Below are 70508 nucleotides of genomic sequence, written 5' to 3' on the forward strand. Positions count from 1 at the left end.
GCAACAGAAATAAAAAAAAGAAAAGTCGTAGACTCTATAAGCACCTGGATACATGAACTTGGGCTACAACAGAAGTAGCATCTGCACTGTGCATCTCTGGTGCTACAGGGTGGACCCTGCCCTTGTGATTCACACCCAACAGCTGATATCAAGACCGAGGGGCTCCTCAGAGCACCAACTCCAATTAACAGGGTCGTCTTGGAGCCCCAGAAACCTGTTCCTGTAGGAGGCTGAATCTGAGATGAGGGAATCAATGATGTATGTTTATTTGTGTAAACATATATACAAATGCATAGTAATTTGTAATCTGGGAATTTTTTGAAGAGATATTAAAATTAAATTGCCACATGGATTTTTTATTTGTTCGTGTAGCTACACTGCAATTTGGATATTTCACATTATTTAAACAATTTTAATCTGCTAAAACATGCTGGGATTTTAGATGGATTTTTGAGTACATTATAAGATTTGTGATTCTCCATCTCACACACATACCCAACACACACCCCTCATATGGCAGAAGGCATATCAGATCTTGGAATGGGGCTAGCACAGGTGATTTTTAAAAGCCCTTGAAGAGCATAATCCTCTGTTGAAAGTCGCCGTGAGTCTCTTCCCCAGAGGGGAGCGTGGGTTTTTCTATAGCCAGACCCACAGCGAGTGAGGAAAGTGGCAGCTAAGCAGCTGGTTCTTGTTTTAGGTGTAGGGATCCTTGACGTCCTTAGCACTTAGGACCATCAGGAGTAGTTGACCAACAAGGGCAGTTGACCTTTTACAATCACCTTTGTAATACACTATGGCTGCTTCAGCCTCTCACTTCTTTATTTTTGCCTCTCTTTTTCTCTGAGCCTCATTATTCCCTTAATTCAGATCCTTACCTTGTTCTGTGTCAGATATTTTTGGAAATCTAATGGAAGTTATAAATGCTTTCTCCAGAAAAATGCACATTCCCACCCACACAATTTTGAAAAATGTAGCAGAACATTCACAGGTCCCCAGAGTTCATGAATTCACTGTTAAGAAGCCTTGCCTTGGGAATTCCCTGGTGGTCCAGTGGTTAGGACTCTGCTTTCACTGCCAAGGGCCTGGGTTCTATCCCTGGTGGGGGAACTAAGATCCTGCAAGCCATGAGGTGTGGCCAAAAATAAAGGTGTTAAAAAAATATTTTTTATTTAAAAAAAATTTTCTTTAAAAGAAGGCTTGCCTTTAACTGACCATAATGTATTTGGTATATTTGAAAATTGTTATATATGGGAAATTAAAAAATTTTGTTCATTAATAAGTATTCATTGACCAAATTTTAATTTTCATGAAGTCCAAATTTATCTTTTTTTGCCGTGGTTGCTTGTGCTTTTGGTATTATAATTAAGAAAGTATTGGCAAATAAAAGGTTACTAAGATTTACTCCTGTGTTTTTTCCCAAGAGTTTTAGGGTTTTAGGTCTTAAATTTAGGTCTTTGGGCCAGAGTTGATTTTTGTATATGGTGTGAGGTAGGGGACAAACCAACTTCATTCTTTTGCATGTGGATGTCCAGTAGTCCCAACAGCATTTGTTGAAAAGACTAGCCTTTCCCCATTGAATTATTTTGATACCCCTGTCAAAAGTCGAACGTAAATGTGAGGGCTTATTTCTTGATGTATGCCTTTGATATTTAACATTCGTGGGTGTGTAACAATTGTGAAGAGTATCTGACTCAATTTCCTAGCAGGTACTGCTGGTAAGAGATGATGTCTGTGCAGATGCCCCACCCACTCCACATCCCTTAGACTAATTGGAGTTCGCCTGCAGCCCAATACACGGTTCCTGTGCAGGCTCACAGCTTTCCACAAGCCCTGTGTTTTCTGCTTTCCCACCTGAGGACTTTTCCTGCACCCCAGGAGCTTGCTCAGCCTGCACACAGGGCAGTCTAGAAGGGCTGGGGGCTCAACACTCCCTGGGGTAACCCCCAACCAGTAAGGAATGGGGGTCAGTTGGTAAGCACCCCAGCTTCCCTTTCACCCAGTGTGTACATTCTACATGTTCTTCCTCAGTGGAACTGAGCCCCACTTGCCCACGGCTAAAACTGTCTCATTAACTCACCTTTCCTTTTCTCCCTTCCCGGTCTCACTCCCCTCTTCCTCATTTCTGCTTCACGGAAGTGCCACCCAAATAAACTAACTGAACCTAAGTCTTTGCTTACAGTCTGAGGAACCCAAACTAGGACACCGCGAAAAGGGAATTTCTATTTTCACCTTTGCTTCTGCCCAGAACATGTCTCGTTAAGCATCCTCGCAATTTTTATTTTTAAGTATTCTCACCCTTGTTTTACAGGTTAGTACTTAAATTTACGAAGTGCAGTCATTATCACACTATCAAATTTTTTTCCAATATTTAAATACAAGGACTATGCCACCCTTTTCAAGTAGAACCTGCTATACATCTGTCATCTGTTTACTTTTCAGGAAATTAGTAGGAAGTGTGGTTTCTCTCAAGAAACCAATAGCAGCATATGTTTTCTTGGTGGGGAACCAGGAAAAATTTGGCAGCAAGCCAGAAATCTACTTAACTCCCACCTTGTTTTATCAGCCTTTTCCCATCTTCAGTCTTTGTGGAGAAGTGAGGAAAATCGTTTTAAATTTCCACCCTTAACAACCATTTGTTGTCTGTTGTGTTCAACGTACTGTATACCAGGTGAAGGTGAGAGGCCCTACAGAAAGGAAAAATGGTGCTTTCAAAAATTCCCAGTATAGGGACTTCCCTGGTGGTCCAGTGGTTAAGAATCCGCCTTCCAATGCAGGGGACGCAGGTTCGCTCCCTGTTCGGGGAACGAAGATCCCACATGCATGCTGCAGCTAAGCTTCCGTGCTCTAGAGCCTATGCGCTGCAACGATGCGGCCAAATAAGTATTTTTTTTTAAAAAGTCTCCAGTATAAAGAGGAAACAACAACCATTTTGAGCAATTTAAAAACAAAAGGCATTATGTTAGCAAAAAGTAGACCCTCAATAAAATTTTTTAATGTTTTATTGAAGTGCAATATGTATACAGAAAGTGCACAATCGTAAGTGTACAGATAGCTGAATTTCCACAAGCAACACATTGATGCAGCCAGCACCCCGATGCAGGCACAGAGCATGACCAGCACCCACCTAACCACTGTTCTAACCTTTTCGCCTCACTTTATATTATATAGAAACAGAATCAACGGTGTGTACCCTTACGTATCTCACTTTTTTAATCAGGGTTTGTGAGATTCGTCCATATTCTCACGTGTAATCGTCAATTGTTCATTCTCATTGCCAAATAGTATTCTGTGGTGTGAATATATCACAATTTATCTGTTTCATTATTGGAGGACTTGTAGAGGGTTTCTCAGGTTTGGGGGTTTTTTAAGTTTTTCAATTAATAAACTTTATTATTTAGACCAGTTTTAGGCTCACAGCAAAATTATGCAGAAAGTACAGAGAGTTCCCATTTATCCCCAGTCCCCACACACACAGAGCCTCCCCTACTGTCAACATCCCATACCACAGTGGCTCGTTCGTTACAATGGATGAAGCTACAGTAACACATCCTTATCACCCAATGGGTTTTGGTTTTTTAAAATAGTGCTGCCATGGATGTTGTAATACAGTGCTGTTCAACAGAACTTTCTGGTATAATGGAAATGTTCTATAATCGGTGCTCTCCAGTACGTAACTACAGCCATATGTGACTATTAAGCACTTAAAATGTGGCTAGCGACATCATCAGAAGTCAGCTGCTAAAGGTAATGACTGTTAACTCCTGCCTGACCCAACAATCAAAGGTCAGTATGATGAGATTTCTTTCAGAGTTGGGGAGAGTAGGGGTAAATTTCACATTTATAATTTATACATCTTGTCTACTTCTAAGTAGGCAACACACAGTGTTAAAACACTTATAATCTTTTGGATTATAAACCATTGAGCTTTTTTAAAAAGGATTTTTGAATCCATAGTAATTTTCAAGAAAGGGAGAGGAAGGGAAACCTTTTTTACAAAAGAGCCCCAGGGAGAAAATGTAGAAGGAATGATAGGATCATCATTTTGTAACCATCAACGAAATCAAGGATTCAGGCAAGATCACCAACGGATGCTGAAAGCACGGAGTGAAAGGTCGTCGTGGAACTGGATAGTCACACCCCTCTAAGTATCACCCACCCTTACTTATTAAATTCAAAGGGAAAGTGCTTTCTACAAGGGAGCAACCTGGCAGCCACTACGTTAAACAAGTGATCAAACTCAGCATCACCCGTGGAACGCCAGCCTGGCATTCTGCACCCCCGATGCAGTGTATTAGGGAGTACACGACATCACCTTGTACTGCTTTTGCAAAAGCACTTAACCTCAATATAATCACGAGGAAACAACTAGATGAATCCCACATTTGGGACAATCTATAAAACAAGGGACCTGGGCTAAAGAGACACACAGCTAAATGAGTGAATCCTAAACTGAAAAAAAAAAAAAATCAACTACATTACTGGACATTATTGGAACAACTGAGCAAATTTTAATATGGATTACATTTTTTTCTTCCAGTTTTATTGAGATATAATTGACATACAGCACTATGTAAGTTTAAGGTGTACGGCATAATGATCTGATTTACATGCATCATGAAGTGGTTCTCACAGTAAGTTTAGTGAACATCCATCACCTCATATAGGTACAAAATTAAAGAAATAGAAAAAATTGTTTTCCTTGTGATGAGAATTCTTAAGATTTACTCTTAACAATCTTCATATATAACATACAGCGGTGTTCATTATATTCATCATGTTGTACATCACGCCTCTAGTACTCATGTACCTTATAACAGGAAGTTGGTACTTTTGGACCGCCTTCATCCACTTCCCCTCCCCCGCCCCCATCCCCGGATTACATGTTAGATAAGATTATTGTATCAGTGCAACAGAAGTGTGGTTCTGAGGAGACTATCCTCGGAGGAACATGCTGATACATATTAAGGGTAAAATGTCACGATACCTGCAATTTCAAATGGTTCCGAGTGGAGACAGAGAGACAAAACAAATGTGGCAGAACGTTAACAGTTGGTGAATCTAGGTAGGTATTCTTTCACCTTTCTGTAGTTTTGAAATTTTTCAAAATAAAAAATCGGGGAGTGAGGTGTTGTAAGAGTTGACAGTTAAATACCATAAGGGCTCAGGAGCCATTCAGAAGCACAGACAAAATTGTACCAGAAGACTACAGAATCAAACAGTTACCACGATTAACAGATACACGCAGAGCTTCTGTCTTTACTCTTGGCCTTTGCTGGCTTTTAGGCAGGGTGGTTATCCAGCTCCCATACTGGCATGTAGGAACTTAGCAGGATGCTGGTTGCTTTCTGAATTGCAAACGGCAGTGAGAATTCATATTTCTTTTAAATAATTATCTCAATGCAAATATTCTAGTACTCAGTTCGCTTTAAGAGGTGAGTTGCCGGACTTCCCTCGTGGCGCGGTGGTTAAGAAGCCACCTGCCAGTGCAGGGGACACGGGTTCGAGCCCTGGCCCGGGAAGATCCCACATGCCGCTGAGCAGCCGAGCCTGTGCGCCACAACTACTGAGCCCGCGCCCCTAGAGCCCACATTCCGCAGAAAGAGAAGCCACTGCAGTGAGAAGCCAGCACACCGCAACAAAGTGTAGGCCCTGCTCGCTGCAACTAGAGAAAGCCCTTGCAGCAACAAAGACCCAACGCAGCCAAAAATAAATACATACATTAATTAATTTTTTTTAAAAAGGTGAGTTGCCTTGCTTTAACGTCCCTTTAAAAAAGGACTTTCCTTGATGTAACATCTCAACATCTGTCCGTTCCATTAGCCCTTGCCTAGCTTCTGAGTGACCTGCAGGAAGTGACTTTCAGCAATCAGATGTTACAAGGAACTTGAGGGGAAAAAGGTGAAGAAACCCTCACAGGATCCTACAGTGTGTTGATGACAGAGTTTTAAATAGAACCCAGGACCCCAACAGTCCGACCACCTGCTTCAATCACAGCACTCCAACTTGTCCACAACGGGACTGATTAAGATTTGGAAAGGCCAGGATAAACAACAAGGTCCTACTGTGTAGCACAGGGAACTAGATTCAATATCCTGTGATAAACCACAATGGAAAAGAATAGGAAAAAGAATACATATGTATAACTGAATCACTTTGCTGTACAGTAGAAATTAACACAACGTTGTAAATCAACTCTATTTCAATAAAAATTTTTTAAAAGATTTGGAAGGGTCAGTATTGCATTCTCTTAGAATTAACTTCTCTGTATTTATAGCAGGTAAAACAAACCGATGCAGAACTTTTTTTTAAATGTTGTTTGAGGAGTAGCCCCAAGCCCTTCCTCTCAATAATGCATTTTAAAGAACACGGGCAGGAGGCAATGTGTCCTCAGAAGAGAAAAGCTGTTGAGCGGCTAGCCTGTCCCACCCACCACCACAAGCAGCTGGGATTTACGGCCTGATTGGCCCCCCATTCCTCAGAAATGCTCAGCCCACTGCAGCCCTTCCTGCGTCAGGATAATGCCGATGGGCACAGTGCCTCTACCAACAGGACAAGTTTACGAGCTGTGAGGGAGGACGTGTGCTATGGTCCTCTTGTTAGTTTTTCTTTCTGGCAAACTCTGGACCATGGCCAGAAAAACACTCGCTTCTGGGCCTTGGGGAAGCCTGGTAAAGGAACTGAGACACTTCCTGAGGGCGGATCAGGTGGAGAGCCCTATGGAAGGTACTGGAAGAATTTGGGAGGGGTCCTAATGGCAGCGAGGGAGTTGGTTAGAATGCATCATCCTAAGTGTTCCCTACAAGATGAAGTCCTGGCTCCTTCAGGACCGGACCATCTGCCCCTTTCGCCCATCTCCCCTCGCTGCAGAACCTCTGCTGTTTCCTGTGCCCATAGACAAGCTCTTACCACCTCCAGGAGCACATTTGCAGGACTGGTGCTATGGCCTTGCCACCAAAAGCAAACATTCTCCAGAGCCCAGCTCATGCGTTTCTTGAAAGCCTTCCCCAATGTACCCGCACATGCAATGTTAGGTATCACCTAAGCATTTTCTTTCTTTTTTTTTTTTTAACATCTTTATTGGAGTATAATTGCTTTACAATGGTGTGTTAGTTTCTGCTTTATAACAAAATGAATCAGTTATATATATATATACATATGTTCCCATTATCTCATCCCTCTTGTGTCTCCCTCCCTCCCACCCTCCCACCCTCCCTATCCCACCCCTCTAGGTGGTCACAATGCACCGAGCTGATCTCCCTGTGCTATGCGGCTGCTTCCCACTAGCTATCTATTTTACATTTGGTAGAGTATATATGTCCATGCCACTCTCTCACTTCATCCCAGCTTACCCTTCTCTCTCCCCGTGTCCTCAAGTCCATTCTCTACATCTGTGTCTTTATTCCTGTCCTGCCCCTAGGTTCATCAGAACCATTTTGGATTGGAAGAATCAACATTGTGAAAGTGACTATACTACTCAAAGCATTTTCAATATGTTCTTAAGTGCATATCACATTTCTCTGGCCTGTTTAAAAATCAATATTTTCACTCCGTAAATATTTTTCTAAGTATGTGCCAGGCACTGAGCTGGGGAGACAGGTAGGAACTAATCAACCCCAGCTGCAAGGTGCTCACAGCCTGGTAGAAAGACAAAACTCATCGTGCTTGAGAGGCACCCTAACAGAGGAGGAGAGCAGGCACCTACCCCCTCAGGACCAGGACGCCCAATCACCTTTGTAGGGAAGACCACCGGTGGAGCAGCTTTGGGAAGGAAAACCACCCGGTTTGGTTTTAGACGCGCTCAATTAAGACATGCAAGACATGTCACGCATAGGCAGTTGCATATGTGAGTCTAAAGTTTGGGAGCTCTGAGCTGCAGATAACTCACTTGGGAGGCACAAGCACAGAAGACAGATGCTCCTGGAACGTGGTGGGGAAGGGAAGAACTGAGCTCTGTGTCTCCCTCCATTGTTGATCTTCCTTTTCACATATTCTTTATACCTTTTTTTTTTTTTTTTTTTTGGCAGTACGCGGGCCTCTCACTGTTGTGGCCTCTCCCGTTGCAGAGCACAGGCTCTGGACACGCAGGCTCAGCGGCCATGGCTCACCGGCCCAGCCGCTCCTCAGCATGTGGGATCTTCCCGGACCGGGGCACGAACCCACGTCCCCTGCATCGGCAGGCGGACTCTCAACCACTGCGCCACAAGGGAAGCCCTATACCTCTTTTTTTTAGTGGATCTGAGGTTCTTCCTAGGAAGGACAATAACAATAATAATTGCCACTGTTGACATGTGCCAGATGCTTTATCTGCAGGATGTCTAATAATCACAGTAACTCTATGATAGGTACTCCTATTCTCAGTTTACAGGTAAAAATACTCCCGTGCAGAGAGAATCAGTGCTTCACCCCAATCACACCTGCAAGGATGCAGAGTGAGAATTCCAGTCAAGATTCTCCAAAGCCCACATCTTCCCACTGCATCATCCAATGAGCCAAGATATCCAGAGGCTGGGAACAGCTCCCCGCAGCTTCTCCAGCCCCACTGAGGGCCATCTCATAACCTAGTGTGTCTCATAAGAATCTCCTAAGAAGGGACTTCCCTGGTGGCACAGTGGTTAAGAATCTGCCTGCTAATGCAGGGGACATGGGTTCGAGCCCTGGTCCAGGAAGATCCCACATGCCGTGGAGCAACTAAGCCCGTGCACCACAACTACTGAGCCTACGCCCTAGAGCCCGCGAGCCACAACTCCTGAGCCCGCATGCCACAACTACTGAAGCCCACGCGCCTAGAGCCTGTGCTCCGCAACAAGAGAAGCCACCGCAATAAGAAGCCCGCACGCTGTAACAAAGAGTAGCCCCCGCTCGCCACAACTAGAGAAAGCCCGCATGCAGCAATGAAGACCCAACGCAGCCAAAAATAAATAAATAAATTAAAAAAAAAAAAGAATCTCCTAAGAAGCTTGTGCAAAGCAGTGTAGTTGACTAAATAATGGTCCCCAAAGATTTCAAGTCCTAATCCTTGGAACCTGTAAATGTTACCTTATGTGGAAAATGGGTCTTTGCAGACGTGATTAAGTTAAAGAACTTGAGACAAGAAGATTATCGTGGATTACCTGAGTAGGCCACAAATGTAATCACAGTGTCTTTATAAGAGAAAGGCAGAGGGAGATTTAACACACAGAAGAGGAGAAGGCAATATAGCCACGGAGGCAGGAGGCAGAAGACTGATCAGAGGAATGCAGCCATAAGGCAAGGAATGCTGGCAACCACCAGAAGCTGGAAGAGGCAGGACAAGAAACAGCTTCCCCCCAGAGCTGCCATGGAGAGGCAGCCCAGCCAACACCTTGATTTTGGTCCAGTGAAAACTGATTTCAGGTTTTTGGCCTCCAGAACTGAGGGAATACATTTTTGTTTCTTTAAACCACTGCATTTGTGGTGATTTGTTTCAGCAATTCCAGGAAACTAATCCATGCAGATTCCAAGGACACATGCCCAGGGAGTTGGATTTAGTAGGTCTGCTTTTTGACAGGCAGCCAGAGTGATTCTGATACCGACAATCTGTTGGCCACACTGCCTCAACTGCTCAGGCAGGGTACCTGTAGGACTTAAACCCTTAAACTAGGGATTTTTAGTCTGGGTCTATTCTGCTATGGAATCCATAGTTGAATTTCAGGCGTTCCATAAATTCCTTAAGATTATACGAGAAACTGTGTGTGGGTGTGCACACAAGTTCATATTTTTCAGGGATGAGGTTTTCTTCAGGTTCTCAGAGGAGTCACAGAAAAGGTGGAGAATTAACTACTAATTTAAGAAAAAGACGTTAATGTGTGTAAACCTGGTCCAATGTGGGCGAGGAGGATTGGCCAAGCAGGGTTCTTAGTTCCCCGACCAGGGATCAAACCGGGGCCACGGCAGTGAAGGCGCCGAGTTCTAACCACTGGACCACCAGGGAATTCCCTGAAGCAACTTTTATTTTTTATTTTTATTTTTTGGCCGCACCATGCAGCTTGTGGGATCTCAGTTCCCCGATCAGGGATCGAACCCATGCCCCCAGCACTGGAAGCACGGGGCCTTAACCACTGGACAGCCAGGGAAGTCCCCGCAACTTTTAAATTAGGCCCACCTCCCCAGGGTCTATGCTGAGCCTGAGAGAGAAGGAAACCGTAACAAAGATTGAATCAAATTAAATAGTGGTATCTTCAAGTCAAAACAAAACTGAGAGCATAAGGCAACCTTAGGGCCTGGTGAGAGAGTGACACAAAACTGTGGGCTGTGTCCTCACTTCAGTGAGATAATTAGTGGAATAGATTATCTTTGGATAGATCTGCCTTTGGGAGCAGTAAGTAGACAGCATCACTAGAGGAACTCAGGATCTAGGCAGTCACTGGTCAGCACCCACAGGAGAGCAAGGTAGAGATGACCATTTGTAAGCACAGAGAACAAACACCGGAAGAGCCCGAAAAGAACAAGAAGGCAAAAACAAAGAAGAAAAAAAAAGATGAAGAAGGAAAAAAAAAAAGAATCAGAAGGCAGAGGTTTCAGACTAGGAGCATTTTTTGTTTATACACTATGAGAAACTTGGGTTACATATATTTTTAATTTAACCCTTTAATCTTGTCTTAGTTGGCATGAATTTTATATCAATTCATCTTAATCATGTTACTATTTGAATTTTGGCCCCTTTTGCTTAATAACACATTTTAATTTTATCTTTATTTGCTCGATTGCCTGTTTAATATCTCTCTCTTTTCTACTGGACTGTAAATTCCACTGAGGTAGAAAAACATCTGTTTTTCTCAACAATGTGTCCCCCGCTCCTAGCACAATGCCTGACAGATAGTGTTTTATTTCTCCCGTGTGTGGTCATAACTTTTTTAAAATGAATGAACCAATAAAATAGTGTAGCCACTTTGGAAAACAGTCCAGTAGTTCCTCGAAACTTGAAACACAGAGTTACCATGGGACCCAGCAATTCTACTCCTAGGTATGTGACCAAGAGGACTGAAAACCTATGTCCACACAAAAACTTGTAGACAAATGTTCACAGTGCATTATTCATAACAGCCAAAAAGTGGAAACAACCCAAATGTCCATCAACTGATGAAAAGATAAATAAATCTGGTACAACCATACAATCGATTATTTTTCAGCCATAAAAAGAAATAACATACGGATACATGCTACAACATGGATGACGCTTAAAAACATTATGCTAAGTCAGTCGCAAAAAGGTCACTATCGGATGATTCCATTTATAAGGAATGTCCTGCATAGGCAGCTCCATAGAGACAGAGGTAGATGTGTGGTTGCCTAGGGCTGGGAGTGCTTGAGAGGGGTGGAGAGTAACTGCTAGTAGGCACTAGGTTTTTTGGCAGGTAATGAAAATGTTCTAAAATTAGATAATGGTGGTGGTTGCACAACTCTGTGGATATATTAAAAACCACTGAATTGTACACTTTAAATGGGTGAATTTTATGATATATGCATGGGATCTCAGTAAAGCTATTTTTAAAAATAAAAAAAAGAAATGATATAGTCATGTCCTTTAAGAAAAGTTATTAAAATCAACAATGAAAATTTAAAATCATAATAATAGTTTGTTTTCAAGAACAATAGCCCTGTGTACTTGAACTGACGGCAGTGTGGCTGGATGGGAGGGGACATATTGCAAAAATCACGGGGCTCCCTGGCTGCGGGGGTCGCGGGGTAAGAGGACTTCGCCTCCAGAGCCCCGCTTGGGCAACGGAACAGGGACACAGGGTGCAGCTGCAGCCTCAGAAAAGAGTGAGGGAGGATGCAGAGGGGCGCGTTTGATTCCTCCTTCTTGGCCTCCCACAGCACCCTTTGTATTGTGCCATTTTAACGATCTGGACCAAGCCCCACTCATCGCGGGATCCCCAGCGCCCAAGCAAGCTCCCCAGGCGCCAAGTATGTATTGTTTGACTCAGGAAATATGGTGGGTTAATGAACGGACGAGGTGCCTCACAGTGCGCCGGCAGGTCACTGTATTCCGCTCTGGCCGCCGGGTTTGGGGGTGCGTGACAGCGAAGGGGTCCGCGGGAGCCGTGCTGCCGCTGTCTGGGGGGCGTGGGGCGCAGCCTTTGTGCAGAGGCTGCTCCCGGCTTCCGCCACTGGGGGGCGGCCTCCCGCCCGCCGACCCCCGACAATAGCGCGAGGGGTGGGGAGCCGCGCGTTCCCGGAAACTTTCCCCTCGAGTCTTGACCGCCGCCGCCCGCCCCCTGGAGCGCGGAGCTGGGCGCGCCTATCTCCGGCCTGCGGTCGGCGCGCTCGGCTGGGGCCGCCGCGAAGGAACAGAACCGGAGAGGGAGACGCGCGGGGAGGCAGCGCCCGGGGCGGCGGGCAGCGGGGGGAGGCTGCGCGCGGGTCCCCGGCCAGGCGGAGGCGCGGGCACCGGGCCAGGCGGAGCCGAGACAGCCATGGGGGAGGCTCCCAGCCCCGCGCCCGCGCTCTGGGACTGGGACTACCTGGACCACTGCTTCGCCCGCCACCGTGTCTGCATCTCCTTCGGCCTGTGGATCTGCGCCTTCTCCTGCTGGATCGCCGTCCACGCGCTGTAATGGGGACTGGGGCCGGGCGGCGTCAGGGCGGGGACCGGGGCGGCCGCGGGGGGAAATGGGGCGCTGCCCCCTGCCAACTCGCGCTTGGAAACCTAGAGGGAAGGGGGCAGAAAGGGAGGATGCAGGAGGCAGCACAATTGCAGGATCGAGAGGAACATTTTGCTGTAGACTGAAATCAGATACTTCTTTCCGGATTCCACGCACAGGAGGCTGGGCTGGGAGCCAGCAGGAGGAGGCTGGGTGGTGCAGTGGACGGGGCCGTGGACTGGAAGCAGCCAGTCCTGGGTTCTAGTGTCAGCCTTTCCCCGTTTACTGGCCGTGTGAGCTGGGCGAGCTATAAGATCCCTGGGGCTCGTTTTACTCACGTAAATGGGGATGATAGCACATAGGACGGCTGGGAGGATCAAATAGTACTGGTAAAGCTCTTACTAAATGCTCATTAAACAGCATTATTATTGCTCCAACACTGCCATCAACCCTTGGCGGAGGGCAAGGGCCTTGGACAAGTCTCTCAATGTTTCTGGCCTCAATTTACTGGCCCTCTTAGCTGAGAAGAGGGGAGGCTAGTATCCGACTCTGGCCACAGACTTTGCCCTGGTCTGTCCGACACCTGGAGTGTTTTGGCCAAGTGGTCCCCATAACCTGGGTTCTAAGGGTGAAGTCTGGCTAAAGATGGTCTCCAGATCTTCTGCCACCCTGTCCCAAGCTCTGGAGGATGGTGCCACCCACGTATTCCCTGGAAGGGGAGAAGGACCACCCCTGAGGGAGGCTGACACCGGCTCACCTTTGACAGGCAATCATGTTCCCCTCAGGCATTTGACGCTGGTGGAGAGATTCTGCAGCCCCACTGCCCAGTCCCTGGAATATGAATAAGAAGACACTTAGAACAGTTACTGAGGGCCTAGTGCTGCGTTAACTCACTGATCCCTGCCACAGCCCCATGGGGTAGGGACTGTCATTGACCCCGCTTAGATGAGAAGCCTGAGCTGCTGAGAGGTTAACTAACTTGCCTGAGTAAATAGGGAGAACCGAAATCCCAGAACCTACTAGAAAGGGGCAGGCTTGTGAGGTAAACTACCCAGATCAGAGGATGGGAACTAACAAGGCACTTTTTGTGCATTATCTCACTTGTCCCTCACCGCCACCCTCTAAAGCCAGTATTATTAGACGTCTTACCCTCCAGGAACTAAGGCTTGGAGAGGTTAAGGAGCTCCCTCGAGAATGCCCAGTGGCCAGGCTGAGAGCACAGCCTCTGCCTTTTCGCCTTGCCTCAGCTGTGTGGGGACTGGGTCAGAGTCAGCCCGGGATACCTGACCCCTAAGAGCTGGGGAAGTGGCCGGAGAGCTGCAGGGCACACGCAGAGCCGCCACACGTGAAGCAGAGGCCTGCCGTTAACTCACCTTTCACCATAGGCCTCAGTTTTCTCCTTTCTCAAATGGGAGGGTTGAAATGAATTATTTCTTTTTTTAAATCAATTTATTTATTTATTTGTTTGTTTTATTTTTTTGGCTGTGTTGGGTCTCGGTTGCTGCGCACGGGCTTTCTCTGGTTGTGGTGAGCGGGGGCTACTCTTCGTTGTTGTGGTGCGCGGGCTTCTCATGGCGGTGGCTTCTCTTGTTGCAGAGCACGGACTCCAGGCGCGCAGGCCTCAGTAGTTGTGGCACACGGGCTCAGTAGTTGTGACTCGCGGGCTCTAGAGCGCTGGCTCAGTAGTTGTGGCGCACGGGCTTAGTCGCTCCGCGGCACGTGGGATCTTCCCAGACCAGGGCTCGAGCCCGTGTCCCCTGCATTGGCAGGCGGATTCTTAACCACTGCGCCATCAGGGAAGCCCTAAATGAATTATTTCTAATTTGGGTCCAACTCAGAGAGTCTCTAATGTAGGAGTCTTCACTCCTGGGCCTTGAAACAGTTTCAGGACCAAAATTAACAGTTGGTATTCCCACTGTGAGCTTTGGGCTTCGGCTGGCTGGTTGGGCAATGTTTGGGAGCCCAATGGCCTTCTGTCCTCATTCATTAGTCCCAAGGGCTGATGCTCAGAACCAGCCATATGGTCCTAATGATGTAGAGTGAGTACCACCCTGTGGTTAAATGAAGTGAAAACAGAGCTGCAATCATGCCTCAGTTTCTCCACAGAAATGGAGCAGGGAAACATCTAGAATAAAGTATTTCCAAGATCCGATCAATGATGCTGACAGAGAGACATCTGGCCCCTTCCGGTCTGTCCTGCCTTCCTGCGCTTGTTCCTGGGGGTGGAAAGCGGGCAGTAAGGGAGAGAAGCCAGCAGTGGGGCCCCTAGGGGGAGGTCAGCCCAAAGTGCCATCGCAGCTTAGAGGAGTCTCCCCCGGTGTGTGAGGAACATGCACCCAAAATGAAATCAGTTTGGATGCAGCTGGCAGAAGCCAGGCCATTTCACTGCACAGATGGATTAGAAGGATTTCATTTTAATTTCAAAGAAGCAAGTTGCCTTTTTAATCCAGGCAATTAACTCTGCTCTGCAGTTAAACTGCAATGATTGGGTTACTTTTATAACCCTCCTGTTTCCTTTCAAAACATAAAAGCTGACAGCTCATTTGTCAGCACTGAGTGGTGGGTCATGAACTTGAGGCAGCCAGATTTGTAGGAGGAATTTCTTTCATCCTTTCACGAGGTCTGCCTCCTGCCATGGGCTTGTTGGTCAGAGGCTCGGAGGCTTTCCATCCTTTCTTTAACCACCTGTAAACTAAGGTCAAAACCACCTGCTGAATATCGGGAAGAAAGTGATTCTGAGGGACCTAAAGTCACAATTGCCCTTTTCAGACACCTGCTTTGGGAACCCAAACTCACGTCTCCGTGTTCTGCCCACACGCCTGTCTGTCCCCGCAGGCTTCTCTATCTGAGATGTGGGAAGAAATCCGGACGGGACCAGTCGGCGCTGTGTGCTGCCTGCTGCCTCCTGACCAGCCTGTGTGACACCATCGGGGCGATTCTGGCCAAACAGCTCACCATCCAGGTGTGTTGGGCCCACAGGTGACAGTGGTTTCTGTCTCGTTCCTTCCCCATGGGAGGCAGTTTCGCCTCAGGGCTTGTGCCCCTGCTGGCCTTCCTGCTCCTCCAATACCCACGTGGCTCACTGCTCACCTCCTTTAAGTCTTTGCTCAGATATCTCCTTCTCAATAAGGCCTCCCTGATCACCTGTTTAAAAGTGTGCCCTGCCCCTACCACAGGTGCTCCAGACAACCTCACCTTGCTCTAGTTTTCCCTAATATACCATCGACTTTACTTATTCATTATGTTTATGGCTTATTGTATGTTAACCCCTACTAGAATGTCAGCTCCGTAAGGGCAAAAATTTTTATTCGCTACCATATCCCCATCAGTTAAAACACCTGCTGACGCATAGTAGATATCCAGTAAAAAGGGATTGTTGCTGTTATTGTTTTTAGAGCCCAGGGCCCAGCCGCAGCTCAGGCAGGGGTGTCTGAATCCTTTCCCAGGTGGTGATGTGGGCTTTGGAGCAAGGGAGGAGCAGTCTCAAGTTTTTCCAAAGTCTAGACCCTCAAACATATCTGTGTAGAAGGGGCTTATCCCAAAACACATATCCCAGGGAGGACCTATGGGTCCCACTTCAGGGGGCTGGTCCTGGCCTTTTGCCATCCAGGTAGATGTGAAGGAGGGGAGCCTAGTGGTTGGACACAGGTTTGGAGAGTTCTGGACCCTGCTGTGAGCAGCATTCTATCAGAAACAAATCACCTTTCCTTCTGGGAGCCCGTTGTCATTAGCTGATAGACTATAACGAGGCCTAGCTCAAGTCCAATAATAATAGCTGGTATTTATTAAATACTTAACTACATACTTGACATTAAGGGCTTTTCATGTATTAACTCATTTCGTCCTCAAATCGACCTATGTCGTGGGTGCTCTCATTATCCCTGTTTTATACATGTGCAAACTGAGGCATAGCGAGGTTAAATAACCTTGCTAAAGTCACCCTCTAGTAAGTACAGAGTCAGGATTCAAACCCCAGAACGCATGCTTGTAAGCACCAAGTACAGTGGACCCTTGAACAACATGGGTTTGAACTGTGTGTGTCCACGTATACATGGATTTTTTTTCCAATAAATACACACTACGGCACTACAGGATCCACAGTTGGTTGAATCCATGGATGCAGAACCTCGGATACAGAGGGCTGACTGTAAAGTTATACTTGGAATTTCCACTGCAGAGGAGTCGGTGCCCCAACCCCTGAGTTCTTCAAGTGTCAACTATACTGTCAGTAGCTAGTGCATGTATGGGTGGGTGCATTTTACTTTCGTCCAGTCGCTGGCCTAAGCAACTTCCCATGTATCGGCCCATACAGTCTACTTAACAATGAGGGAGGCACTGTTATTATCCCTGCTTTCTAGATGAGGAAACCGAGGCCCAGGGAAGTTCAGTGGCTGGGCCAAAGTTGCACAGCAGAGACCATGCTGTCCAGTGGAAAGTGGGGCGGGCTGAGTTCTTATCCCATCTCTCTGATGGGCGTCTGCATAATGGGATTGGTTACTTAAGCACCCCATCTCCTCGTTAGTCAAATGGAGGTGATAACCAACCTTTCCTGGGGTCGGAGGTGTCCCTGGAAGCCCTACATCAGTGGAACACACGTGGTAGAGGAGAGCCAGAATGAGCGGTGCTACAGTTGCTGAAAGGTGTTTGAACACCAAGACCCTCTTTCCTTTGCTCCCAGGTCTTCACTGGTGTCTACCTAGCAGCTGTTGACCTGGTGAGCTTCGTGTCCATTCTCTTCCCAGTCTGCAGCTCCAAAGTCAAGTCCAGTTCAGGTAAGTGTGCTGCCATCTGTTCCTGTCTTCACCCATCCACTCATTTCATCCATCAGTGTGCTGAGTGCCTCTCCCTGTCACGCCCGAGCCTGGACCCTGCCAAATACAGACGAATGGACGAGCTCCTCGGTTTCACCCAGAGCGGGGAGTCAGGGGCCTAAAAGGTAGTTAGCGCTGCTAGTAAGGGGGTGTGGGCACACAATGGGCAACCAGAGGAGGGGAGGGGCTGCAGGTGTCAGAGAAGGATGTGACGTCGGAACTGGGACCGCAAGGAAGGGCATTCCAGGTGAAAGGGCAGCATGGGCCGAGGTCAGGGAGGGGAGGGGGCGGGGCTTTGGGGATGGACAGTGATACTCAGTGTGCAAGTCCAGGGGCTCCAAGCGAAGCACCTGGGCTGCCTCAGGCCGAGCGGGCGCTGGAAGTAACTGAGATGGGTTGAGTAGCCTTAAGTATGTGGGACTGGGACTTTCCTGAGAAGGGGCAGCAGTGTGCTCGGACCCTTGTCCCAAAGGGAAATGCTTGCATCAGGGGTGATGTAAGATGCTCTCAGCTGCTCTCAGCTGCCCAGAGGAGGAATGTTCTTTTTGGAATTGTTCAGAGGCGGATCTGTCTTCTATTTCAAGGAGACTTTCAAAGACGATGCTTATCCTACTCATAGCTTTGGTGCTTTGGCACCAGCGTGCCCACTCATAATACATTCACCAAGCTTGTGCCGGTTCCGCTCTGTGCCGGGCTCCGTGCGGATTCTAGCACTGGCCGGGCACAGTGCCTGCCTTCAGCGGTCTCCAGTCTAGGACGGGCGACTCTGTGTGCGTGCAGATTCATATGAAAAAGGATCACGTTGCCCTGCCTTGAAACATAAAACACTATGAGAGGCTGAGGAAGGGGAAGAGTGGCCAGTCATGGGGGGTTGGGGGGATAAGGGGAAGGGGGGAAAACCCAACCACAGGCCCTTGAAGGGAGGTGAGGGGCTGGCCTGTGGAACAGTGTGGGAGCCCATCCTGGCCTCGGGTCTGGGGTCGACACCAGTTCTTCCCACGCAGCTGTCTGTTGAGTTCCAGATCCCGGGAGCCCTGTGGGATCTTGGTGTCTGTTGCAGGTCGGGGATCCCGGGAGAGAAAGAGGAGGCGGCAGCTCAGGGCCAGCATATTTGCCCTGGTCCTGCCGCTGAGCCTGGGCCCAGGCTGGGCTCTGTGGGCCGCTGTCCCGAAGGCTTCAGGCCCCATCCGAGGGCCGCAGCGGAGGCTGCTGGGAAGCCTGGCACAGGTGAGGTCGAGCCTGCTCAGGGGGACCTGACCGGGGGGGGGGGGGGGGGGGAGGCGGGGGGGAATGCGGGCCCCTCCCCTTCTCCTAGTTCCAACAGATGCCCTGGGGGTGGGCGTCAGGGTTAGGCCTTGTTGGGAAGAACCTCCTAAAAGCAGAAAAGGATGGGCCTGGGGTGCATGGGCATCTCCTCAGGGTACTGAGTGTATCACCGTTCCCGCAGGACAATACTGAAATCCTTGGCTACCTGCTGGGCGGCATCGCAGCCTTGGGCTCCTGGGCTTCCCGGATCCCCCCACTCTCCAGAATCGTGAGTCTGGGGCCGGGACTGTGGGTCACCCTGGCAGGTCTTAGGGCATCTGGGAGCATCCTCCCAGCTCCAGGTCACCGGGGTGGAGAGGTGGTGTCTCCGTTCACATGTGCGCGTGTGGGCGTGTACGTGGGTGTGTTTGCGTGTATACACGTGTGTGTGGGCAGCGGACAGCCGCCCCCAGGCCTCGGAGGGTCCTCAGGCTCACAGGGAGAGGGCACTGTGTTCTCTCCATTTCTCGTAGCAAATGAAAATCAGGCTCTCCGGAAGGAGCCCCTGAGTTTGGATGGATAAGCACCCCATTAAGGAACGAGAAGATCTGAGCTTTTAGAGAACAGGGTCATGCAGCTCCTGGGGTCTGTGTATTCGAGAGTGTCTTGTTGGCAGGTATTTTCCAGGCATCTGGGGTTAGGGAAGTCATGTGATGGCCAGTCCTTTGGGGGAACAGACGTGCCTTGAGATGCCCTGCTTGCCCTTGGGGAGCTCACAGTCTCCCCAAGGAAGACACAGAAATGGAAAGCAGGATGTTTGAATGCTCTAAGAAAGAATCAAATGTTTGGGGTTCTGGAAGAAAGAGAGAAGCCTCCTACATTATTCAAATGAGCGAGGGTGAAAACCGTTCACGCTGCCAGGCACTGGGTGCTGGCGCGGCCCCAGGTTGGCAGCGAAGGCCAGGTGGGGTCTGAGGAGGCAGAGGCGAAGGGAAGGCACTCAGCGCAGAGCAGAGTGTGCGGGAAAGGCCACCGAGGCAGGAGAGCGCCTGCCGAAGAGCCACATATTATGGACGCGTGAGAATGGCGGGGCCTGACGCCAGAAATGTGACGGCCCATCATTTAGTCTTGCCCAAGAGCACTGTGGTTTAACAGCCATCCCAGGAGAACAGGATTTGAGGAGGCGGGTGCTTAGTTGACCGCTCGTGGGAGCTGCAGCCTGAAACCTCCCGGGGCACAGGGCCTCATGAGCAAAGATGCTGTCTCCAGGGCAAGGGAGGGGAGCATGGGGAACACTGTGCTCAGTTCAGCCACCGCTGGGATGGGCCTCCAGGGTGTGGTCAGGGCTGGGAAGCCGTGTCACATGAGGACCTTTGAAGGAACAGCTGCAGTGCCCTGACCACCTGTATTAGTTTCCTGCTGCTGCCATAACAAAGTATCCCAGACTCTGAACAACAGAAACATACTGTCTTTAAGTCCTGGAGGCCAGAGGTCCGATACCAAAGTGTCAGCAGGGCCACACTCTTTCTGAAGGCCCTAGAGAGGGATCCGTTCCAGGCCTTTCTCTAAGCTTCTGGTAGTTCCTTGGCTGGTGGCAGCACAACCCCAGGATTTGCGTGGCGTTCTCCCTGTGTGTGTGTGTGTGTGTGTGTGTGTGTGTGTGTGTGTGGTCGCATGGCTTCCCTCCGTATGTTTCCGTGTCTGACTTTCCTCTTTTCACAAGGACACAGTCCTCTTGGATTAGAGCCACCGTAACAACCTCAGCTTACCTAGATCATCTGCAGAAACCCTGTTTCCACACAAGGCCACACTCACTACCTCTGGCGGTTGGGACTCCAACATCTTTTCAATCCATAACACCATCCCACCTAAAATAGCCCCAGGCCAGCCCCACCGCTGTGTCCCTGCCTCTGCTTAATTTTCTTCATGGCATTTATCACAGCCTGAATGAGCTCCTTTAGTTACTTACCAGGTTGCTGCCTGGTCCCCTAGCAGAGCATCAGCAGTGTGAGAGCAGTGCCCTTGTCTGTTTCATTTCTCACTGTGTTCCAGGTGCTTGGGGTCTGCCCAGGGTAGCTTCCAGCAGACACTTCTTAGTGAGTCACTGCATTTGGCCTAGAGAAAAGGAAGCTCACGGATACAGGAAACAGAGGGCTATCTTGGGGCAGAAAGAGCAGCCTTGTTCTTTGCAGTCTCGGAGAACAGGACCAAGACCAGAATCAATAACCAAGAGGTTACCGGGAGGGCCGCTTCCCGTTCGGTGAAAGGAAGAATTCCATGGGTTAGACACCCTTCCCAGTGCCTGGCATGCTGAGGACAGCTGGTGTTGTTATTCCTGCTAGAGGAGGTAGTGGGCTCACCACTAGAGGGATTCAAACCTGATGGCCCCTCGGCAAGAAGATAGAGGGGGATTGCAAGGGGACTGAGCTGGGCAGTCTCGGAGGGGCTGCCAGCCCTGAGTGTCTCTGGTCCCATGAATAACCCAGAGCTAGGGTTCCCTCATTAGGGAGAAAGCCAGCAGGGTTGCAGTGCTAAGGGAAGCCAAGCCAGCCTGGACTTGGGCCCTGGATCCCCCAGAAGCCGCTTCTAATTTACCCCTGCAGGGGGCGCTGAGGAGCAGCCTGGCTGGGTGGCTTTGATGGGAAAAGTTCCCATTTTTCCAGGAGCAAGTCCTTGAACAGGACAAAGGGTGCGAAACACGCACTGATCAGTAAAGCATTGTGCTGACAACACAGGGAATCACTGCTGCTGTAAGAGCGTCTGAGGCACAGCCCGCTTCCAGTCCCCAGCGCGGATTTGCCGGGAAGCCACCAAGCAGGTCGTCCTCCCAGCCGTCTGTCCTGACCTGCTAGACAGGCCTGTGTGTGCTGGAGAAATTCATACCACATCTCGAGTCGCCAAGCCAGTTCCAGCCTTCAAGCAGTGATGCTTGAAGCACAGCTGTGTGTGCAGCGCCGCAGGCGGAGCCCTCTGGACCCTAGTACCGACCCTGAGAAGAGCTTGAGTTCTGAGTCAGTGGGCGCTGGCCGTGGGTTGGCACGGGACTGAGAGCAGAGGGCTCCCCCAGCTTGGCCTCATCCAGCTCAGGGCGTAGCCCGGCTCTGCAAGTCACCTTCCCCTCTGGCCATCAATGTCCTCTGTAAAATGGGGGTGGATGGACTGGGGGACCCCAAAGTCTTCCCCCCACAGCAGTGCTGCTGGGCCGTGTGAGGTGGGACGGGCTGATGGGAAGGGGTGACACTCCACCCGCAGCCTCTGGGGCCAGTGGGTCAGGGGCCACCGTTCCCAGCTGCGTGCCATCTGCTCAGTGGGTGGCAGGCCAGAAACAGGGAGGCCCGGGAACAAAACTGGAAGAGATGCAGAGGGAGATGTAACACTCCTGAGGAATCTGTTTTTTCTTTCTTCCCCTTTCCTTGGCCGTGCTGTGCGGCTTGTGGGATCCTAGTTCCCCAACCAGGGATTGAACCCAGGCCCTTGGAAGTGAAGGCATGGAGACCCAACCACTGGACCGCCGGGGAATTCCCAGGAATCTTTTTTTTTTTTTTTTTTTGATTTTATTTTATTTATTTATTTTTGGCCGTGTTGGGTCTTCGTTGCTGCGCGCGGACTTTCTCTAGTTGCGGCGAGCAGGGGCTACTCTTCATTGCAGCGCGCGGGCTTCACATTGCGGTGGCGGAGCACGGGCTCTAGGCGCGTGGGCTTCAGTAGTTGTGGCACTTGGGCTCAGTAGCTTTGGCTCGTGGGCTCTAGAGTGCAGGCTCAGTAGCTGTGGCACACGGGCTTAGTTGCTCCGTGGCATGTGGGATCTTCCCAGACCAGGGCTCAAACCCGTTTCCCCTGCATTGTCAGGCAGATTCTTATCCACTGTGCCACCAGGCAAGTCCCAGGAATCTTTTTGAGGGTTAAAATTAAAATGGAGAAAATCGGCTAAAACATGCTTTTTCTCTTGAATTTTTTCCATTCCTTAACCAAGGCCTGTATGTCTCTAAGTACAGTCATCTAATGAGCAAACTAAGTTATATATATATATATATATATATATATATATATATATAATATAATTTATATTTATGTATTAATTTAAATACCTATGTAATTGTATATAATTGGAAATACATAATATTTGTATATATACTTAATGTGTATATAAAGTGACTTTAAACCTGTAAAGGATACTTACATATAAATATTGCATGTTTCCTTTTTTAAAAAACAATATTTCCATTGCTCATTCTCCAGAAATATCCCCTTGGCTTCAAAATTTCCAGAATGTTATCTCTAATTTTCCTGACTTTCCCGTCCTGCCTGGTTCAGAATTGGTGGCCCCGAGACGAGAAGAGTGGGCCCTTGGTTCTCCATAATTCAGTCTCCGTCCTGCTCTCCCCACTGACAATCACGAGCCCCTGCCCAGTGCTGGGTTCCAGGGCACCGAGATGGTGAGGACCTCAGCCCTGCTCTCAGGAGACCTCTGTCTGTTGGACAGACAGATGTGTAAGGAGCTAAGTCATGATCAGGGTGAAAGGCACTCCAATAGAGGGATATGTCAGAGGTGTGAGGGACCCTGAAGAGGGAATAACTTGCTCCCCTTAGGGTGGAGGTGTTAAGGGATGGTTTCCCAGAGTTGGGTTTAAGCCAGGTTCTGAGGGATGAATAGGAGTTCACCAGACAAAGAAAACAGCTTTCTTTTTTTTTGGCCACGCCGCGCAGCTTGCAGGATCTTAGTTCGCCAACCAGGGATCGAACCCATGCCCTCTGCAGTGGAAGTGAGGAGCCCTAACCACTGGACTGCCAGGGAATTCCTGGAAGCAGCTTGAAGCTCAACAGAAGTGGCACCTCTGGGGACTGGCCATGGGCAGAGGGCTTGCCCTCCAACCTCTTACATCACCAGGGGCCTGGGTCTTAGAATCAGCTTTAAGGGAGCTGAGGGAGGTGGCAGTGTTCCTCCCAGCCCAGCCCCCTTCTCTCTCTGCCCAGTGCTGGGGTAGGACATTTCCCTCCATCTACCTGTGGACCCGGCTCCTGTCGGCCCTGGCTGGCCTCCTCTACGCCTCGGCCATCGTGGCCCATGACCGGCGGCCTGAATACCTGCTACGGGCCACACCCTGGTTCCTGACCTCCCTCGGCCGTGCAGCGCTGGACCTCGCCGTATCCACCCCAGGCCCGGGGGCTTGGCTGCTGTGTCTCACCTGCCCTCCTACCCTCTTGCTAGAAAGAATTCTTTCCCAGTAGCCAGGGTGGTGTTTTGAATCCTGGGGGAGGCAGACACAATTGCAATGTGCAGTTTTGTGCTTTGTGTCCTTTTAAAATTTTATTTATTTATTCATTTATTTGGTTGCACCGGGTCTCAGTTGTGGCAGGCTGGCTCCTTAGTTGCAGCTCGCTGGCTTCTTAGTTGCGGCATGCGTGTGGGATCTAGTTCCCTGACAAGGGATCGAACCTGGGCGCCCTGCATTGGGAGTGCAGAGTCTTACCCACTGCGCCACCAGGGAAGTCCCTCCTCCTTTTTATTTATTTTTTAATAAGAAGAACTATCTCTTGACTGGAGCTTTGTGAAACAGCAGAGGGGAGTATGAAGCTTCCTGGCCTTGGGATCACAGAAGAGCCAGGCTCCTGTCTCGGTGCTGCTCCCCACCTGGATTGGTCCCCGTCTTCTGTGAACCTGTTTTCCTCACCTTTGCCTTGTCTTCTCACAGGCTGGGAAGGGCTTTGCAAGCTGACCTGCCCTACATGAGTGATCATCTGTTTTCTGTCCTCTTCGGTGCTGGAGCCTGGGGTGGGGAAGCAGAGAGAAAAGCTGTCAGTGATCGCTGAGCCCCTTTCTGATCCCCAAGGGGGTGTTGCCTGATGCGCTGACACCCCAGTGACCTTGGTGTGAGGGCCTCAAGGGCAAGCTAAGCTCAGACAGTGGCGAGTTGGAGATGCTGGGTGGGGTTGGGGGAGGGGTGGAAAACCTGTGGATTTAGCATAAATAGTTTAGAAATGGATTTTCTCACATACTATTTGAGTCTGCGAGGGCTGCCGTAACACATAACCACAAACGTGATGGCTTAAACCACAGGAATTTATTCTCTCAGCTTTGGAAGCCAGAAGTCCGAAATCCAGGTGGAGCCATACTCTCTCCAGAGGTTCTAGGGGAGAATCTTTCACTGACTCTTCCAACTTCTGGTGGCTCCTGGGGTTCCCTGGCTTCTGGCAGCATAATTTTTTTCTTAACATCTTTATTGGAGTATAATTGCTTTACAATGGTGTGTTAGTTTCTGCCTTATAACAAAGTGAATCAGCTCTACATATACATATGTCCCCATATCTCTTCCCTCTTGCGTCTCCCTCCCTCCCACCCTCCCCATCCCACCCCTCTAGGTGGTCACAAAGCACCGAGCTGATCTCCCTGTGCTATGTGGCTGCTTCCCACTAGCTATCTATTTTACATTTGGTAGTGTATATATGTCCATGCCACTCTCTCACTTCATCCCAGCTTACCCTTCTCCCTCCCTGTGTCCTCAAGTCCATTCTCTATGTCTGCGTCTTTATTCCTGTCCTGCCCCTAGGTTCATCAGAACACTTTTTTTTTTTTAGATTCCATATATATGTGTTAGCATACGGTATTTGCTTTTCTCTTTCTGACTTACTTCACTCTGTATGACAGTCTCTAGGTCCATCCACCTCACTACAGATAACTCAATTTCGTTTCTTTTTATGGCTGAGTAATATTCCACTGTATATATATGTGCCACATCATCTTTATCCATTCATCTGTCAATGGACACTTAGGTTGCTTCCATGTCCTGGCTATTGTAAATAGAGCTGCAGTGAACATTGTGGTACATGACTCTTTTTGAATTATGGTTTTCTCAGGGTATATGCCCAGTAGTGGGATTGGTGGGTCATATGGTAGTTCTATTTTTAGTGTTTTAATGAACCTCCTTACTGTTCTCCATAGGGGCTCTATCAATTTACATTCCCACCAACAGTGCAAGAGGGTTCCCTTTTCTCCACACGCTCTCCAGCATTTATTGTTTGTAGAGTTTTTGATGATGGCCATTCTGACTGGTACGAGGTGATACCTCATTGTAGTTTTGATTTGCATTTCTCTAATGATTAGTGATGTTGAGCATTCTTTCATGTGTTTGTTGGCCATCTGTATGTCTTCTTTGGAGAAATGTCTATTTAGGGCTTCTGTCCATTTCGGGATTGGGTTGTTTGTTTTCTGATATTGAGTTGGCAGCATAATTTTAATTTCTGCCTCCATCTTCACCTGGCCTTTTTCCCTTTGTGTATCTCTGCATTACTTCTCTGCTTCCTGTGAGGTTCCTGCCACAGGACTTACCTTATCCACCCTAATCCACTACCACCTCATCTTAACTAATTATATCAGCAAAGACCCTGTTTCCAAATAAGATCACATTCTGAGGTTCCGAGTGGATATGAATTTTGGGAGGACACTATTCAACCCACGACGTGTACTGTCCTTGTAAGCCAGGGAAAATGGTTTTCAAAATCCTTTTGTGTAACAGGTATCTACTAAGTGCTCGTTAGCGGCAGTGTCTGGCTGGGTACTGGGCCCTCAGGGGGACAGGAGCTAGAGAGTGTCGGACCTGGCTCTGTCCTCAGATGAGCCGTGTCTGTTCTGGGGCCGACCCGACCGGATGATCCCGGGGAGGTAAGGAACCAGCCCAGGATGGAGCCCTCAGGGTGCAGAGGTGAAGGCAGCACCGGTGGCTGAAGTTCTCCGCCTCCGTGGACCTTAACTTCACTTCTCAGATCATTTTCCTTTCCTGGGTGATGAAGAGCAAGCTGAGGCATGCTTTGGGATTTGCCTCTGAAGCCAGAGAGAATGCCGACACCCAAGCCCTTTTGACCTGTGCAGAGAAGGAGGAAGAAAACCAGGAGGCAAGGACCGAGGCAAGGTCTCACAGCTGGACGGGGCCCCCCGGTGTTTGTGCACAGCATGGGCAGAGGCAGCGAGCCTCACCGGGGCCGGGCCTGGGAATCCTGGGGGTCTCCACGAGCTTGGCCAGTTGGTCACTTTAAAAAACTACTGTTACGCGCAATGCTGAGTGCCCTGAATAAGTAGGATCCTCTGTTTTCCCAAGTACAAAATATCTTTTTAAGTTTGCTATTATGCTATTTGGTAATTTACATGTATATATTTAAGTTCACATACTATATAAATTAATACGTTAGTTTAGAAGTAATGTGCTTTTTGCCCTCATTTCGTAAAAACTTAAGTTCCCACTTTTGCATGCATCTGACAGCCACAGCATCGCCACCACTAACACAGCTTTTTTTTTTAAGTTGGTATCACTAAAAAGCTGATTTTTAAAAGTGCTGCTTACAAATGACATCCACCCTTTACAATTATGTCATACCAGTAAATGTGTCCGTCTCTGTCTTTTGCTGATTTAATCAGGTGACCCCTCTAAGTAAGCAGAGCTACGCTAACTGAGGCAATTTTTCTTTGTCAAAAGTCCTTGGTTGCAAATAGTTGACAAAGTGCCTCATAATGATAAGAGAGCTTGTAAAGAGTTGAACATAAAGCAGCTCCCCCTTTTCTAAGATCATTTTTTGAGGAAAAAAAGTCTCACCTACTACCTGGACTCCTCACTACCTTCATTTCTTTCAGAGTAGAAATGAGGCTCCGTGTGAGTGAACCGGGCCCCCTCCTCCGAATTTTCTAGGTTCAACAGTGTAATCTGACTGAGTTAATGAAGTAGAAGATAGGGTGGGTATGACCAAGGTAAAAGGGGAGCTACAGGTGCTTAGACCAAAGATCCAAGTTCCCGAGAAGGCTCTAGTGGGACGTTATTTTCATTCCATTCTAGAAACCGTTACAAAATTATATCCCAACGGGGAGCTAAGGGATTTAGAGAGCCCTGTGTGTGTTTAGTATTTTGAAGAGGGGAAGTGGAGCCTTTGTAATCTCTTCAGCAGTCTTTCCATCAGTGGTTCTCAAAGTGTGGTCCCCGGACCAGCACTGCCTGCAAACTTGTTAGAAATGCAAATCTTAGGGCTCCACCCAGCTCTACCAAATCCAAAACTCGGGGTGTTTTTATAAGTCCTCTGGGTGCTTCTGGTACCCAGTAAAGTTCAAGAACCACACTGCTTTACAAAAGCATTTATTTAGCACCCACTTCAGTGATTCCCAAACTTTGCCATACTTTAGAATTATCTGGGGGGCTTTTAAACTCTGCAAGTCACATCCATACCAATTAAATCAGAATGTCTGGTGTGGGGCGGGGTGGGGGGGTGAGAGCTAAACTTCAGTTGTTTGGTTTTTTAAGAAGCCCAGGTGATTCCACGGTGCAGCAAAGTTTGGGACCCACCCACCTACTGTGACCTCAAAGAGACAGATAAGATACATCTTATAGGAAGCAGAAAGTGAGATGTGCCATAAAAGAACAGAAAAAAATACTGTAGGGGTTCTTTTGAAGAAACTGGGATCCTGTTTTGAGAAAAGGTCTCCTGACTTTAAGAATCCCCCTTTCTGTCTCCCCATCCCCGCTTGAAAGAATTTGGACTGGGTGCCTCTCACCACGCTTCCTTACTGCAAGCCCCTCAAGAGGATGGCAGCTGTCAGCCGCTACCTGGAGCTGACCATCGAGCCTGTGCAGGAGGTAAGTGGCTGTGGGCCACAGCCGGGTGTCCAGAAGGGTGGGAGGTAGTCCTGGAAGGCTTCCTGGAGGAAGTGACACTTTCGCTGCAGGAGGGGCAGAATGAGGCAGGAAAGCCTGTAAAAAGAGGAAGGAACTCTCAGAGGCCTTGGTGGGGGGCGGGCGGTGGTCAGATGAAGGGGAGCTCAGAGATGAAAGGGTGGAGGCGGGGTAAGTGTGAGATCGCAGAGGGTGATGGGAGTTCAGGAGGCTTCAGGACTAGAGACTCAGGGTCAGACGTGCATTTTAGAGCCGTCACTCAGGCAGTGTTGGGGGGCAGACTAGGGAGTGGAGACTAGAAGCAAGGGGGTCAGTGAGGGACAGTTGTAAGTCCAGGAAGGACATGGTGTGGCCTGAACCAAGGCTGCAGCCGATGGAGAAGCAGAGCTGCAGTGGAGTCGGCAGGTAGAGCAGTGGGGGCAGTGAGGATGTGGTGGTGAAGAGGACCGCATGCTCCAGATGACTCCCAGGGTTCTGCACGGGGGGCCTTCAGGAGGAAGAGGGTTGGAGGGAAAGAGGCGACAAGCCCACTCCATGTCCCACACCCCACTAAGTCGTTCCTGTCGAGGCTACAGCGACCTCTCAGTTGCTAAATCCCGGGGTCATTTCTGTTCAGTTGAGGTTCAACTCGTTTGGCCACCTGCTTCTTCTGATTTCTGGGCCCCTCCCTGTCCTGGTTTTTCTGCCACCCTCACCTCTGCGGGCTCCTCCTGGTGAGCGGACTTCAAGGTTGCAGTACCCCAGCTCCGCCTCAGGAGGGCTCCCTTCTCTGGGTACACTCTTCCAGTCCCACAGCCCTACCTGCCAGCTCTGGCTGATTTCCCTGGCCTGTGTCTCCATCCTTTTCCTCTCCTTCAGTTCCAGTCTTGACTGCCCCACTACCTCTTCATCCTCCCTCTTCTTCGTCACCATGTGGCATCTCACACGTGCCGTGTCCAATACAGAATTCTGGATTTCCATGTGCAGACCGGCTCCTCTCCCCATCTTCCTCATGTCAGTAAGCGACACCACTGTCCGTGCAGTGGGTCAAACTCAGATTCCTCTCTTTCCCTCACTATACGCCCGTGCCCATATCACCCATCTGTGAGTCTTGCAAATACTTCTTTTAAAGTAGGTCCAACCTAGAGATTATCATACTGAGGGAAGTAAGTGAGACAGAGAAAGACAAATATCATATCACTTATATGTGGAATCTAAAAAATATTACCCCCCCAAATTACAAATGAACTTATTTACAAAACAGAAACAGACTCACAGACGTAGAAGACAAACTTACGGTTACCAAAGTGGAAGGGTAGGGGGAGGGATAAATTGGAAGTATGGGATTAACAGATGCACACAACCATATATAAAATAGGTAAACGACAAGATTTTACTGTATAGCACAGGGAACGGCATTCAATATCTTGTAATAAGCTGTAATAGAAAAGAATTGGAAAAAAGAATCTAGGTATATTCATATAAATAGGTAGAAATGAATCACTTTTCTGTACACCTGAAACTAACACAATATTGTAAATCAACTATACTTCAATAAAGAAAGAAAAAAACAAGTAGATCCAGGAGCCTCCTAACTGGTTTTCCTCTTACTGCTATTCTTGTCCCACCCCCTCCATTTACAACCAGTAACCAGAAGGGTCTCTTACAAATGTAAATGACATCTTGTTCGTCTTTGGTTTAAAACACTCCTCTGGCTTCCCCTTTCACGCAGAATAAAATCTAATCTCCTGACACAGCCCCGCGCTTTCCCCCTCCCTCACTGCCTCCTATTCTCCCCTCTTCACTTCTCTCTGCACAGAATTTCTCTCCGTTCCTCTGCCTACATGCTCTTCCTCCTGATTTTTTGCGTGGATGCTTCTTTCTTGTCTTTCCAATTTCAGTAAAAATGTCACCATCTCCTTCCCCCACCACTCATTCTGTGGAAAAGTTGCTTCCACCTCTCTGCTGTTTATTTTATTACCTTTTAAAATGCTCTGCAAAGCACTTATTGTGATCTTTTACTTTTGTTTGTTTTCTGTTTCCTGCTGGGATATAAACTTTGTCTCCTTCTGTCTTGTTTGCCAAAACCCTGGTGCGTCAGGTCACGGGCTCTCCGTACAGGTGTGTTTGGAACCCAGAGTGCAGTGATAGCCGCCCCACTGGGCTGCCCCTGGGACGTGCTGACGCTCAGACTTTGGGCCTGAGAGAGGAGTTTTACTCTTTGCTGTTGCTCCTTGGAAAGTGGGTGTAAATAACCTGTATGTGACGTAAGTGAAGTTCTGGGAGGTTTGGAGCACGCTTTCACGATTAAGAGTCCACTTCGGCCATTAAGCTCTTTTTCTGTCCAGAGGGTGGGTGGGTGGGTGATGGGAAGCCCTGGGGAAAGCACAGGGAGCCCTGGCAGCATCTGGCCAACGCTTTGCACTAGAAATTTTTAAATCGTGGAACTTGTGAAAAATAATAGTGCAAAAGCTGCATTCACTTGAACCCTTCCAGTACCTGAATCTTGAGTGGATGCCCGCTGGAGAGCAGACTCCTTGAGAGAAGACTGTGTTCCTCTTCCGTTCTCTTCCACTGAGGCCGGCCAGCACATTTTTGAGGAAATACTTCCATTCGGCCTCTTCCTTCTGTGTCCACCAGAGGGCAAGAGTTGCCTCCAAGACAGCTCCCAGCAGGGAGCCAGGAGCCCCGCCCTCTAGCCTGGGCAGAAGCCGCCTCCCTGGGCTCTAGGGTCATCATTCGCATGGTGGTCTGTTTACTGAGGGCTAACTACTTGCCAGGCTCTGAGTAAATAATAACAGCCAACACTTCCATGGTGCTGATTGTACTTACTGGTCACAGTGCTTGGAGTACTGGTCTAAGTGCTTTACATAGATCAACTCATTTAATCCAACAGCGAACCCTTGAGGTATTATGCTCATTTTACAGAGAAGGAAAATGGGGCCCAGAGAGGTTAAGCAACTTGCTCAAGGTCACACAGTTTGTTGGTGGTAGAACCAGGATTCAGAACTGTCTCTGCCGAGTCTGTGCCTTTGACCAAAATGCTATGCTGCTTCTTACTCGGCATGATGGCTGACACCAAGTAAGCGCTTGATAAATGTTTTTTTACAATTATTAGCAATGCAGATTCTTAGAACAACCTGAGGTAGATACTATTATTATTTCTATTGTCATTTATTAATAGTTAATCATTTTATTATTCTTTTTTTTTTTTTTTTTTTTTTTTTTGTGGTACGTGGGCCTCTCACTGTTGTGGCCTCTCCCGTTGCGGAGCACAGGCTCCGGACGTGCAGGCTCAGTGGCCATGGCTCACGGGCCCAGCCGCTCCGCAGCATGTGGGATCTTCCCGGACCAGGGCACAAACCCGTGTCCCCTGCATCGGCAGGCGAACTCTTAACCACTGTGCCACCAGGGAAGCCCTTCTTCTTCTTCTTCTTTTTTTTAAAAAATATTTATTAATTAATTTATTTATTTTTGGCTGCATTGGGTCTTCGTTGCTGCCCACGGGCTTTCTCTAGTTGCGGTGCACGGGATTCTCATTGCGGTGGCTTCTCTGTTGCGGAGCACGGGCTCTAGGTGTGCAGGCTTCAGTAGTTGTGGCACTCAGGCTCAGTAGCTGTGGCTCGCGGGCTGTAGAGTGCAGGCTCAGTAGTTGTGGCGCATGGGCTTAGTTGCTCCGCGGCATGTGGGATCTTCGCAGACCAGGGCTCGAACCCATGTCCCTTGCATTGGCAGGCAGATTCTTAACCACTGCTCCACCAGGGAAGTCCCCCTTATTATTCCTTTAAAATGAGGCACAGGGAGGATTAACTCACTTGCCCAAGATCCCATAGTTAGAAAATCACAGGAATAGGTTTCAGACTAATCCTGTCTGACTCTGGCACCTGAGCTTTTATACAGAGGACATGCTTTTTATGCCGCCGTTTCATGCCACCATTTCATGCCTGTTGCATTAGGAAATTATTTTCTTTTTTTCATGAGACTGTCCCGATGGGCATGTTGTGGTGATATTGGTACACTGTTGCCATGTGCCTTGATACACATCCTGTTTGTACTACCATCAGGAAGTGGGCAAAAGAGCCAGAGTGGTGCTCACTCTTGCCAGCATCACCTCTCGAGTGCTGGTCAAGGAGAGATTTTCCAAGAGATGCAGCTGGGGTCAGGCTGAGCCTAGGAGGCCGAGGGTGTCGGGTCCTAGGAGTCAACAGCTTGCAGCATTTGAAAACTCCATTTTATCTGTTGACTCAGGTGTGGTCAGACCTGAGGAATTTATAGATTCTTTCCTTTGTTGTGGCCTGGGAGGCCTCTGCTGCCCCGCCTGCCCTCCTCTCCCACCCGGAAAGCTGTCTTTGTCTCCTTTGTGGACTTTCCTCCCTTCCAGCCGACTCTCACAGGGAACTGTGCCCTTGACCCATCCAGGGCTGGAGCCCTGCGTGATTTGGGGACCAGTACGAGCAGCCGTTCTTCTCGTGTGTCCAGGACGTTTACTAAACCTGAGCCCCGTGACACCAGTTCAAAGGAAGCAAGGCAGGGGTTACCAACCCCTTCTATAGATTAGGAAACTGAGACTCAGGAGGATAAGTTTTTTGCCGAGGTCATATGGTTAGTTGGTGGAAGATACGGTCCAGAAGGTGGGTTATTCCCCCTGTGCTGTGTCAGTGGGATGACTGCCCGGGTCTGAGCCCAGCCCAGAGCCTTGAGGATCTCTGGGGAAACCCTTGTGAGGCCTGTGGGAGGAAGCTCTCTTCTGAGATAGATGGACAGACAGGTAATCTCACAAGTTTCTTCTTCCCTTAACCCTTCCCAGCTCACTCTCATAGGCTGCTGGCGGGTGCGTTGGTTAAGCCTCTATGGAGCACACGTTTGGCAAGAGCTATCCAAATTACAAGCGCTCATACCCTCTGATCCAGCAGTTCCACTTCTAAGAATTTATCCTTTATATCCTGAAATTTTTAATGTACGGTATAATTGACTGCAGCCAGGGTTGATTGTAAAAGCAAGAGACTGGGAATATCCTGTCCCTCAGCAGGGGACTGGTTTGAATAGCCTGTGAACATCTGTACAATGCTACCAAAAAACACTGCTATGAAACTACTTCCAAGGCATGTTGTTAAGTGGAATAAAGCAAGATGCATAAGAGAGTATAGAGTGTACTACTGTTAGTGGAAATGGGGGAAATATGTACATGCATTTGCTCGCGTGTGCACAGACTATCGGGAAGGACACACAAAGGAGGGCCGGCTGCCTCTGAGGAGGAGCTGAGTGGCCGCAGGAGGAGGGTGGAGGCGGCTGCGTCCTTTCGTGCCTTTTGAATGCTGAAGCACGTGGATGCTCTGACAGTGCAAAAAAACAAAGATGCCAACCAAGTCTCCTGCCTGCCCTTCCCCGCACACCTTGCAGGCGAGCTGCAGTGCCACCAGGCTGCCTGGAGATGGACAGACAAGCACGGGAGCCACGTCCCCGCAGGAGCCCCCCTCGTACCCTCCGGTTCAGGTCATCCGGGCATGCGTGTCCTCCAGTAGCTCCTCCCAGGTCTCCTCCATCAACTCTGACCTCGAGGTAGGTGCTGTGTCCGCCGGCAGGTGCACGGGTCCTCCTTCACGCGTGCTTGCTGGTGCCTCTGAGGTGCCTGCCCTGCTCTGTTCTCCTCGGCCCACGCCAGCCTCACGCCCACTCAGCAGTGGATAAGCATCTGCCCGAGAACTCTCCCACGCTGTCCGCGCTGAGGAGGACTTTCCACCGTCAAATGAGTCATGGAAACACTGCACGCTGAATCATGGGGCACGTTCAAGTCTTGCAGAAATAAATGCTGACTAACAAACTTTTTTTTTTTTTTGCGGTACGCGGGCCTCTCACTGCTGTGGCCTCTCCCGTTGCGGAGCACAGGCTCTGGACGCGCAGGCTCAGCGGCCATGGCTCACGGGCCCAGCCGCTCTGCGGCATGTGGGATCCTCCCGGACCGGGGCACGGACCCACATCCCCTGCATCGGCAGGCGGACTCTCAACCACTGCGCCACCAGGGAAGCCCCTAACAAACTTTTGAAAGAGTCTTGGTGTTTCCCAAACCCATTTGACCATGGAAGGCTTTCTTCCCCCGCAAGGAGCACCAGGGTGTTCCCTGTGGTGTTGTCAGGGTCATACACAGGGGCCCTCAATGGGCATTGTGCCTGGCACTTTCATAAGCTTTGCCTCATTTTGAATTTTTGGATCTTTGAACAAAACACATCACATTTTGGATACCGGAAATGGGTCTAACTCTCAGGTCTGCGGTCCTGTCGCTCTCAGCCCCACAGCTGTGGCTCCCAGCCCTGGTCAGGAGGAAGTTTCCCTTTGTCTGTGGCCAGTGAGAACAAGGACAGCAGAGTGGACAGGTGGTACCAGCAGGGGGAGGGACCGTCCTTCATTCTGGGTTTGTTGGGGTCTCCCACTCTTTTGATATTTAAATGCCCTTTTATGAATTGACGATAACAGGAAGTGCTAAGTTGGTGTTGAGGGTTTGGTGTTGGTCCTAATGGCCTTATTTGGCAAAGTAATCAATCATCTGTCCTGAGTCAGTCCCCCCGATTCGTTCAATTCGTAGTGGACCCTGAAATCCGAAAGACTTAGAGCCCCTGATCTGCGGGGTAGAGTCCAGATCCCTTAATGTGGGGTTCAGGCCTTGCACACCTGCCCCAGCCTCGTGCCCCTCCCCTGCCCTCACCTACATGTCCTCCTTGGCCGTGGACTCTTCCCTCATCCCCAGGACTCTGGGCCTTTCTTCCTGGGATTTCCTCTGGCCCAACTGCCGTGTGTCAGAATCCTACCCAGATGCCACCTGCTGTGTGAACTCCCCTCCCCTCCACGTACACACCAGAGATTAAAGCCTCCTTCCCTTGGGTGCTCAGAGCATACACCTCTCTTCCATCCCTGGTGTTGTTTGCCATGTAGCCTGAGGGCTGCAGGGACCTGTCTCCCCGGCCAGGCTGTGCACAGGCTTTTAGGTCTAGGGGCCTGGGCTGCCCTCATCTTTATCTCTTGATCCTGGAACACACACAGCTGGTCATTGAGAGGTGGGTTTTGAGGGAGAAATTCTGCTCCAGACCAAGGACCATTTGGGCTCCGTTTATCCCCAGGTCCTTCATTTGGTGCTGTTTATTTCTTGGATCTGGTCGCAGAATGTGTCGGACAACCCAAGGCGCATGTCTTGGCAGCCCGGAGCCAGCAGTCCGGGCAGAGTCTAAGGCTAAGGGGAGAGAGGGAGAGTGTGTTCAGTGAGGGGAAGGGACAGTTGAGTTGGTGAGATGTGGGGAGGGGGCTTGGGGAGGGCGGGAAGCAAGCTCGCTCTGTGGGAACCCTCAACTGAGCTTAGGATTGGACAGTGACCTTGAACAATTCAGAAATTTGTCTCTGTGGCTGTTTTGGGCAGTTTCTGTGTTTTGCAGTCCTTTTTCTCCCTCTCCTCTATTCGCTCTTTCCTTTTAAATTCCAAGGGCACAGGGTCGCGCTCATACATGAGGCAAATGGAGATGAATGCTTTTGCCCTTGTTAAACAAGGGGTATATTTTTAGAAGCCCAGGTGCCCCCATCTACCCCACCCACCCCCTCCAGAACCCCCAGCACAGCCTCCTACTTCATTCCCCAAAACACCCACACGCTACACGTGACAAAGCGCTGAGTCCCGATCGGAAGTTACTTAGAATCTCACTAAACACAGACACTGAGGAAATGTGAGCAGGGGACAGTGTAGCTTGTCAGGCTTGTGGCCCATCCGATCTTCTGGTAATCTATATATTCTCTATATAATCTATATATTCTCTCTTAAAAGTAATACATGTTTATTGTAGAAATTTCGGAAGATGTAGAGAAGAAAATCAAAGTTAAGCCACAAGCCCACCGACCATCAGCTGCCTTGGGGTGGTGGGATTGGTTGGGTGGGCTCCCCAGTTTTTCAGAGCAATATTCCTTAAAAGTTCTGGCTCCCTGATGGCTGAAGGGGAGGAAGAGGGTGTCTTTTAGCCGATGAATGCGACACTGCTTTTCATCCACCTGTTTGGGTCACTCATTCAGCAAACATGTTCTTGGGGGGGGATTTGAAAGAAAAATGCATGAGGGCAGGGGGGCTGGCCTGACCCACCACACGTGGTGGGAGGTACTTGGTAGATTGGTCACAGTCTGGTCATGACCTTGCTCCTCCAGACCACACCCCGAAGGGACCGAAGCCGGGCCCCAGGTCATCACCTCTTCTGGTTTGCGACTTCTCTTACTCCCAAGATGGATTGCACAGTTCAGATATTTCCTAACACTGGGTTGAGACACCCAGGGCATCTGTCTGTACTCTCTGGCTACAGTCGTCTGTGTCTCTTGCCAGCCAGCCGGGCTTCTGCTTGACCCGCGGGGTCCATAAGTGAATGCTTGCGCCTCCCACTCTGGAGGCCTGGGGGCACTCTTTGTCGCTAAGGTGTTGTGTTCGTCACCTCTGTGGTCCTTTACGACTTTGTGACTTCACTCGCAGAGGGTGCTTTTGCGTCCATGTCCTTGGGGCACACACTCACAGGTTTGAAGACCTACCTCCTGCCGTGCTGGGCGAGGTGGAGAGAAGAGAGGTCCCTCAACACGACATACACTGTATCCACAGCACTCAGCTCACTACGCGTTTTTAAATTCATTGCTCACAGTGACTGCGTGTGTGTCATGAGGCAGGCGTGGTATGTTCTATACTTTACAAGCACTGTTTGGTATAGTCCTCCTAACAGCCCTGAGGCAAGTATCTCTCAATATTCTTGTTTCCCAGAAGAGGAGACCGGGATTCATTGAGTTTAAGTAACCTGCGCAAGAAAACGTCATCACCAGCATCGTCAGTCATCATCGCCGTCGCGCTGACCTGGGGATTTGAGCCCAGCTCTGTCTGGCTCTGAAACCCTGTTGTTACCCACTACACCCCACTGCCTCGGCAGGAACTACCCAGGGCCGAGTTTCTTATCTATCATTCCCATTTTACGGATGAGGAAACTCTCTCCACAGGACTCTCTCCACTTACCTATGCGCTACCTGTGTTCTCAGGCAGGGTCCTGTCTAATAGGCAGGATAAAACATTGGGATTTACAAGGAATTCCAGTGATGCAGAACACCCACGAAAAGAGGTGAAGTAGAGACAGCTAAGGCATGGGAGCTTGCGTGGAGAGAGAACTGGGTCATTTTCACCTTTTCTCAAGTGTCCACTGGATGGGCTGGTCAGGGCACCAGACTAATGGCAGTGGAGCCTGAATGTGACTCATAACCCTGTAGACAGGCCATTTGTGTGGGCTGTGCGGATTTCTGGACGTCTCCACAAGACAGGGCACACTCCACGGACTCGACACCAGGCAGCCTGTCTCCTGACACAGCCGTCGGAGGGCGTTCCGAACACATGTGGAGGAAAGGTCACTGGCTCATGGTCTGTGGGTGAGGGACCAGGGCCCAGAGGGAGCAGGGCTTTCCGGAGCGGCCCGCTCACTTGCCGGGGCAGCCAGCACCCGTTTTATGAGTGCAGGGTCGACATTCCCTCAGTGTTGAGACTGCTCCTGTGCCTTTTAAAGGTTTTTTTCCTCCTAGCCTCTGGGATGCAAGAAAAGATTGAGTCCAGCTTTGTGTTTAGTCATTTTTTTCCTTCTGTGCTTCCTAGCAATGCCATTGAAGCTTTGTAGGAATTCTGCAAGGAGGCTGTTTCTGTCAACAGAAGAAAGTCTGCATGTTGAGAATGACTGTACCTGGAGCTGGCTCAGTGTGTGTGTGTGTGTGTGTGTGCACAGAGCCAAACACCACACACCAGATTGCTGTCTGAAGAGGCTCGCGTCCCAGGCCCCTGTGTCCTGCTAATTCTGTACCTAAGGCTCTTGACAGCCAGGACTGCTTGTTCCCTCTCCAGACCCTGCTTCCAGCACCAGCAGACCAGGACACAGTCCCTTGGGTGTTTGTCATTCTTAAAGCCAAATCATTCTTTCAAGGAAAAAACAATTAATTAGTTAATAAAAAGAATACACACCCACACACTGACTCTAAAAGTGCTAATTTTAGAAGTAAATACATATAAGTATGAAGAAAGAGGCCAGAAATTTCTAATAGGTCCCAAAGACCAGAAATTAAGTTCAGGGCATAGTATCTGCCCTGCCCAGATCTGTGTGCCCCTATGTGCTCTGCAGCAGTGAGACATGGTGCGTCCGGAAATGTGTGGACAGTCAGCTAGTTCCCCTGGGGTAAGGAAAGACTGTACTGGGGCCCCCCAGGGCAACGGGGCTGAGCAGGAGAGAGAGGGCTGACCAGGGGTCGGGTGGACACTGGCTTGTCCAGGCTCTCGCTGACCTGCCAGGCGGCCTTGGTTCTGCCCTGGACTTCTTGGGTTTTAGTTTCTCCCTCTGTAAGTGGGAATCAGGAGACCTGCCCTACTTACATTACGGAGTGATTCTGAGGACCAAATGGGGGTGCTGCTGGGGCCCTGCAAGCCTGCCGATGCTGCTAGATGCAGTGCAGTGGACAACGGGCTGCAAGTGGGCTCGGACACCTACGCTGGCCCTGAGAGCCTTTGAACCAGGTGACACCGTTCATTTCTCTGGACTTGCTCTGTCTGTGGAGATAATGAACTCAGGGAGCTGGTGAGGCTCTGACAGAGCACCGTTCCTGCAGGTGGCGAGCTTTGAACTGGGCCATCTTTCAGGTCCCATTTAGCAAGTGACCTTAAGTGAGCAAGTGTACTGGGGGAGTTAGGCGGAGGTTAATTACACTGAGTCAGTTCTTAGAAGTGGAAAGGCTTCCATCGGGAAAACAGCGGGGTCAACCACCAGCAAAATGGGCTGCTGTGTCTGCCTGGGTGCCACTCAGAAAACCTCTTCTGGCCTCCGCAGTCTCTAGAAGCATTTCCATCACGCTGCCTGAAATCCAGGGAAGAGCTCCTGACTGAGCTCCTGCCTCCGTCCCCCCTCCTTTCAGTGCTGTCCTACCCAAGATCTTCCCAACACTCCATCAGCCCCATGGCCTTGCTGCTCTAAGGCCCTCTGTGGCTCCTTACTGCTTACAGCTTATGTCCAGACCCCTTAGCCTGACCTCTAGGACATTTCGTTGTCTGGTTCGGGGCTAACTCTCCAGGTTTTCCTCTGCACATCCAGCCAGCTTTCCCTTCTCTGGGTTCCTTTGCTCATCTGTCTTCTGCCCTTCAAGGCCCTGGCTAAATCCTGCTTCCTCCGGGAAGCCTTCCCTGTGTTCCTGAGTAGGGTTGCTAGATTTAACAGGCAAAAAATACAAGAGGCCAGTGAATTTGAATTTCAGATAAACACACCTATACTAAAACATTATTTGTTATCTGAAATTCACATTTCACGGTGTATCCTGTGTTTTATCTGCAGCAGCCCTGCTCCTGAATCCAACTTGATCATGGCCATTTCCCGCCCTTCCCTGGGCCACTTCTTCGGTTCTGAGCAGCATATGAATAGAAAAACTTCTTCCAAAAAAATCAGGAACATACAATGTTTTATGTCAATTATATCTCCTGTTTTAATGGGGAAAAAATAATTTTAAAAAAATCAGGAACAGGAGCCAGGGTTGCCAAGGCCTTTCCCACTGGTGGTCTTGGAGTTTGGCCTAAATACAGTATTTGCATCTCCTTGTGAGTGGAGTTCAGAGGTGCTCGCTCCCAACCCTTGCTGCCCACCGTTGTAATACATAGGCCTTCATCTCGGCTTCCCCTTCATCCCAACCTTGGGATGTCCCTGCAGTGAAACTGTCATCTTCATAAGGGAAACCGGCCCCGTGTGGGTCAGAACTTCTCTCTCACTGATCCAGTTCACCATGGGCTTTGCATACAGCACTCCACGGCCTGTGATCCATTTTTCCTCGCATCCCATTTTCCTCACGACAGCCCAGGAAGGAAGAGCTGAGTGGGGAGTTTGGGCTGGTAGAGAGGAGGAAAGAAAGTATGGGAGGTGAAACAGTGCTTGATCCAGAGTAAGTGCTATAGAACTGCTTATTAACTAACTAAAGAAATTGAAAGGATGAGATTTTTGAAGCGTATGGTGTTAAGGTTTAAAAGCCTGTAAGGTACTAGGAAAAGCAAAAAGGAAATCTACTTGATGAAATCTAAGACGGAACTGTAGCTGGCGTGTATCTGGCCAGTCTCAAAACTTTATGATCAGAAAAAACAAAAAACCTTTATAATGGGTCCTGAGTCCAGCACCATTTCACCTCCCCCATCTTGGGGAAGTCACTTCTCCCCAGATGTGAGAGGAGGGAGTTGAACGAATGGTCTCTGAGGGCCCATCCAGCTCCCAGTCCTAGAAAGTGACCCTGTTTCCTCAGTGGCTGAGACACACCTCAGAGTCTTCAGGAACAAAGGAGAGCTTACCACATGCCCTGTGGACAGCGTCTATAGGTTGCTTCTTGGTTTCAGAAGCACGATAAAGTGTTCTTTTAGAAATGAGGTGAATTGAAACCCTACATGCTGTGGTTCACGGAGATGATGGAATTGTGGTCCTAAAGACAATTCAAGGATATGTGGAAATGCTCACTATATTTTAAGAGAGAAAAGCCATTTGCATAATTTGGGGTGTGTGTGTGTGTGTGTGTATTTCAGAGGGCTATTCAATAACTGTTCATAGAGGCCCTCTTTTAGGGATAGAATTCTGGGCAATCTTTTTTTTTTTTTTTTTTGCGATACACGGGCCTCTCACTGTTGTGGCCTCTCCTGTTGCGGAGCACAGGCTCCGGACGCGCAGGCTCAGCAGCCATGGCTCATGGGCCCAGCCGCTGCGCGGCATGTGGGATCCTCCCGGACCGGGGCACGAACCCGTGTCCCCTGCATTGGCAGGCGGACTCTCAACCACTGCGCCACCAGGGAAGCCCTGGGCAATCTTTATTTTGGGTTTTGAAAAAATTTCTATACAAAAATGAACAAATTTTGCTCTTGAAACAGGGAAAAGACTACACAAATGTTTATTTATTTTTACTTCTTTGTGGGGGGTGGAGAGAGACCTCAGTTACAAAGATTTGAGTTAATTGTATTCCCTAGGCACATTATCATTAGTTTAGAAAGTAACTTAAAAAAGAAATCCCGGCTACTACTTCCACTAGAGGGCACTCTTCTGAAATTTTAGATTGTTTGTGATGCTGAAGATTTTGAAAAGGAGGTTTCAAGGTTTCATTTCAAATTCAGTTGGAGGACTCTTAAACTTTTTTATTTGTTTGCTTGTCTTTAAATACACTTTTTCTTTTGGAATAATTTTAGATTTACAGAAAAGTTGCAAAGGTAGGACAGAGAGTTCCTGTATACCTTCACCCAATTCCCTCTGATGTTAACATCTTGCACCACCATGCTGCATTTGTCAACACAGAGAAATTAACATTAGTACATTACTATTAACTAAAGTACAGACTTTATTTGGGTTTCACCAGTTTTTCTATTAATGCTCTTATTCTTAGCATATTTTCTTTCATCTCTCTTTTTATTTCTATTACATTTGCAGAAGTTATGTAACTTTTTCCACCTGTGTTGTCATCAACATTTCCGTCTTTTGCAGTGTGTGTGGAAACATCATTTTTCGTAATTTTGTGTGTTCTCCATTTAATCATTTTTTTTAGTTTATGTTTTCCCCAGCAGGATGTCATTAAAAGATGAATGCTGTGGAATTATCACGGTTTTGTTAGGTATTAATGGCATTGTGCTTAGGAGTTTTTAAGTCCTTATCTATGAGATACATACTGAAGTATTTACAGATGAAATTATTTACTTTAAAATACTTCAGCAAATAAAAAATTGGGGGAGCTAGAGCAAATGAAAGAGAATATGTCCACAGGTGTTCATTAGATTATTCTTTTGCTTTTGTGTATGACTGAAAATCTTATAATTAAAAAGTTGTTCAAAAGAAAAAGACATGGCACAGCTGAAGTCAGTGGTGACTCAAGTTTTCTAGGTCCATTCTGTCCTCCCGTGGAACGGGGGAAGGAGTTCATAGGTACCAGGCAGGAAGCATGTGACCTGGAGGGGGTGGGTGGGAGAGGGAGGGAAGAGGGAGAAACTGGGGAGATGACTCTCAAGCTTCATTTCTGCCACCCACATCCCCGTATCCTGCCCTCCCTCCTGCAGCGGCCACCATGTCCTACCCAGCAGGGGGCAGGGAATTCTTGTGGGGGGCACTGACCAAGGACCCAGCTTTGGTGCCCCTTCCCTGCCCTCCTCAGTTTCAAGGTTGGACCTCTGCCCTTCACCTCCAGTCTGCCAGGTGCCCTGCCACTGAGCTTGGGGCACAGCTCTGCCAGCACAGCCTGGGTCAGACCTCTCTGCCTGGCTCCACCCCTACCTCCAGCTCTGACCCAGAATGGGACTTGTGCAGGCCCCAGAGCAGAGCCCCATCTCTGGGCTAGCAGTGATCAGTGGACAAATAGAGGTGTTCAATAAAGTTTTTATAATCTTAACAGATACACAGCTGCACACACGCACACACGTACAGATTCACGTAACAGACTTGGCTGAGTGCATTCCGCCAGCCCTGCCAGTCCTGAAGACTCAAAGTTGAGTCAAACTGCAGCCCTCAAGGGGCTCAGAAAAACCAAACAAAAGCAAACAAACAGAAGTTGTTCAAAATGGAAATTTTAAAAGAATTGAACAGTAGGGGCTTTGTTTCAATGTGACAATAAAGCCAAATCCTGTGTATTGTGCAGATTGGCAGCAGTTCAGTGTAACAGACATACACAGATCAGTGTAACAGACATACACAGTTCAGTGTAACAGACATACACAGATCAGCATAACAGACATACACAGTTCAGTGTAACAGACATACACAGATCAGTGTAACAGACATACACAGATCAGCGTAACAGACATACACAGATCAGTGTAACAGACATACACAGTTCAGTGTAACAGACATACACAGATCAGCGTAACAGACATTTGCAGATTCATAGCTTATGAATACACACACACGTGTCCTGGGCACTACAGGAGGTGCTGGACGAATGAGAGCAGACGGTGACACTACCCTTCAAGAACCTGAGCCAGACATATTTGAGGCTTGGGGTGGAACCAACCGTGCAGTAAAGGCTGATTAAATATGAATCTTGGCTGGTAGCAAATACCCCATAGTTTCAAGATGAGGATTTTATTTGCATCTCTCTTTCTTAGTTTTATGGGTTTGTGTTGACTCATCTCAGCCATGTGGTTAATAAATGGAATCTTTATGATTATGCCTAATAATAACTTCTAACAGTGATTTTAAAATCTGCATAGATGATAATTTTTTCAAGGACCTGTAGCCCTTCATAATTATCACAATTATCCTACTGACCATTTAACTAAGTTGTAGCCACTAGTGGCTGCTGCCCCTTTGCTTGCTGAAGTCAGTTGTTCCTTTGCCTCTGGACCAACGGAGGGCCTTTCTCCTGGCTTACTGAGCAGACAGGGGCTGGCGCTGATCTCTGCTCTGTGATGTTGGCAAAATCTAGTCAACACTTTTTTTTTAATCTCTCTTTTTATTCTGCAGCAGAACTATTGGGAAGCCCTAAACTCGGAGCAGGTATGGACAATCGTGCTCTCTCTTTATTCTGCAAGAGACTTCCTGTGGCTTGATTTCAGTTCCTGCTTTTGTGAGCCCCCCTTGGATGGCGGGGCCCGTGCCAAATTCCTCTAGGAAAAATAAGAATTTGAAAATGAGTGGAGAGTCTGAAAGTCGAGGGTTTTTTCCAGGCTCTCCATTTCAGAGTTCTTTCTGCTTTGTCCAAACCATCTAGTAGGGGCTCAGAGAAGATGCGTAACCCAAGGAAGAAACTTGCTTGGAACAAAAGTTTTTGAACAAGAGGAAGCCCAGCAGGTCACTAATGGTAGTGGTGCTGGGAGTGGCTGCAGGAGTTGAGATCAACATTCCCCTATGTTGTCATTGTGAGACCTTGGGCAGCTGGCTGCTGTCTCTATGCCCTCCTCGCCTCCAAGCGACAAATAAGCACATGATTCATGACAGCCACCTGTGCCTGTCACCTCCCAGGATTTTTTTTCTGATAAGGGAGTAGATTATCTTTTGCTCAAATTCTCTGAATGCCTGGATTCCAGTGATGTTTTTATTACTTAAAATGACATTTTAAAACACAGTATTCTGGGAATTCAGAAGGAAGAGATTTAAATTGTTTTCGAAGGCTTAATCCACTTTAAAGAGTGCACCTGACCAGAGTGGTGGGCTGTTTCTGTTTGCCGGCAGCGGAATTGGTCAGGAGTAGCAAGGATAACTCTTAAGAAGACATTTTAGGAGCTGGAGCTGTGGTTTTGACACATCAGGGCGGCTAAGAACCACCCTAAGAGCTTGTTCAAATGCCAAGCCACAGGCAGGTCCCAACCCACAGATAGGGTCTAGGGTGGGTCCCCAGCATCAGTCTTTTTTTTTTTTTTTTTTTTTTGCTGTACGAGGGCCTCTCACTGTTGTGGCCTCTCCCGTTGCGGAGCACAGGCTCCAGACGCACAGGCTCAGCGGCCATGGCTCATGGGCCCAGCCGCTCCGCGGCATGTGGGATCTTCCTGGACCGGGGCACGAACCCGTGTGCCCTGCTTCGGCAGGCGGACTCTCAACCACTGCGCCACCAGGGAAGCCCAGCATCACTCTTTTTAATGAGCACCCTGGGCGCTCCTGGTGAGACTGGTCCAGAACTGAGATCTAGAACCTGGGTCTCCACTTGAAAACAGAATTCATCAAAAAGCACACTGTCCATTCTCAGAGAATGGAACAGGCCCCCATTTCCACTACTAGGCAACTGGGTCTCAGAGGCTGAGGGGCCGGGGAGCTCTTTTACTTGGGATCTCTGATAACGTCTGGAAGGAATTTGCTTAGAGGTGTCCGCCCAAGTCTGCATCCACAGGTAGATGAGAGATTAGCATACGTGTGCCTGACACAGCCCCAGACACGTCCAAGGGGCTGAGCTGCACCAACGAAATCAGCTCAGTCCCTGGCCTGAAAGGTTACTGGGGATGAGGTGGTCTTTTTAACATGATGCTGTTTTTCATGACCAAGTAGTGGAACTCAGTTCAGTTATGAGCAGTAAATCAGTAATTGGACGGGACTCTCTTTCTGTTGGAAACAAAGCTACAATTTGTGTTTTATAACTAGTGGGGTGTGGGCATTATCTTTCAGTGGCTCAGGAAGCCTTGAGGACCTTGTTCTGACTCTCTGAGGACTGGACTGTTTGATTCTGCTCAGGTTTGAGTAGCTGGTGGAACACTTTTCTTGGAGTGCATGTCCACGCCTGGCTCTATTTTCTTGCCCAAATAGATTGTCTGGCCCGGGCTGACACATCCTATGTGGCCTTTGCTTGTTGTTTCCTGGGTCTTTTGCTACTGTCAAATGCAACCTTATGACTCAGAATCACCAGTCATAGAAACTCAGAAATGAGAGATCGTATTATCTAGTTGCTGATTCAGCCTCCCGATTTACACATGGAGAAATCAAGATCCAGAGAAGAGAAAGCAAGTTAGTGGCAGAAAGAGGACCTGCAGAAAGCCCGACCCCTACTTGCCTCTGTGGCTGGAATCACTAAAGATGATGCCCTTGCTCTTGGCCCACATGAAAAGCTCTCTCTTTCATCTGTCATTTTAGAACAGTGGAGGCTTTTGCAAACAGTTTCATCAGTGCTTGTGTGCTCACCGATTTTTTTTTTCTTTTAACCTTTTTTTTTAACCCCTACACATTTCAATTTCCCATACTTGTCTGAGTCAGAGTGATGAAATATTCACTGGCAGTGACCACCACTCTGGATTAGGTTTTAAATGTTTGTTTTTGACAAGTCTGCTGACCTCAAGTTTAGAGGAAACACCATGTGGGGGGGCAAGGGCAGACCAGTGCCCTGCTCCTGAGAAGCTCTGTCATCTACCTGAGAGGACAAGGTGGACACCCAGGGCAGGGCTGCCCATGCTCAACTGCAAACCAGTGGTACAGGCAGTATAGAGAAGCTGGGGAGAGCTCAATGGGTGTCAGGATAGGCTTCTTGGAAGAGGAGGAACTTACCTGGGCCATAAAGAATGGGTTGAGTTTGCCTGGTCTTTTCCAGGAATGAGTTAGGCAGGGAGGTGGGAATTCTCAGGATAAAGGGAGCATGACTGAGTCTCACTAGAGAAGGACTTGGTGAAGAGAGGGGAACAGAGAGTAGGAGGGGGAAGTAGGGTTGGTCTGTTCAGGGTGGCTGTCCATTAATTCCTTGATTTAAAGTTATACTTGCCCTGTTAGCTTCTAGAAACACAGTCCTGGTTAACTTGTCCTTACCTGTTTGTTCTTGTCTGTGCCTGGGCCATGAGAACCAGGATTGGAGCTGTCATTGGGGAAATTGTAAGAGATGGGAAGGGCCTCTTCCACCAAGGTACCTCTTGTGTCTTTTCTCCACAGTGGGATCCTGAAGACGTAACCCTTGGAGGGAACAAAGACAACATGGAGCTATTCAGACCCTGGGTGCACAGGTGGTCTATGAAGCCAGTGGACTTGACCTCTGATAAGTAACACTTTCAGGAGCCAGCTCAGCAGCTCAGAGCCCAAGGTCAAGGTTTGGTCAGGAACTGAGCAGGGATCAACCTGCAGAGACAGCCATGGCAGGAATTTAAGCTCCTGCCAAGGCCGCCCATGAAAGTGAGGAACCAGGAGCTGTCACGGAGCTTGGCTGGTCTGCACCATGGCTCAGAATGGAGCTAAGACCTTGGGCCCTGTGGACAGACCTGGACACACCCAGAGTTTGTTCTGAAAATTCAAAGTTCACAAACCAATCTTGCTTTGAAATATAATCTAGAATAGTTTGGCCTCTCTTTTCCCTTTCCCTTTGGATTCAACCCTGCTCGGAATATCTGCTACAGATGAGCTCATCTAACAAACAGCTAATACGCTTGGATCTTAGTAAAGCCCGACTCCATAAGACCTGGCTAAGCCTAGAGAGGGGCGGGCCCGCGTTTGCGGGGTTTGGGACACAGTCACAGGTTCTGATGGGACCTGGCTCCTGCCCTCCAGTCACCCACTTGAGTTTTCTGCTGGAAGTTGAGAGAGGACTGTTTGATCAACCAAGTGTTTGCAAGGTCACTGGTATTGCACGGGTGAGCAAAGCAAAGTGCTCTAGGTACCAGGACTTGCTGCAGCCTGGCCCAGTGTGTGCTGGGCTAGGGTCTGCAGGTGCAGGGAACTGTCTGCTTCAGGAGGTAACTGAAAGCATGCAAAGGGTAAGAGGCACGATGGGAGGGGCTTGAAATCCCCTCTCAGGATTATTTTGGAGCTACGGTGGGAGGAACGCTGGAATGAATAAATCCTGATTGAGTGCACTGAAGCATCTCACCATGGAGCACAGAGATACGTCTGAATCCCAGCACAGCCACAGAAGTTGGCCACCAGGGGACCTGGGAGAAATGCCAGGAAACACAGCTCTGCTTCTGGCTGGCCCCTGGCAGCCTGTGTGACTCAGCTGCAGCTGCCCAGTTGCTCGTGAGGGATAGTGCAAGTCCCAGCAGCATGAAAGAGGGGTTGCCTCAGGGAAGCAGGTTGTTCCACAGGTCTCTGCACAGATTCCAATCCCCTGCATGATCTCTGAACTAGAAGTGAACCTAAAGCCACCCTATTTATCCAACTGCTTTGGACCCTGGTTGTCTTTTGTTTTGTTTTTTTTTTAAACATCTTTATTGGGGTATAATTGCTTTACAATGGTGTGTTAGTTTCTGCTTTATAACAAAGTGAATCAGTTATACATATACTTATGTTCCCATAGCTCTTCCCTCTTGCATCTCCCTCCCTCCCACGCTCCCTATCCCACCCCTCCAGGCGGTCACAAAGCACCGAGCCGGTATCCCTGTGCTATGCGGCTGCTTCCCACTAGCTATCTACCTTACATTTGTTAGTGTATATATGTCCATGACTCTCTCGCCCTGTCACAGCTCACCCTTCCCCCTCCCCATATCCTCAAGTCCGTTCTCCAGTAGGTCTGTGTCTTTATTCCTGTCTTACCCCTAGGCTCTTCATGACATTTTTTTTTCTTCTTAAATTCCATATATATGTGTTAGCATACGGTATTTGTCTTTTTCTTTCTGACTTACTTCACTCTGTATGACAGACTCTAGGTCTATCCACCTCATTACAGATAGCTCAATTTCGTTTCTTTTTAGGGCTGAGTAATATTCCATTGTATATATGTGCCACATCTTCTTTATCCATTCATCCGGTGATGGGCACGTAGGTTGGACCCTGGTTGTCTTTTAATGGAATTTGCTAAAGTCAGTTTTGCTTTGTGATCTTAACCACTGAAGCTGTACTTTGAGGGAAGATGAAACTTTTAACTGGGGACAGGGGGAGGTTGGGAGAACATTCCAGCAGATGAAACCACACAGAGGATTGGAAGCAGGGAAGGGGGGAATCTAGCTAAGGAAAGAGGACTCTGATGTGGCCAGAATGGATGTAGGGGGTGGGTGAAGAGGCTGGAAAGGACCCTGGGAGTTGTTGCTTAATTCTGTGGCTGACTGGTAGCTATTGCAAGATACAGAGAGGAAGCTGACTGACATGCCTTAGGTGGGCCACAGCTGATTGGTGAGTTTTACATTCCTGCAGCCACAACTTTTCAAGAAGCAGAAATGTACAGTCATGGATACAGTACCAACTTGGGGAACGTGTTTAATTTGATTACTGACAGCAGGGCAGGAGGAGGGCTCATCTTTGGAAAGGCAGAAGGCCTGGGGACAGGATGACATCCCTGGAGTTTGTCTTTAGCACATCGCCCCTCCCAACGGGAGGCTGGCTCATGTCCCTGGGGCACCAGAAATTGGTTGGATCCTAATGGAAACGGCCGTTCCCTCAAGAATATCAAATGATCTTGCTGACTGCACAGCACAAACCACTTGAGCTCCAGATGTTAACCATCTCCCTAGATCCCATCGTCCCTGCCTCTTCCTTCACAAACCAGTTATCGTTGTCCAAGCTGGTGTCAAAATGGAATCCCAGAGTGAACCTTTACACTGACAAATTTGGCAGCGAAGTTTGGCCTCATTGTTCAATGAGAATCTGCCTGTTATGCAACGCTCTGGAGCCTTTGGGAAGAGATGCCAACCCAAATGCCTTCCTCCTAGCAGGAGTGTTCCCACCCTGGGCCTCCGCTGCAGCTTCATGCCCTGGCCGTTAGTCAGACCAGGAGGAAAACGGGAGTTACTTGCCCTGAAGACCCACTGAGCAGTGCAAGGGGGTTACCTACACCAGGGAGAAGCTGGGGAACCAACTGTGTAATCACCCTCTCCTGCCCACTCATCTGGAGGTGAGAGATGGTATAATAGTTGTAGCTGTGCTGCCTGTTATCTACATGGCTTGGAGCTTGTTACCTGACCTTTGTGAACTCCTGGGGTAGACTGAGGATAATACCTATCTAGAAAGCTTGTTGTGAAGATTAAATAACGTATATGAAATGCATAACACTACGTGACTCAAAGTAGACATTGAAGAGGGATTCGTTTCCTTCCTCCCTATAATTCCTGGCCACATATGACCTGCAAGCCAGCTGGTAACCAAAGAATCAGACCCACAGATGGAAGGGACTTCAGAGGATTGAATTGCCTTGACAACAACCCCAATAAGTGATTAAAGTGATTACCCACCCCCTTCATAAGCTACTCAAAAAAAAAAAAAAATTTCACCCATTTTAATCTCCCAAGGAAAGAAGTCTGTGTGATTTAGGGAGAACTCTATCCCTAAGATTTTCTTAAAACCCTGTCTAGATCCTGAAGAACCAATCCCCTTATCTCCCCCAGTACTTCAGTATGATGAAGAGATTTATGAGCAGTCATCTGATGCCACATTCACATCGGATTGTTACAACTGGGTACGAGCTCCTCCAGAGCAAGGAGAGGCACTGGGCCAAGGAGCCTGGCTGGGCGCCAGTTCCTGTGTCTGATTCAGCGTGATCCTTGTTAAGTCATTTCCCTTTCTGATCACAGTTTCATCACCTGTAAAACGAAAGGACAGATTTCTTTCCTTTTTTTTTTTTTGACCTTTTATGAATATGCCAGTGAATTTTTTTTTTTTTTTTGTGGTACGCGGGCCTCTCACTGCCGTGGCCTCTCCCGCTGCGGAGCACAGGCTCCGGATGCGCAGGCCCAGCGGTCATGGCTCACGGGCCCAGCCGCTCGCGGCATGTGGGATCCTCCCGGACTGGGGCACGAACCCGTGTCCCCTGCATCGGCAGGCAGACTCCCAACCACTGCGCCACCAGGGAAGCCCACCAGTGAATTTTTTTTTTCCTACAGAAGACTGACATCTTCATAAACTCTCAAGAAAGAGATAATATCAAGAGAAATTTCAGATATATTTAAAAAATAGGTTTCATTATATAATATACACTTCTCTATGTTTGGATTTTACTATCCATTTAAGATAAAATTCCCCTTTTATGAAGAACCGAGGCTTTGCTGTAACAAGAAGAGATCACAGCATTTGACGTTTAAAATTTTTGCAGTTTCCTTCCAGTACTGAAAATTTTTAAATATGATATATGAATATTTTCCAGTGACAGAAAAAGAATATTGTGTCGATCATTAAGAAAAAGAAGAGGGCTTCCCTGGCGCAGTGGTTGAGAGTCCGCCTGCTGATGCAGGGAACACAGGTTCGTGCCCCGGTCCGGGAAGATCTCACATGCCGCGGAGCGGCTGGGCCCGTGAGCCATGGCCGCTGAGCCTGCGCGTCCGGAGCCTGTGCTCCGCAACGGGAGAGGCCACAACAGTGAGAGGCCCGCATACCGCAAAAAAACAAAAAACAAACAAACAAAAAAAGAGCAGTGTCTTAGTGTTTCAAGGCTAATTTTGCAACATTTCCAAGATTCTCTCCACTTCTTTTGCTGTCCCTTCTTGATCATCTCCCTCCACAGTTTCCAACTATGAGGGCACTGCTCTACTCTCTTCCACTTTTCATTGTTTTTTTCTAACATTCAAGTCGATGTTTTGACAGAGGAGGCTCTACCTTGAATGAACCCAAGCTTTGGTGTAATGGTGACTAACATCTCTTCAAGAAGTTTACACGTGCCTGTCTAGTATTATTCTAAAGGTCATCATCGCGTGAGAGAGACAGTCTTAGATCAGGGAATGGTGCTAAATCAAGTGACTTAGAGCACATCTGATTTGTTGTTCCCTTACCCAACTCTGAAAGCCAAACAAGGTACCAGGCATCCAGCACCAATGCTTCTGGACTGGACACTTCATTGACAGTGTCTCAGTTAATCTGTCGCCTAGAGAACTCAGCATACCCTCCCAATTCCATTGGAAATTTTCCACGGGCAGTCGATATTGGCGGCAGAGGGCCAGGCTCTTCTCTTCCTGGTCCTCGGGGTCTTGCAGCTGTGACTGCAAGAGGGCTTAGTCCCTGTCGTAGGTCAGGAGCGCTCGCCCCCTCTTCACCGTCCACTGGGCTCCTCCACGACCGTCCTGGCGGGGCAGTAAGTGGTCTCCTCAAACTGCGACGGCGAAGGAGGCCACTGTTGGCACCGTCAGAAGTGAATCCCGACCTCCTACTGGCTACTTCTCCCTCAGAGAAGCGGCCTAACCCCGGCAGCCTGCTTCCCATTCAAACCTCTGTCCTGGGTCTTCCGGGAAGAGAAGAAATGCCCGGCCCCGCGAGTGACTGCGCACTAAGCAGCTACCGCCTCACGCGAGTCCGGCGCATCCCACGCCGCCTCCGGGGCCCCAGACCGGCGCGGGGTCCTGTTTCGCCACCTCCGGGGAGCTGCTGAGGGCGGCTCCTGGGGTGCATTTCACACCGCTGTTTTTGTAAGGGGATGATAACAAGATTACTGTTCCGAAATTATTGACAGCATTCAGCATCCTTTACGGTGTACTGGAAAACATCCTATTTGTTTTTAAATACATTTAAAATGTTTTTTGAAATATAGTGCAGGTACACAGTTTTTAAAAAGAGAATCAGATTGTAACAAAAGGCTTATGAAGGAAAACAGCAGTGCCCTGCTCCTCCGACCCCAAAGGTCCTGCTTCTCGCCCGTCCACGTTTTTTTTTTAACTTCTTTATTGGAGTATAATTGCTTTACAGTGGTGTGTTACTTTCTGCTGTATAACAAAGTGAATCAGCTATACGTATACTTATATCCCCATATCTCCTTCTTCTTGGTCTCCCTCCCACCCTCCCTATCCCATTCCTCTAAGTGGTCACAAAGTACCGAGCTGATCTCCCTGTGCTATGCGGCTGCTTCCCACTAGCTATCTATTTTACATTTGGTAGTGTATATATGTCCATGCCACTCTCTCACTTCATCCCAGCTTACCCTTCCCCCTCCCCGTGTCCTCAAGTCCATTCTCTACGTCGGCGTCTTTATTCCTGTCATGCCCCTAGGTTCATCAGAACCTTTTATTTATTTTTTTACATTCCATATATATGTGTTAGCATACGGTATTTGTTTTTCTCTTTCTGACTTACTTCACTCTGTGTGACACCCTCTAGGTCCATCCACCTCACTACAAATAACTCAATTTTGTTTCCTTTTATGGCTGAGTGATATTCTATTGTATATATGTGCCACATCTTCTTTATCCATTCATCTGTCGATGGACACTTAGGTTGCTTCCATGTCCTGGGTATTGTAAATAAGGCTGCAATGCACATTGTGGTACATGACTCTTTTTGAATTATGGTTTTCTCAGTGTATATGCCCAGTAGTGGGATTGCTGGGTGGTATGGTAGTTCTATTTTTAGTTATTTAAGGAACCTCCATACTGTTCTCCATAGTGGCTGTATCAATTTACATTCCCACCAACAGGCAAGAGGGTTCCCTTTTCTCCACACCCTCTCCAGCATTTGTTGTTTGTAGATTTTTTGAGGATGACCATTCTGACCAGTGTGAGGTGATACCACATTGTAGTTTTGATTTGCATTTCTCTAATGATTAGTGATTTTCAGCACCCTTTCATGTGTTTGTTGGCAACCTGTATATCTTCTTTGGAGAAATGTCTATTTATGTCTTCTGCCCATTTTTGGATTGGGTTGTTTGTTTTTTTGTTATTGAGCTGCATGAGCTGCTTGTAAATTTGGGAGATTAATCCTTTGTCAGTTGATTCATTGGCAAATATTTTCTCCCATTCTGAGGGTTGTCTTTTTGTCTTGTTTATGGTTTCCTTTGCTGTGCAAAAGTTTTTAAGTTTCATTAGGTCCAATTTGTTTATTTTTGTTTTCATTTCCATTTCTCTAGGAGGTGGGTCAAAAAGGATCTTGCTGTGATTTATGTCATATGCCTATGTTTTCTTCTAAGAGTTTGATAGTGTCTGGCCTTATATTTAGGTCTTTAATCCATTTTGAGTTTATTTTTGTGTGTGGTGTTAGGGAGTGTTCTAATTTCATTCTTTTACATGTAGCTGTCCAGTTTTCCAAGCACCACTTTTTGAAGAGGCTGTCTTTTCTCCATGGTGTATTCTTGCCTCCTTTATCAAAGATAAGTTGACCATATGTGCGTGGGTTTATCTCTGGGCTCTCTATCCTGTTCCATTAATCTATATTTCTGTTTTTGTGCCAGTACCATACTGTCTTCATTACTGTAGCTTTGTAGTATAGTCTGAAGTTAAGGAGCCTGATTCCTCCAGCTCCATTTTTCTTTCTCAAGATTGCTTTGGCTATTCAGGGTCTTTTGTGTTTCCATACAAATTGTGAAATTTTTTGTTCTAGTTCTGTGAAAAATGCCATTGGTAGTTTGGTAGGGATTGTATTGAATCTGTAGATTGCTTTGGGTAGTATAGTCATTTTCACAATGTTGATTATTCCAATCTAAGAACATGGTATACCTCTCCATCTGTTTGTATCATCTTTAATTTCTTCCATCAGTGTCTTATAGTTTTCTGCATACAGGTCTTTTTTCTCCTTAGGTAGGTTTATTCCTAGGTAGCTTATTCTTTTTGTTGCAATGGTAAACGGGAGTGTTTCCTTAATTTCTCTTTTAGATTTTTCATCATCAGTGTATAGGAATGCAAGAGATTTCTGTGCATTAATTATGTATCCTGTTACTTTACCAAATTCATTGATTAGCTCTAGTAATTTTGTGGTAGCTTCTTTAGGATTCTCTATGTATAATATCTTGTCATTTGCAAGCAGTGACAGTTTTACTTCTTCTTTTCTGATTTGGATTCCTTTTATTTCTTTTTCTTCTCTGACTGCTGTGGCTAAAACTTCCAAAACTATGTTGAATAATAGTGGTAAGAGTGGACAACCTTGTCTTGTTCCTGATCTTAGAGGAAATGCTTTCAGTTTTTCACCATTGAGAGCGATGTTGGCTGTGGGTTTGTCATATATGGCCTTTATTGTGTTGAGGTAAGTTCCCTCTATGCCTACTTTTTGGAGGGTTTTTATCATAAACAGGTGCCGAATTTTGTCAAAAGCTTTTTGTGCATCTATTGAGATGATCGTATAGATTTTCTCCTTCAGTTTGTTAATATGGTTTATTACATTGATTGATTTGCATATATTGAAGAATCCTTTCATTCCTGGGATAAACCCCACTTGATCATGGTGTATGATCCTTTTAATGTGCTGTTGGATTCCGTTTGCTAGTATTTTGTTGAGGATTTTTGCATCTATGTTCATCAGTGATATTGGCCTGCAGTTTTCTTTCTTTGTGATATCTTTGTCTGGTTTTGGTATCAGGGTGATGGTGGCCTCGTAGAATGAGTTTGGGAGTGTTCCTCCCTCTGCTATATTTTGGAAGAGTTTGAGAAGGATAGATGTTAGTTCTTCTCTAAATGTTTGACAGAATTTGCCTGTGAAGCTATCTGGTCCTGGACTTCTGTTTGTTGGAATATTTTTAGTCACAGTTTCAATTGCAGTGCTTGTGTTTGGTCTGTTTATATTTTGTATTTCTTCCTGGTTCAGTCTTGGAGCATTGTGCTTTTCTAAGAATTTGTCCATTTTTTCCAGGTTGTCCATTTTATTGGCATATAGTTGCATGTAGTAATCTCTCATGATCCTTTGTATTTCTGCAGTGTCTGTTGTAACTTCTCTTTTTTCATTTCTAATTTTATTGATTTGAGTCCTCTCCCTCTTTTTCTTGATAAGTCTGGCTAATGATTTATCAATTTTGTTTCTCTTCTCAAAGAACCAGGATTTAGTTTTATTGATCTTTGCTATTGTTTTCTTTGTTTCTATTTCATTTATTTCTGCTCTGATCTTTATGATTTCTTTCCTTCTGCTAACTTTGGGTTTTGTTTGTTCTTCTCTCTCTAGTTCCTTTAGGTGTAATGTTAGATTGTTTATTTGAGATTTTTCTTGTTTCTTGCGGTAGGCTTGTATAGCTATAAACTTCCCTCTTAGAACTGCTTTTCCTGCATCCTATTTGTTTTGGATCATCGTGTTTTCATTGTCATTTGTCTCTAGGTATTTTTTGATTTCCTCTTTGACTTCTTAGTGATCTCTAGGTTATTTAGTAATGTTTTGTTTAGCCTCCATGTGTTTATGTTTTTTATGTTTTTTTTTTCCCTGTAATTGATTTCTAATCTCATAGCATTGTGGTCAGAAAAGATGCTTGATATGACTTCAATTTTCTTAAATTTACTGAGGCTTTATTTGTGACCCAAGACGTAAAATATCCTAGAGAATGTTCTGTGTGCACTTGAGAAAAAAATGTATACTGCCACTTTTGGGTGGAATGTTCTATAAATACCAATTAAATCTATCTGGTCTATTGTGTCATTTAAAGCTTTTGTTTCCTTGTTTATTTTGTTTGGATGATCTGTCCATTGGTGCAAGTGGGGTGTTAAAGTCCCCTACTATGATTGTGTTACTGTGGATTTCCCCTTTTATGGCTGTTAGCATTTGCCTTATGTATTGAGGTGCTCCTATGTAGGATGCATAAATATTTACAATTGTTATATCTCCTTCTTGGATTGATCCCTTGATTCTTTTTTTTTTTTTTCTTTTAAATGCCTCTCTCCTTACCAGTCTTCTTTTTTTCTTTCTTTTTTTTTTCCAGTACGTGGGCCTCTCACTGTTGTGGCCTCTCCTGTTGCGGAGCACAGGCTCCGGACGTGCAGGCTTAGCGGCCATAGCTCACGGGCCCAGCCGCTCCGCGGCATGTGGGATCCTCCCAGACCGGGGCACGAACCCGTGTCCCCTGCATCGGCAGGCAGACTCTCAACCACTGCGCCACCAGAGAAGCCCACCAGGCTTCTTTTATTCATTTATTTATTTATTATTTTTGGCTGTGTTGGGTCTTCGTTTCTGTGTGAGGGCTTTCTCTAGTTGTGTCAAGTGGGGGCCACTCTTCATCGTGGTGCATGGGCCTTTCACTGTTGCGGCCTCTCTTGTTGCGGGGCAGAGGCTCCAGACGCCCAAGCTCAGTATTTGTGGCTCATGGGCCCAGTTGCTCCGCGGCATGTGGGATCTTCCCAGACCAGGGTTCGAACCCGTGTCCCCTGCATTGGCAGGCAGATTCTCAACCACTGTGCCACCAGGGAAGCCCCATCCCTTGATTTATATGTAGTGTCCTTCTTTGTCTCTTGTAATAGTCTTTATTTTAAAGTCTAGTTTTTCTGATATGAGAATTGCTGCTCCGCTTTTCTTTCGATTTCCAGTTACATGGAATATCTTTTTCCATCCCCTTACTTTCAGTCTGTATGTGTACCTAGGTCTGAAGTGGGTCTGTTATAGACAGCATATATATGGGTCTTGTTTTTGTATCCATTCAGCCAGTCTATGTCTTTTGGTTGGAGCATTTAATCCATTTACATTTAAGGTAGTTATTGATATGTATGTTCCTATTACCATTTTCTTAATTGTTTCAGGTTTGTTATTGTAGGTCATTTCCTCCTCTTGTGTTTCCTGCCTAGAGAAGTTCCTTTAGCATTTGTTGTAAAGCTGGTTTGGTGGTGTGAATTCTCTTAGCTTTTGCTTGTCTGTAAAGGTTTTAATTTCTCCATTGAATCTGAGTGAGATCCTTGCTGGGTAGAGTAATCTTGGTTGTAGGTTTTTCCCTTTCATCACTTTAAATATGTCCTGCCACTCTCTTCTGGCTTGCAGAGTTTCTGCTGAAAGATCAGCTGTTAACCTTATGGGGATTCCCTTGTATGTTATTTGTTGCTTTTGCCTTGCTGCTTTTAATATTTTTTCTTTGTACTTAATTTTTGATTGTTTGATTAATATGTGTCTTGCTGTGTTTCTTCTTGGATTTATCCTGTATGGGACTCTCTGTGCTTCCTGGACTTGATTGACTATCTCCTTTCCTATATTAGGGAAGTTTTCAACTATAATCTCTTCAAGTATCTTCTCAGTTCCTTTTTTATCCTCTTCTTCTCGGACCCCTATAATTCAAATGTTGGTGTGTTTAATGTTGTTCCAGAGGTCTCTGAGACTGCCCTCAATTCTTTTCTTTCTTTTTTCTTTATTCTGCTCTGCAGTAATTATTTCCACTATTTTATCCTGCAGGTCACTTATCTGTTCTTCTGTCTCAGTTATTCTGCTATCGATTACTTGTAGAGAATTTAGAATTTCATTTATTGTGTTGTTCATCATTTTTTGTTTGCTCTTTAGCTTTTCTAGGTCCTTGTTAAATGCTGCTTGTATTTTCACCATCCTATTTCCAAGATTTTGAATCATCTTTACTCTCATTACTTTGAATTCTTTTTCAGGTAGACTGCCTGTTTCCTCTTCATTTGTTTGGTCTGGTGGGCTTTTACCTTGCTCCTTCATCTGCTGCGTATTTCTCTGTCTTCTCATTTTGCTTAACTTACTGTGTTTGGGGTCTCCTTTTCGCAGGCTGCAGATTTGAAGTTCCCGTTGTTTTTGGTGTCTTTCCCCAGTGGCTAAGGCTGGTTCAGTGGTTTGGGTAGACTTCCCAGTGGAGGGGACTGGTGCCTGTGTTCTGGTTGATGAGGCTGGATCTTGTCTTTCTGGTGGGCAAGACCATGTCCGGTGGTGTGGTCTGGGGTGTCTGTGATGTTATTATGATTTTAGGCAGCCTCTCTTCTAATGGTTGTGTTCCTGTCTTTCTAGTTGTTTGGCATAGGGTGTCCAGCACTGTAGCTTGCTGGTTGTTGAGTGGAGCTGGGTTTTAGTGTTGAGATTGAGATCTCTGGGAGAGCTTTCGCCGTTTGATATTACGTGGAGCCGGGAGATCTCTGAGGGACCAATGTCCTGAACTCGGCTCTCCGACCTCAGTGGCTCAGGCCTGACACCCAGCCGGAGCACCAAGACCCTGTCAGCCTGATGGCTCAGAAGAAAAGGGAGAAAAAGAAAGAAAGAAAGAAAAATAAAATAAAGTTATTAAAATAAAAAAATTATTAAAAATTAAAAAGTAATGTAAAGAAATTTAAAAAGAAAGAAAGAAGAGAGCAGCCAAACCAAAAAACAAATACACCAATGATAACAAGTGCTAAAAACTATATTAACAAAACAAACAAAAATACAAACAAAAACAGACAGGCAGAACCCTAGGACAAATGGTAAAAGTAAAGCTATACAGACAAAATCACATAAAGAAGTATACACATACACACTCACAAAAAGAGAAAAAGGAAAAAAAATATATATATATGTATATAAAAAAATGAAGAGAGCAACCAAATCTATAAACAAATCTACCAGTGATAATAAGCTCTAAATACTAAATTAAGATAAACTTAAAATCAGAAACAAATTAGATGCAGAAAGCAAACCCCAAGTCTACAGCTGCTCCCAAAGTCCAGTGCCTCCATTTTGGGATGCTTCGTTGTCTATTCAGGTATTCCACAGATGCAGGTATATCAAGTTGACTGTGGAGATTTAATCCGCTGCTCCTGAGGCTGCTGGGAGAGATTTCCCTTTCTCTTCTTTGTTCGCACAGCTCCTGGGGTTCAGCTTTGGATTTGGCCCTGCCTCTGCGTGTAGGTCGCCTGAGGGCGTCTGTTCCTGCCCAGGCAGGAGGGGGTTAAAGGAGCAGCTGATTCGGGGGCTCTGGCTCACTCAGGCTTGGGGTGAGGGAGGGGTATGGAATGTGGGGCAAGTCTGCACCGGCAGAGGCCGGCGTGACGTTGCACCAGCCTGAGGCGTGCTGTGTGTTCTCCCAGGGAAGTTGTCCCTGGATCACGGGACCCTGGCAGTGGCGGGCTGCACAGCCTCCCGGGATGGGAGGTGTGGATAGTGACCTGTGCTCGCACACAGGCTTCCCGGTGGCTGCAGCAGCAGCCTTAGCGTCTCATGCATGTTTCTGGGGTCTGCTCATAGGCACGGCTTGCGCCTGTCTCTGGAGCTCGTCTAGGCGGTGCTCCGAATCCCCTCTCCTCACGCACCCTTTTGGGGAGTCTGAGGTCTTCTGCCAGCGTTCAGTAGGTGTTCTGTAGGAATTGTTCCACGTGTAGGTGTCTTTCTGATGTATTTGTGGGGAGGAAGGTGATTTCCGTGTCTTATTCCTCCGCCATCTTGAAGGAACCTCTCTGGAGTTAATTCTTGAGAGGAATTTATTTCATATATCTGCCTTCTGCCTCTGGTCTCTTGTTGCTGCTTGTCTTGTCATTGGCTGAACCCAAGTGAAAGCCAGAGGGCAAAGCAATCCATTGATTTTGTTTATAGAGGCACCTCCTGTAAGCTGGGGTTTTTATGAATGTGAAGTGGCTCCTCCACTGTCTCTTTCCCTTTCTGCCAACTGAAGCAGAAGACTCTGAGGCTTTAGAACAGGGCAGTACTCCTCAACATCGTCGAGGTCATCAAAATTGAGGAAAGTACGAGAAATTATCACAGCCAAGAGGAGCCTATGGAGACATGAAGACTAAATGTAACGCTGTATCAAATCAGCAATGTTGAGGAAATTTTCTGAACTTTCCCAGAATGCTAGTCCACATCGCAGAGAGTTATTTAATAAGGCTAATTATTGGCGACGTTCTGAAAAGGTAACAACACCAATAAACTTTGCTGGGTTTGCAAAGAAAAAAGAAAAAACAGCTGGTTCTGCGGGCTCTCCAGTTTCCGGGGCTAATTGACGCGCCATCTGCTTGCCGCATAGAGTGGGAACCGTGGTTCACGTGTCACACCCTAGGCCGCCAGTTTTTTAATTGTTTTGTTTGTTCTAGCAGTTTTCTCCTTTAGGTTTGATATCGAACATGCTTTCCAGCCGTAAGGTTCTAAGATTATACTGTATTTTTTTGTTTGTTTGTTTTCAGGAGATTACCTCCAACTTCCATTAAGTACAGGCTAATGAGACACTGCAGCTCGGACAGGACCACCAGTGTATTGAGAACGTTTGTCAAAGCTGTCTTCACATCCTGCAGGTTGCTGTGGACTCCTTCGTGCGAGGGTCCCTTCCCCACGCCGTTATTCCTGAGCTAGTTTCCAGCTTCTGAGTCCAGACTGCACCAACTCAAATGTGCTTTCAGAGCAACCTGTCAAGTCCCATGCCTCTGCTGTGAACTTGACCTTGACCTTCATCCTTTTGTCTTTCCTGCAGGTGTCCTAGTATTTGGGGCGTCTCCAGTGCAAATCTGAGAAATTTTCTAAACCCACAGCTGGAACGAGGGCTCTCGTACTCTCCAGCCGCCACAGTCTTTCCCAAGGGCAGCCTGACCACGTGTGAGAAAAGCTATCCCATAGGCCTTTCCTCGGACCAGCAATTGCACTTTGGAATATGTAGGTCCTAAAGCTCTGATGTGTGTGATATCTGTTCAAATATGGGCTCTTAGTCTCCACCTCAGGGATTTCCTAGATCTGGGCAGGGTCTGGGAATCTTTAACAAGCTCCTCAGGTGATTCTTTGAGAACACGGCCCTCAGGAAGTTACTTTTAAAGTGATCTATTTGTATGAGATGTTCTCATAAAACTATTTAGAATAGGGGGGAAAAAACTGACAAAGCCCCAAAACTCCACTTGTTCGGAAAGATTAAACATTATAGTTTCATGAAGAAATGCTATTTTGGCATTAAACCTAAAAGATTGAGGCTTCCCTCGTGGCGTAGTGGTTGAGAATCTGCCTGCTAATGCAGGGGACACGGGTTCGAGCCCTGGTCTGGGAGGATCCCACATGCCGCGGAGCAACTAGGCCCGTGAGCCACAACTACTGAGCCTGCGCCTCTGGAGCCTGTGCTCCGCAACAAGAGAGGCCGCCACAGTGAGAGGCCCGTGCACCGCGATGAAGAGTGGCCCCTGCTCGCCACAACTAGAGAAAGGCCTCGCACAGAAACGAAGACACAACACAGCCAAAAATAAATTAATTAATTAATAAACTCCTACCCCCAACATCTTCTTAAAAAGAAAAACAAAAAACCTAAAAGATTACAGACCTGTAGACTGAGGAACGGACTTGAATTACCTTGAAATCATCTAGTTCAGTGCCTGAGCGGCCTGCTCATTCTCACAACATGAATTCCCAGTTCTGACATGGTAAGAAAAATCTGCAGAAGACAATGTCAGGTAATAAAGTAGAATCCAAGAGAGTGTGTGCCACTATCAGCAATTATTTTCAAAGCACTGTGTACTGACGATATCAGACGAGTCTTATTATGAGACTTTGCATAGTCAGGGGATTATGTGGATTCTTGTACTAGTGGTTTCTGACTGTGGAAGCAGTTGAATACATCCCCCAATTAACAAATAGTTCCCCCTAAATTCCCTTTCCTTTAAAGTCTGCAGCATAAAACTTTGTTTCCAAAGGAAACCACTTGGCTCAAGGAGCTGTTGTAGTTCCAGTTCATTGCCAATCACATCCCCCAAGACCAAAGAATGGTAAAGGGTGACCAGATAGCATCGACTCCCAAACCAGGGAAAACAGGCAGGAGAGAGCCCCTGAGAAAATATAACAACCTAGTTACTATTTAAAAGCAAGGCAGGACTTCCCTGGTGGTGCAGTGGTTAAGAGTCCGCCTGCCAATGCGGGGGACACGGGTTCGAGCCCTGGTCCCGGAAGATCCCACATGCCATGGAGCAGCTAGGCCCGTGCATCACAACTGCTGAGCCTGCACTCTAGGGCCCGCGAGCCACAACTACTGAGCGTGAGTGCCACAACTACTGAAGCCTGTGTGCCTAGAGCCCGTGCTGTGCAACAAGAGAATCCACCGATCGCTGCAACTAGAGGAAGCCCACACGCAGCAATGAAGACCCAATGTAGCCAAAAAAATAAATAAAATTAAAACAAAAACAAAGTACAGTACTTATACTATTTCATTTAAAAAAAATAAAAATAAAAGCAAGGCAGGAAAATTAAAAGGACAGAATTTTTTTGAGTTCTTAGTATGAATAAGAAAAGAGGCATATGACAAAGTATGTATTATATAAGTAACTTTGTCATGGATACATTTATGAATGTTATGCTTTTTCATACTTTGTGGTGCTTCATAAACTTTATACAAAATTTTTATTGGAGTATAGTTGATTTACAATGTTGTGTTCATTTCAGATGTACAGCAAAGTGAATCAGATATATATATGTATATTTATATATATATCTCCATCCATTCCTTTTCAGATTCTTTTCCCATGTAGGTTGTTACAGAATATTATAAACTTTTTCAGTTAGTATATGTCTATTATATAATCAGACAAAATAAACTGAAGAAAGTTATAAATACATATATGGTCCCCCAAATAACATTCACAGAAACATTAGAAGAGGGGAAGTTTATAAGTGACTATACTGTGTATTGTGCATGTATTTTTATCTTGCTCTCTGTGTGTATGTAGAAATTATATTTCCATTATACTTTTCATTATGCTATACCTTTTCCATAATGAATATTTCTTTTCTAGGTTAAAAACAATGTGATCCACCATAATAATATTTGACAGACAAGGACCTCAATAATTGCTAAAAACACGTGAAAGGTTATTGGGAGTAGGATACTCACAGGGTCTCAACGTACCACCTGTTGATGAAAATTCAATTAACAATCAAGATAAGAAGAAAAAAAAGGGAATTTTATTTGAGCCATACTGAGGATTATAACCCAGGAAACAGACTCTGAGAAAGCTCTGAGAACTGTTCCGCCTGTTAGAAGTCAAAGGCACAGTCATATCATTCTCAAAACAAAGGATCATACATCAAATGTTTTACATAAGGTTCACCAAGGTTACTTAGTCCAGGGAAGCACGTACAAAGTGGGCTGCAAGTCAACACAGCTCCCTACAGAGTTTGGAAAGAATGCTGTTCTTCAAAGAAGTTACATTACTAGTGTCAGAAGAAAGGGGGAAAAAGTTATCTTTTTTTTAAAAAAAAACAGGATTTATGTATTTATTTGTTAAATCTTGTTATTTATTTATTTATATTTTGGCTGCATTGGGTCTTTGTTGCTGTGCGCCGGCTTTCTCTAGTTGTGGCGAGCGGGGGCTACTCTTCGTTGCGGTGCGCGGGCTTCTCACTGCAGTGGCTTCTCTTGTTGCAAAGCACGGGCTCTAGGCACACCGGCTTCAGTAGTTGCGGCACGTGGGCTCAGTAGTTGTCGCTCGCGGGCTCTAGAGCGCAGGCTCAGTAGTTGTGGCGCACGGGCTTAGTTGCTCCATGGTATGTGGGATCTTCCCGGACCAGGGCTCGAACCCGTGTCCCCTGCATTGGCAGGAGGCTTCTTAACCACTGCGCCACCAGGGAAGTCCCGAAAAACGTTATCTTTATGGTGAAGGCACTGCCGTCTTTGAGAAGTTCTGGTTAATGTGTAATGCAGATGCACACTGCACGTTAGGGAGAGGAGGAGGCACAAACGGACGCAGAGAGAGGATTTTATGTTTAAATTTTCTTGATCTGCCTTAAAAGATAAATTTTGTTTCATCACACCCTGCAGAGTAGTTTATGAATTACAAATGGAAATGGGTTTGTTAACAATGGGGAAATCTGGATATCACCATGGGGGTGATATGAGGCTATCACCTTAACCAAGTCATCAAGTTCACATTACCAAGACGGGACAAATTGACATCGTGTGCCTCCTGTTGTAATATCCTGATCAGGACACAGCATCACCTGTGAAATATTCTTGCCGAATATTTTCATCGGAAATCCATTTTTGAGGAAATAATCCGACAAATCCAAATTGTGGGCCATTCTGTAAAGCAACTACCTTGGATTTTTTTTTTAATGTCAATGTCCTAAAAAACAAAGAAAAAGACTAGAGAACTGTACTAGTTTAAAGGAGCCTAAAGGCGGGGGATGGGAAGCTACATGGGATTATTGGGACAATTGAGGACCTTGGACTATGTACAGTATATTAGCTCACATTATTATTTCATTTTCTTGAGAATGATAATAGTATTATGTTTGTATAGGAGAACGCCCTGTTCTTCGGATAGACATGCCAACTATTTAGGAGAGAAGCACCATGATTTGGCATGTTTCAAATGTTTAGACCAAAAAAGTATACGTGTTTCAGGTATTTATGTATATGGAGAGAAAGAGGTAAACGTGACAAAATGGGATCAACCGATGAATCCAGGTGAATAATATAAGCACGTTCATTGTATTCTTGTTGCGACTTTTCTGTAGGTTTGAAGTTTTTCAGAGTAAAATTTGAGGGAGGAATTACAGGAGTGAAGACTCTCACAGTCAGCTTCACCACGAGGTCGCTCTCCATCACCCTTGCTGGTAGAGGACCCTGAAATCCTAGGGCTTTGTGGAGGAAGCAGCTGGATTACTGGTGACTGCAGCTTCTCCACGCAGCTGGCTTCTGAGCCCGCTAATTGTGGGATGATGTCAGGCCACAAAGGGTAGACAGATTCCAGTTTGTCTGGTACTGAGAAAAAAATAGTCCCTGTATCTTAGACAGCCCTGATAGGGCGCCTCCGTGGATATGAGTAATGGTCAGACCCGGGGGATGAACCGGGGCTGAGAAAGCTGGACAATGGAAAGCCGGGAGCACCATGACAAGGAAATTCTTCCCTTGAATTGCCTTTTCCTATTGAGATAAGATAGTACGTAATAAAGCACCAGACTCAGAAGTGCTGTCACCAGAGGTAGCAGCTGGCGTGGGGCCTGAGTTGCAGCACGTGAGTGCCTAGTGTTGTCAAGCATCTAGGGGGTCTCTCGAGGGCTCGCTCTGGCCTGCCGAACAAGGGACAAAGTCAGTGACCTCAGACCCAGAAGGCCTGGGGGCAAGTCCTGATCCCACTACTCACCAGCTCGGAGACTGATTCTTTTCTCTTGTTTACAAAATAAATGTCTACTTCTCTCCTACCTGCCTTACTGATGGGTTGCAAAAACTGAAAACAAACCATGAAAGGGTTTTTCAACCCAAAGGCCATTGAGATGTCAGTATTATCATGACTTCCTAGGCATGAAGCAATTCATTTTGTAGCTTTCCCCCTCCTCAGGCCCAACTCACCTGAATGTCTTTTAGGCTCTGAGTACGTTTTTAATATGAGGTTGTATGAGTAAAGCCTTTCAAACTTCTGAGGAAGCAGGATGGAGATGCTTTGAGATGCTCTAGTTTCTCCTGAATAGGCAGAGCGTGGCAGTGAATGTTACCCCTTTGTTACACCTTAACTGGGAAGTAGATCCCCATCGGCAAGCAGTGACTTGCCCACACTGTCCCGAGTGAATCAGTGTCCCAGCTGAGCGAGCATGGGTGGCCCTGGGCCAGAGTACCACAAGGGAGAGGAATCTGGGACTCAACTCAGTCCAGGATGTGGGCCTTGGCATCTCAGGGGCAGTCAAGCAGAGCCGACAGAGTGAAAAGGGAGCAAGCCTTAGGCTGGTCTTCAGGAGAGGACTGAGCTAGTGGGTATATGCTACAGAGAAGGAGTTTAACTCAGTGCAAGGGAGAACTTCCCTTTGGCCCTGTCCCAGCTGCAGTGGTGGCCAGGAGCTCCCTGGTACTAGAGCAATCCCACACAGCTCCATCACCCCTCCTCTAAGATGTTTTGGGAAGGTGCACCACTGACCAGAGATGGATCAGATGGTATTCCAGGGCTCTTCCAACCCTAAGAATCTGAGCCACTTGTGTCCAGCAGTGAATTTGCATTAACCCATCCTCTGCTTACTAGTCATGTGACCTTGGACATGTTTATTAGTTTTCTGATCCCTAGTTTTCTCAGATGTAAAATGAGACTATTAACATCTACCCTACTTATTGGGTTGTTAGAAACATCAACACAGGTGAGAAGTGATTCCTGGTGAAATCATAAATGTTCTCCCCACTCCCCCAGGCCTCTGCCCACAGTTTCTGGGTGACCAGGAGAGTGCCTGGACTGGCATGTCCCATGGGTCAGAGCACAGGTCACAAATGCTCAAGGGATCGGCACTAAATCCGATTTCACTAGCCATCCTCCGTCCCTGCTTCGCACTTTGCCCTCTCTGGCTTCCCCATCCCTCTATCTTTACCCTTCCCTTCTTCCTTTCCCTTATGCTCAGTCAGCTAGCACTTTCTGAGGGGGGTACTATGTCTCAGACACCCTGCTGGGCTGGGGAGCATGTAAAAAATACCCAGTCCTGCGAGGGAGTCTTGCCTGGTTGTGGGGAGAACATAGAGAACAGATGAGGTGGGCAGTGCTCTGAGGGAGGGTTGTGCTGGGGCTCACAGGGGCAAGCCTTTGTAAGGGGCGAGGCCGGAAGGGCAGGCTGGACAGGAGAAGTATCCACCAAGAATAAGACGTTTGAGCCTGTCTTTCAACAGATCACTTTCCAAGTAGAGAAGGCAAGCAGAGGGCATGAACAAAGAGCATGTGGATGTGAGTCTTGGGCCCCGCGGGCTTGGCTTCTCTGCTGGTCCTTAGCCAGCTCCTTCCCTCTGGTCAGCTTCCACAGGGAGCTTCCTTCTGTGCAGGAGGATTTGGAAACTCAAAACGGTTCCTGGAAACACTGCTGCCTGGTCACTGGGGGCTGTGAAATGTTACTATGAAATAAAGGCAGTAATTCTCAACCTTGGCTGGACACCAGCATCACCTGTGGTTTGTTTTCGGTTTGTTTTAAATTCACATTTACTGGCCCCACCCTTCATGTACCCTCATTCAGTAACTCTGGGGCGGGACCTCTGAGACTGGTGTGATCTGCTTTCATAAAATTGGAGGTAGAAATATTGTCCCACTTTTGTTTTTCCAGTTCCTCACTAAGGACTGCACATGTTTTACTGCGGGAAGTCCAGTATCCCCTAGTCAGGATTCCCAACTAGCTTTGGTTTTCTGAGAATCCTAAAGGCTTAGAAGTTCCAAAAAGTGGTGGAACTGTGGTGGGATTAGATGGGGTTAGTCCGGCCTCCATTCTCGGAGGGGAGAGAACGATAGCAAGCAGTCCACTACTTAGATCTTCTCTGAGCCTCACTTTCCTCATCTGTGAAATGGGAATATGACCAGTTCCCACCTCATAGGATAGTGGTGAAGACTAAAAGAGCACAGAGAACACAATATATAGCACGTAGTAAGCGCTCAGTCAACAATGGTTAATGTTATGGAGGCAACAAGACCTGCCTGGCAGTTAGAGGGTGGGCTCTGGAGCCAGACCGCCTGGTTCACAGTCTGCCAGCTACTCACCATATAACCTCCATGCCTCAATTTCCTTTTCTGTACAAAAGGGGTGATAATACCTCCCTCACAGAACTGTTATTAAATGAATGAATAAGTGCCAAGCACTTAAATCAGTGCTGGCAAACCACACCAAAGAAACCTCAGCAGGGGATCATGACTTCTGCTGTGACCTTTAGCTGCCTCGTGGTGTCACTGTTGGACACTGGTCCTACCCCCTCCTCAGCTGGTGTCCGCTGACGCTCCCAGCAGCCCTTCAGGCCCAGCTGTGGCCCTGAGAGAAGGAACCACTGCCTCCCCCTTTACTAACCGTGGCCAGGGGAGACGTGATCTCCTAATACAGCAGTTCACCTACACAGCCTCCTCCCAGGACACCAGCCAGCCTCGCAATGCTGAGTCAGGCCCAGTTTCAGCCCCACCAGCTGGCAGAGCCAGAATCTCCTCTCCCACCTTCTTCCCCACAAAGATCTACCCCAGGGTCCAAGGTCTCTTCGACCATCTTGGAGCCTAAAGCATCTGAGTACATCCCTTTCCCCAGGGAAGCTACTCTTTTAAAGGAAGTTATTAGGGTAAGTCTTGGGTCCCTAAGCCCCTCTTTGTTCAGAAGGCTGTCTGTCCTCCTTGGCGCCAAGCAATTGGCCCTCGTTAGGGAGATTCCCCAAGAGATTGGCAGGTGCCAACACATACCCTTCTGGTGGAAACTCTGCCAGGGATTCTAAAGTGGTTGTTTGGCATGTTAGAGAAGAGAGGAGAAACCCCACATCTGTTTGGAAATCATATATGTCATTTTTTAAAAAAACACCGTGCATGATTCTATTGATAACATGCCGCCAGGGTAAGAATCAGTAAAGTAAGAAGACGAGACCTAATGGTTATTAAAACTCACCTGTACCAACGGGAGGCTGTGGGCTTACACCCTGGAGGCTGCCGTCCTCAGAACATTTTGATCCGAGAATACAGGAGCTAAATCTGTCCCTAGAGGGCGGCTGGCTCAATGATTCCCAAATTCAGGGCAGCAGAATCACAGGGTCTGACTATCGCACAGATTCTCAAGTCTTGCTGATTCAGGAGGTCTGGGGGTGGAGGAGTGGGGAGGAATCCCAAATCCCAGTGAGATGCCACGGAAGAGCCCCGTGGGGAGCGGGGGAGGCAAAGCGGGTGGAGGACTGCCCACAGAGTGCCGCTTAAGCAGGGGCTCATGAGAGGCAAGGGGGCTTCTGAGGGAGGCTCAGACGGGAGGGAGCTGTCATCCGTGCAGTTCTCAAAGTTAAAGCTCAAATCTCTTGCTAAGTAATATATCTCCTCTCTGGCTATCGGGACATATTTTCAGATGGAAGAAAGTATATGTCCAAAGCAGGAACCCCAGTATCAGAACCCTCCGTGGGAGCGGAGGTGAACCCCTGGGAATGCAAGCCAGGAAGACAATTGCCGCCGCTGGTCAGTGAGGAAAGCCTTGGGCTCCGATGACCTCATGGCTCTTTTCTGTCGCCGGTGACGGGACACACCCTTCCCCTCTGCCCACCTCCACCCACCGGCATATCAGACAGATGACCGCATGAGCACAGGGGAAAAGTGTTCCCCATCGATAACACACATTCTCACGTGCTGCTGCCGCCCCTGGCCTCATCTTCCAAATGTCCCATGATGTCAGGCTGAGCAAGCCTGGCTGAGGTCAGTGGGAGCTCTCTCTCCCTGGAGACGCAGGAATTTTTGAAAAGTTGTCTAAGGGCAAACGTCTGATTGTGCCTTGAATTTTTTGTGTGAAAACTTTAGCTCTGACAGCTCAAGTCACATTTGCCTCCTGGCTCACTGTGCCTGATTCTGTTTTTCTGAGCAGTGCTCATTGTGAGAAGTAAAAGAATATTTCCCTATCTCTCCAGAGGAGTCGGCAAGGCAGCCTGTCCAGCCATGAGGTAGGTGATTGCTGAATCAAACTGGGCTCAAATGCTTAGAGCCTCCAGAATCCATCCCTCAGAAGGAGTCTCTCCCCTTCTCCCTGCATTCCGGCAGAGACCCAAAGGTGTCCCCTTACCCCCAGAGAGCTCAATTAGTGATAAAGAAGGGGCCAGAGCCTCCTGGGTATCACCATTTCCATCAAAATGCCAGAGGATCACCAAAAAAAGTCCTTTCCCCACATTATCAAGCTCTCAAACCTCTGACAGCTCCCCAACAATCATCCCCCGGCCTCCTGCTTGGCTAAATATTTGGGAGCTGAAACAATAGCCTTACTGAAGCAGTGATGGGCAATTACTGGAAAGTCATGTGATTGTCCGAATTCAACCAATTTGTCAGACCATTTTCCTTTCACTCATCACCTCCCCCCACGATAAGATAGGGTCACCAGAGCACAATAATCCTTTCCTGAGATACAATGTAGAGGCTCCTGAGAAAAGAAACAAAAGTGGGGCTAATTTTGGCTTTTCTGGGACTAAAGAAAAGCAGGCAGGCAGGCAGGCAGGCTCCGTCCAACTCAAGGAAGCCAGGGTGGGCCTTGTTGCATTGCTCCAGGGTGTCTGCTTAGATCAGCAGGGGATTTGGAGAACAATGCAAGGGGGGAGGGGGATGGGAACAGAGCTCTGGCTCTGGCCACGGTGACCAAGCTTTGTCCAGGCTCTGGAGAGGTCTCTGAAACGGCAGCCCGTGGCTTCAGACTTGAATTTTTTTTTCCAACTATAAACGCCTTGCCACTCCTCCCCAACTTAATGAATTAAGATTTGGGAATTCCTTCCAGAGCCAGCAGTGGTCTTTGTGCTCTTTAGGGCTCTGTGAAGGCCCTAAAGTTGTAGGTGAATGTTGGTAATCATGGGCACTTTTTTCTGGGGCAAGGGTCCGTGGCTTTCCTCTGATTCTCAGAGGG

The 70508-nt window shown here is 47.5% G+C and overlaps 2 protein-coding genes and 1 long non-coding RNA gene across 6 annotated transcripts in view; 2 read left to right on the forward strand and 1 right to left on the reverse strand.

The window, feature by feature from the left end:
- The window catches only part of LSG1 (large 60S subunit nuclear export GTPase 1), a 24803-nt gene extending 24457 nt beyond the window's left edge, over positions 1–346 (forward strand). For both annotated transcript variants that reach the window (XM_089910660.1, XM_022569234.3), the window contains one exon: positions 1–346. This exon is cut by the window's left edge and continues 127 nt beyond it. In XM_089910660.1, the coding sequence (XP_089766786.1) occupies positions 1–56 (56 nt within the window). In that variant the 3' untranslated portion in view covers positions 57–346.
- A 10862-nt stretch (positions 347–11208) lies between these two features.
- Positions 11209–47868, forward strand: TMEM44 (transmembrane protein 44). The gene is made up of 11 exons (XM_022569244.2): positions 11209–12574; positions 15441–15567; positions 17284–17377; positions 18477–18643; positions 18864–18950; positions 23636–23806; positions 26423–26563; positions 28171–28275; positions 33691–33849; positions 43776–43808; positions 46653–47868. Exons 1-11 carry the CDS (start codon positions 12438–12440, stop codon positions 46761–46763), a joined length of 1332 nt encoding a protein of 443 aa, XP_022424952.1. The 5' UTR covers positions 11209–12437; the 3' UTR covers positions 46764–47868.
- On the reverse strand, positions 22763–34060 carry LOC149749352 (uncharacterized). Of its 3 annotated transcripts, none has more exons than XR_016393014.1 (4): positions 33772–34060; positions 28194–28389; positions 26257–26436; positions 22763–24429 (listed from the first exon to the last, which is right to left on the reverse strand). It is a non-coding gene; the product is annotated as an uncharacterized LOC149749352 (long non-coding RNA). The 3 variants fall into 3 exon arrangements; XR_016393013.1 differs by having other exon boundaries at positions 22764–24429; positions 28246–28389; positions 33772–34057; XR_016393012.1 differs by lacking the exon at positions 26257–26436 and having other exon boundaries at positions 22766–24429; positions 28246–28389; positions 33772–34045.
- Positions 47869–70508: the final 22640 nt, after the last annotated feature.

The sequence above is a fragment of the Delphinapterus leucas genome, chromosome 4 (assembly GCF_059928025.1).
Source record: "Delphinapterus leucas isolate spDelLeu-1000000601 "Yukka" chromosome 4, BTC_Dleu_Yukka2, whole genome shotgun sequence".
In the NCBI taxonomy this organism is placed as follows: domain Eukaryota; kingdom Metazoa; phylum Chordata; class Mammalia; order Artiodactyla; family Monodontidae; genus Delphinapterus; species Delphinapterus leucas.

Excerpts from the sequence above, each read along its gene's own strand:
- TMEM44 (XM_022569244.2), top strand. The coding sequence starts at position 12,438 with ATGGGGGAGGCTCCCAGCCCCGCGCCCGCGCTCTGGGACTGGGACTAC. Across the intron at positions 26,564-28,170 it reads ACCAGGAGGCAAGGACCGAG|AATTTGGACTGGGTGCCTCT; the intron begins GCAAGGTCTCAC and ends CCCGCTTGAAAG. Across the intron at positions 28,276-33,690 it reads CCATCGAGCCTGTGCAGGAG|GCGAGCTGCAGTGCCACCAG; the intron begins GTAAGTGGCTGT and ends CACACCTTGCAG.